Here is a 72,089-nt window from a genome sequence, read left to right as displayed (position 1 = left end):
TTTTAAATGGAAATTAAAATCATAATTAAAATTTCTTCCCTTTGTTTGAGAAAGTGTAAGAATGCCATCGGTATTGTTTTCTCAATCCAGTTGAAGCCTTAAACACTTCAATCAGGTTTTTCTTGCAGGTGCTTTCCAAATGCTGTAATTTGCAGGATTGAGGTCTTTCTTGGTAAAAGTACTCTTTTATGCCCCATAACTAATTTTGTTGCTCTTCTAGCATATATTCCAATACCCCCTAAAATGAGGTTACCAGGTCTGTATACCTCATTTTAGTAAGTATGCATTACTTGAAGTGCAGCCTAGTTATTGCCTTGTACAATGGGATAATTATCTCCTTTTCCCTGCTGGCAAAATTCCTAATATCATTGACAGAACTCTGAGCTGTTGTAGCAGCTTGTCTACACTGCTCAGAAATATGCTTACCAAACTATACATTTCCAAATGGTGTTTTCATTCTTTGCTACCCTGAATTCCATAGCACTGTATGTTCCTTGCATTTTTTTCAATGTTAAAAATCAATTGCCACTTTCAAGCTCTTCCACCTAATGTATCCTTTATTCCTGTCTGTATCAATCACTGTTAACCTTATTATCATCAGTAAACTTACAGACAACTTGATAAACCTTCATCAATATTTTAGGGTTGTAACTGAGGTATGGTTAATCAGAGGACTTTAGGTATACATGGATCCATGACAGTATTGATGCCATGGTTGTACTTGTGGGAGATCAACTGTTAGAGAAAGTGAGAATTTGTCCTCCAACAGGGCTTCTCTAGGAGAGATGGGTGTTCCACCTATGCATTAGAGAATGTACAAGATAGTGTTTGCCAGGTGCAAAACTTGAGCATTAGCATTAGTAGAGGCATATGATGCAAGAAAGCAAGCTTATTCAGCATCAGCCAAAAAAAAAAAAAACAAAAAAAAAAAAACACAACCACTACTCCCATTTCACCCCTCCGTTCTTTCGAAATACCTGTCCAGCTGAGCCTTAAATTTGTTTAGGCTATCAACTTCAACAACAAGTGATGGAAGTCTATTCCACAAACCAACTGCCCGCTGGCTAAAGGCAAATTTCCGCACATCTATCCGACATCCGTCCTTCCTCAATTTGAATTTATGCCCTCTCAGGCGATTATTCTGAGCAAGAGAAAGAATCCCATCGGCATTGAGCATGCTCAAGCCATTCAAAGCCTTATACACCTCTATGAGAAGACAGAGTGGTAATCAATGCACACTGCTCATATTGGACTAATGTTATTAGTGGAGTCCCTCAGGGTTCAGTATTGGGTCCTTTATTGTTTTCTGTATTTATAAATGATATTGATGATAGTATATCAAGCTTAATGTCCAAGTTTGCAGACGATACGAAGGTTGGCAGGGTTGTCAAGGACACTACTGACACTATGCTGCTGCAACAGGATCTGGAAAGGTTGAGCAGATGGGCTGAGAGGTGGCAAATGAAGTTTAACAATGACAAATGTAAAGTACTACATATGGGAAACATGAAGTTTAACATTGACAAATGTAAAGTACTACATAGGGAAACATGAAGTTTAACATTGACAAATGTAAAGTACTACATATGGGAAACAGCAACCCCAGAGTAACGTTTCAACTCTGTGGTACTACACTGACAGTGGTAGAGAATGAAAGGGACCTGGGGGTGGTTGTGCAGGCAGATATGAAGTTCTCTGAGCACTGCAGACGGGCTGCAAGAGTAGCTCATGGTGTATTGTCAATGATATATAGGAATTTTTCTAGCAGGGATAAGGAGGTGATTATTCCCTTGTATAAGGCAATGGTCAGGCCACACCTAGAGTATTGTATACAGGCCTGGAGACCTCATTTCAAGAAGGATGTAGAGCTGCTGGAACGAGTACAGAGAAGGGCAACAAGATTAGTGAATGGAACAAAGGGGTGCTCTTACGAAGAAAGGCTTAAGTTTTGCGAATTACAGTGTCTGGAGACTAGGCAGCAGCGAGGTTTTTTTTTTTTTTTTTTTGGTAGTTGTTGGCGCATCGGCTTCTGTGGCCATAGTGCACCTCCCAAGGTTTTTGCAGTACTTTGATCCAAGCCCAAGGCGGGATTCGAACCCACGACCTTTGGGTTGCCAGGCAGGCACTTTACCCACCTGGCTAGCCCAGTCGGTTAGCAGCAGCGAGGTGATCTGATAGAGGTGTACAAAGCCTTGAATGGTTTGAGCATGCTCAATGCTGATGGGATTCTTCCTCTTGCTCAGAATAATCACCTGAGAGGGCCTAAATTCAAATTGAGGAAAGACAGATGTAGGATAGATGTGCAGAAATTTGCCTTTAGCCAGCTGGTGGTTGGTAGGTGGAACAGACTTCCATCCCTTGTCGTGGAAGTTGATAGCCTAAATAAGTTTAAGGCTCGGCTGGACAGGTATTTCGAACGAACAGAGGGGTGAAGTGGAAGTGGTTATTTTTTATTTATTTATTTTACTTTAATTTTTTTGGCTGATGTTGCATAAGCTTGCTTTCTTGCATCAAATGCCTCTACTAATGCTAATGCTATCAGATCACCTCGCCGATGCCTAGTCTCCAAACTCGGCATCGGCATATCCCTTTGCATATCCTAGAAATCTGTGTAAGATTCTGTAAAAAAATCCTTCCCTTGCTCTTTAGCTTCTGGCACCCCCTGTAAGAATGGTATCCCAGATGGCTGCCCCGTTAGCCCATGCCTTAATCTGGCACTGTCTGGAGATTGTATAATTTTTAACTGGTTTATGTTATCTTCTTATTTAATTCATTAACCCCAATCCTTCTTATGGCTGTAAAGCCATAAGAAGGATTGGGGTTAATGAATTAAATAAGAAGATTGGGGTTAATGAATTAAATAAATTCATTAACCCCAATCCTTCTTATGGCTTCTTATGGCTTGTACAACATTTTCAGTTTCGGTGATAATAAAGGGATAAAAAAAATAAAAGAAAATATTTATTTAATCATTTTTATTAAATGTTACAATATGTGAGAAATCTTACGTACAAAAAAAAAAGAAAAAAAGGTTTAGAATCCACATGTTTGGAACCAGCTTATCGCCAATCAGTTATAAACATAATTTGAAGCTACATGTGATTATGGATTTGCTGAAATTGGAGCATCACCCCAGTGAACAAGTTTCTCACCAAAGTAGGAAATCAGCCAAAGGTGCAGTAAATTTGTTACTCTGGTATTGGCAGTTTATTTAAGTAGAGTGATATAATAATTCATTATCTGTAATATATTTGAAATATTTCAGGAGCTTTCCCAATGTCTGAGTTACGGATAACCGAAAACTAATACTGCTAATTATTAGGATGAGATGTGCAATTGAAAAAACTTCACGAGAATTGAACTACACCTACCCCATTATAATGCATATGTAGAGTGGGCTCCCCAGCCAATATTTTTGATATCAGCACAGGTGTAGATAGGATTTTTGGTAGCACATGTCAAATAATAATACTGACATATATTAAAAATTTAAAATCAGCTTTATTGTATGATGTGTGCTGTTGGACGGGGCTTTCAACGGCACACATCACACAATAAAGCTGCTTTAAAATTTTAATCCAGTATAGCTTAATTTGCAACCTCTTTTTTGTAATATAGTTCTACAATAGCTGATATTGGAAAGGATATTCAGTTGCACCACAAGCCCACACTTGTGTAGGCTTGTGGTGCAACTTGGCAATGTTGGCTCTGTGGTGGGGATCCACTGTTTATACCTGTAATAACAGGATCATCATGTTTCAGTTTTCCTGAAGTTTTCTCTATGGTATATCTCATACTAATAATTAGTAGTATTAGTTTTATAATTCACAAATGACTTTGGAATAAATGACAGGTAAGGAGTTATTGTACCAAGGTTCTGAACCTTATTCGTTTGGCTTTTAAGCAAGACAGATGGAAAAAAAAAAAAAAAAATTGTAATGAAAGCCATAAGCTACAGTATACTTTAAATATAACTAAAGAGGTTGCAAATTAAGAGTATGCCAATATATATTATTCATATTCTATTTGGATTTATATAAATATTAGCATTTTATTTATATCATAAAAAACAGTGATATTGAATGAAATTTTCTCAAAGTTTAAAAAGTAAATGTTCATATTGTTATTTTAGAATCCTTCTGCGAGAGACAAAGTGCCTCCTGTTGATGTACTGTGGATTACAGGAAGGGAAGGAGGGGATTATTACTATTCATTTGGAGGTTGCCATCGCTATGAAGCACACAAGCGTTTGAACTTGCCAACAATAAAGGCCAAATTGGTGAAGTCTACAGTTTCAGATCTAAAAACCTATTTAGGAGCATCCACACCAGATCTTAGATAAACTTGAGTAGCAGTTTTAGTCTGTGTAGAGAAATTTTGATCATTTTGATTTTATATATATACAAATTTATTTTGTAATATAGTTCTACAATAAATAAAAATAATGCAAGTTTATATTTTAAGATAAAAAGAAAACTGTAAATTAATGGAATGAAGTTTGAATTAGGTTATGATGAGATTGTGCCAATCTTTTTAGTTTAGTTTTATTTTAGATTAGCATATTTGTTGATACACCTAAAATGTAAAGAATAAAATGTTTTTATGTAAAATTGATATTGTATTTTTAATCTGTTATATTAAATGTTGGCAATCAGCAAAAGAAATAAATGTTTTGTTTTATATGATTTTGACTAGAGAGATGTTAATGGTATTTTGGTGTGAATTCTTGTCACTCTGCTTTTAACATATTTCTTTTAAATTATATTATAAAATTTAAGTTTGTATTCTTCAGTCACACAGATAACAGGAGTGGAAGAGTAACCCCACATTTCAAAGAGATTCTCTGATCTTGTTAGAAAACTTGTGGAAGTGATTGGCATGTTATGGCAAGTAGTTTTATTTAAGGGAGTTGCTAAGCTTGTCACCAATTAGCATGTAGATAGCTCTGAAGAAGATCAAAGAATGTCCATGGTAACAATTATATCCATGGTAGTATAATGGTTTTACTGCTTGTCACTTAAGAAAAGTCTGTGTTCAAGTCCTCTCAATGAGTAGAAGAAATTTATTAAAGGCCTTTGGACTTGGGGCTGTAGTTAACAAATCAGACTCAGGCAGAGGTGTAGGTAGTGATGAAATTACCTTACCCCCATGGAGATAGGGGATAGTTTGTTGGTATGGTTGTTAAAAAGTGGGAAGAAGGGTAGGCATTTGTGAATCTCACTGGAGCACTTAGCATTCATAGTTCAGCAACTGGCTGTAAGGTTTTCTGCAATGTGGTATTTACAGTTTTTTATCCCACACAATATGTAAACCTGCCCAATGATTTGAGTATTATTTTTGCATAATACACATTAGCATTAGTAGAGGCATACGATGCAAGAAAGCAAGCTTATGCAGCATCAGTCAACAAATCCCTCCATTTGCTCCAAATGCCTGTCCAGCATAGCCTTAAATTTATTTAGGCTATCAACTTCCACAACAAAAGATAGACGTCTGTTTCATCAATCAACCACCTGCTGGCTAAAGGCAAATTTCCACACATCTATTCTACAACTGTCTTTCCACAATTTGATTCTATGCCCCCCCCCTAAGGTTATTAATCTGAGTAAGAGGAAGAATCCCATCAGCATTCAGCTTACTCAACCCATTCAAGGCCTTATACACCTCAATCAGATAACTTTGCAGGTGTCTACTCTCCAGGCACTGCAATTTGCAGAACTTAAGCCTCTCTCTTGGTAAGAGCACTGCTTTGTTTCTCTCACTAATCTTGTTGCTCTTCTTTGTGCTCGTTCTCGCAACTCTATATCCTTCCTAAAATGAAGCCTCCAGACCTGTACACAGTTCTCTAGGTGTGGCCTGACCATTGCCTTGTACAATGGGATAATCACCTCCCTGTCCCTGCTGGCAAAATTCCTATATATCATTGACAAAACTCATTGACCTACCCTGGCAGCCTGTCTGCATTGTTCATCAAACTTCATATTTGACTGCACAATAACCCCAGGTCTTTTTCACTTTCCACTTCCCTGAGTGTTGTACCACACAGTCGGTACATTTCTCTTTGGTTATTGCTACCCAAATGCAGTACTTTAACAAATGCAATGTTAAACTTCAGTTGCCACTTCTCAGCCCATTTGCCCAACTTATTTATATCCAGCTGGAGTAGCATACTGTCTTTACTGTCATTAACAACCCTGCCAACCTTTGTATCATCTGCAAATTTGGAAATTAATCCTGATATACCTTAATCAATATCATTGATAAATACACAAAACAACAATGGGCCCCTGCACCAAACCCTGGTGAACTCCACTAATGTCCATGAAGAACAGTGTCCATTGATTACCATTCTCTCTGCCCTCTCCCACTCAACCATCCCTTTATCCACTGTAGCAACTTACCCTTAGTGCTATACCTCTCCAATTTGTACAGTAGTCTTCCATGTGCAACAGTATCAAAAGCTTTCCTGAAATCCAAGTATATGATATCAAAATTATTTTTGACATTCAGTTCCTTTGTGACCACATCATAGTATCCAATCAAATTGGTCAGACAAGACCTCCCTTTAACAAACCCATGCTGTGTCTTAACTATTACTGCAGTCTTGTCTAGATGATCTTGCAATGCTTCTTCCTCTTAGTCGAAGGAAGCTCTCATAATTATGGCTAATGGTTTGCTTATTTCCTTTGCTGCCTCCTTTAATATAACTGGATAGATCCCTTCCACCCCAGGTGCCTTATGTTTAACTTCAACAATTTCTCCTCCACTTTGCTCTCAGTTATTACAAAATCACTTAGCTCCTTGTTAGAGTTTGATAAACTTCTGGCATTCCCCTCATTGAATAACTCCTCATGTGTGAATGTAGATGCAAAATACTCATTCAGTTTATCAGCTACCTGAGCATGATCATCAATAGTCTACCCATCTATGTTAAGTGGTCCAATCTGATTCACCCTTTACCTTCTCACATCTGGTGAGTATGGGCTTGGCACACCCAGGGTCCTGAGCTGAATATCATCATTCTTCTCTTTCTTGGTGATTCCCTTCTACTTCTCTTTCTCAGTGTAACTTGGGAATTTTTTTTTTTTTTTTTGGCTGGTGCAGCATAAGCCTCAGGCTTCCTTGCACCATATCGCTAATAATAATAATAATAATAAGTAGAGAACTCTTTGCTGTTTTTCTTTGCATCCTTTGCCAAAGATTTCTTGTAATCTGCCTTCGCCTGCCTAACCTCCTGTGTGACTTGATTACAGACAAGCTAATATCTGCCATAGGCTTCAGTGTCACCTGATAATTTATATGCATCCCATGCATTTTTCTTCTCTGCCACGAGCCTCATTATTTCATCCTGACATCCATTTAGGCCTGAACCTTGAACAGTATTTCTTAGTTGGAATGAAAAGTCTAGTAGCCTCCAAGATTAAGTCACTGAAGGCTTCCCATTTAGAATTCAACATTGGTAACAACATCAGTTGAACCCACTGTACAGAATTTAAAAACTGTCTGTGACCCCTGTAGTCGCCTTTACAAAAGCAAAAGCCCTTCCCTTTAGCCTTGATGGGAGTTACATCTTTAAGTAATTCCCACATCAGTACATTGTGATCACTGTCATCTAGTGGTTCCTTTATCTGCAAATTCTTAATGCATGAATAATCACTGCTGATAATCAGATAAAGAGTATTACTCCCTCTGGTTGCCTCTCAAACATGCTGCTATAGAACACAGTCCAATAAATCCACAAAAGCCTTGCTAGTGTGTGAGTGACCAACCCACAAATTCCAGTCAATCTCTGGGAAATTAAAATCCCCCATTATAAGACACTCTGATTTACTGGCCCATTCTATTTCTCTGCACAATTGCTTATTATACTCATCAGATTCCTTACACCTATAACACACACCTACTCTCATTTTTCCTTTCCCAGTGCTTATGTCACATGAAACAGACTCAGCATTACATTGTCCATCAACATCAATTGGATGCATTTCCTTAGATTTTGTGTGTTTCTTAACTAACAGCATAACCTCTCCTACCTTCCTGTCCTGTCTATCCTTTCTGTACACATTTTTTTTAATGCATTTCTGTACACATCAACCCATATTGGAGCTTATATTGCTCTATGTGTAATCTCTCCCACAAAAATAACTTCTACCTATTTCTTGTATTGAGAGGTATACTCCAAACATAATTAAGTTTCACTATAAGCCATACTTTATTTGGTATGGTGCAACACAACTGATGGGAAAGCAAAAATGAGGTTAAGGTGTTCTAGTGATCAAATTTATATGATGAATATTATGATATTAATGCAGGCAAATGGAGTGGGCAAGCAGCTATTAATGTATCATTGAGTACTAATTTTCCAGACAAACTGGGACTTCTTAGCATGTTGCTCACAAAGCAGCAGTATAGTGATGGTGTAGGCAAAAACTGTATAATTCCTTTAGTTCATTCTTTTATAATTTAGGGTAGTTATTAGCTAACTACCCTAATAACTAATTATTATTAGTTATTAGGTAGTAGGTAGTTATATATATATTAGCTGTTATTTGTCCAGTCATTTTCCAAAGCTTGATATAATATTAAGTAAGTTTTGTCATGATAAAACCTTAGCTTGTGTGTATTGCACACACAAGCTATTTGTATTTCCTTCTCTTCACAGTCTGCATAAAAAAGCAGGTTGGACACACATCATTCTCTCAACTCCACTAATCACCTGGAACTCTTTGACTTCCTCTGTTTGAAACTTGACTTTCTCCAGTTCGACTTTCCTTACAGTGAGGTAATTTTCCTCAGTGATTTTAATGTTCACAACTCCAACTGGCCTCAATTTTCTAGTCATAAGGACCCACCTGGTCGAGATGCTGAGGCATTTGCAATTACTAATGGCATCATACAGATTGTTCATTTACCTACTAAAATACAGGCAATACTAACCATGCAACTGACATGCTTGATATTTTTCACACAAACAACTCTTCTAAGTGTACAATCAAGGTGAGTGGTCCTCTGGGCACCTCAGATCACAGCTTGGTGATGGTCTCTTCTCCAGTGGAGCCTTTCTCTCATGGCCATTTTCAACCTTGTGTTGTTTGGCATTACAAGAATGCCAAATGGGATGATCTGGAAGATTTCTTTTTCTTGGTAGGATTACTGTTTTAAAACTTCTGATGTCAACATTTGCTCAGATCATGTCAGTGAAATTATTCTTGTAGGGATGAAATCCTTTATTTCACACTGCACCCTAAAATCTTGTCCTTTATCAAACCTTGGCTTTCCAATAAATGACAGTGCCTCTGTAGCCAGGTGGGCAGGAGCAGCAGTGCGTAGCACACGTTTCTTAGCATTAGCATTAGTAGAGGCATTTGATGCAAGAAAGCAAGCTTATGCAGCATCAGCCAAAAAAAAAAAAAAAAAAAAAAACCCACTTCCACTTCACCCCTCTGTTCGTTCAAAATACCTGTCCAGCTGAGCCTTAAACTTATTTAGGCTATCAACCTCCACCACAAGGGATGGCAGTCTGTTCCACCAACCTACCACCCGCTGGCTAAAAGCAAATTTCCGCACGTCTATCCTACCTCTGTCTTTCCTCAATTTGAATTTATGCCCTCTCAGGTGATTTTTCTGAGCTAGAGGAAGAATCCCATCAGCATTGAGCATGCTTAAACCATTCAAGGCTTTATACACCTCTATCAGATCACCTCGCTGGTGCCTAGTCTTCAGACACTGTAATTTGCAAAACTTAAGCCTTTCTTCGTAAGAGCACCCCTTTGTTCCATTCACTAATCTTGTTGCCCTTCTCTGTACTCGTTCCAGCAGCTCTACATCCTTCTTGAAATGAGGCCTCCAGACTTGTATACAGTACTCTAGGTGTGGCCTGACCATTGCCTTATACAATGGAATAATCACCTCCTTATCCCTGCTGGAAAAATTCCTGTATATCATTGACAATACTCCATGAGCTACTCTTGCAGCCCATCTGCACTGTTCAGAGAACTTCATATCTGCCTGCACAACCACCCCCAAGTCCCTTTCATTCTCTACCACTGTCAGTGTAGTACCACAGAGTTGATACGTTGCTCTGGGGTTGCTGTTTCCCATGTGTAGTACTTTACATTTGTCAATGTTAAACTTCATTTGCCACCTCTCAGCCCATCTGCTCAACCTTTCCAGATCCTGTTGCAGCAGCATAGTGTCAGTAGTGTCCTTGACAACCCTGCCAATCTTTGTATCATCTGCAAACTTGGACATTAAGCTTGATATACCATCATCAATATCATTTATAAATAAAGAAAACAATAATGGACCCAACACTGAGCCCTGAGGGACTCCACTAATAACGTTAGTCCACGATGAGCAGTGTCCATTGATTACCACTCTGTCTTCTCCCCCTCAACCACCCCTTTATCCATAGCAGCAATTTGCCTCCAATGTCACACTGCTCCCCTTCTTGATTAGACCAGGGTTCAAGCTGTGATAAGCTTTCAATTTAAGGTGTGAAATGTTTTCATTCTTATTGGCAAGAAAGTTGTTACCAATTAGTAAAAAGTTGAAAACCTCAAAAGTTTATTACCCCTTGTAAGGCGCCTCAGTAGCCAGGTGGGCAGGAGCAGCAGTGCGTAGCACACACTTCTTGATTAGACCGGGGTTCGAGCCCGTTACCACCAAATACAGAGGAGCGGAAAGGTCAGGGAATGGCCACTGCATATTCCCTGAGCAATATGGCCTTAGTTGCTAATGCTCCTAAAAAGCAAATAACAACAAGGACCCAATAAATGATTAAGGCTGTTCAAGATAAGAAATGTTGCAATTGCAATTGGCTTGTATCCAAATCTCATGGTTCATTTTCTGCCCACACTAAACCTCACAACAATTGTAAAGCAGTTATTAACCAGTCAAAACAGATTTCAAACTGACTAATAGTAGAAAACTTGCTTTTTGTACAAATGATAGTTGAGCATTCTGTTCTATTGCCAAAGCTATTGGCCACAACTTTTGTCTATCTCTATTCCCACCTCAAAACCAGACGGTTCTATTGCCATTTTAGTCAAAGATAAAGCCGACCTGCTAGCAACCTACTTTCTTTCTAACTCGTGTATTGATGATCTTGAAAAACCTCCTCCTACCATTTCCAGTACACTCCATTTGATGCCTGATGTGGTCTTTTGACCAAAGAATATGAGAAGCATTTTGAATAATCTTGATGCTAAGAATGCTCCAGGTCCTGATGGTATTTCTTCACTTGTTCTCAAAACCTATGCTCCTGAACTTACTGCTGTTCTGTGTCACCTTTTTTCACTTTCTTATTTCAAAGGTGTTTTTCCTTCTGCTTGAAAATTTGCTTATATTCAGCTAGTTCCTAAACTTCTACTCTTTCTAAAGTAATGGAGAAATCAATTAACCGCCAACTCTTAAACTGTCCAGAACCTTCCATCAGTCGATCCACTGGTGATATTCCAGTTTATTTTACCTATCTATGAACAAATTCAATGGAAACTGAAGCAGTTGCTCTTGACATTTCAAAGGCATTTAATCATGTTTGGCATAAAGGTCTTCTAACAAACTTCCACCTTATGGTTTGTCAATTGTGTTATCTAATTGGGCATCCTGTTTTTTTTTCTGATCACTCACTGCAGATGATAGTTGATGGCTCACTGCCTTCCCTCCTCCACTAATGCTGGTGTTCCCCAAGGTTCAGTTCTTTCTCCCACCCCTTGTATATTAATGGCCTTCTATATTTCCTCTTGTATATTAATGGCCTTCTTCCATTAACTGGAAATCCTATCTGTAGTTTTGCTGATGATAGCACATTGCATTCCATCTTCCAGTCTGAAAAACTTTGACCTTCACAAACAACTCCAACTTCTTGAATATCCACTACCAATTCCTTAAATGCTGATTCTCCAGTGGGTGTAAAGATAATTTAGTTGATTTCAGTCCTTCTAAAACTTGGTCCTATCTTATATCTTGCAAAAGAATTCTCCTGCTCCTATGCTTATCTTCAATCACACTCTGATTTCTAGGCAAGATCATATATCTCTGTTGAGGAATATCCCGACTTCTAATCTCTCTTGGCATAAACACATTTCAAATATTGCTTCTTCTGCAACTAAAAAAATCAGTTTTCTCTTTTGCTCTTGGTGTTACTTTTCTTCCAAACAGCTGTTTGCTCTTCACAAATTGCAAATCCCCCTACCATGGAATATTGTTCCCACATCTGTTGCAGTGCCCCAAAACCTCTCTCAGGCTTTTAGATTCCATTCAAAAGAGGGTAGTTAGGTTAATTAATGACTCATCTCGAACAGAGTCTTTCCATTCTCCTCATAGACATTCGGCACCTCCGTAGCCAGGTGGGCAGGAGCACATGCTTCTTGATTAGAGCGGGGTTCGAGCCCATGACCACCAAATACGGAGGATGTAGAAAGGTCAGGGAATGACCACCGCATATCCCTGGAGCAATATGACCTTAGTTGCTAATGCTCCTAAAAAAAAACAAAAATCATAGACGTTCAGTTTCTGCTGCATACCTTTTCTATAGATACTTCTATGAGCACTATTCTTCTGAATTGGCTTCTATAAATTCTGCTCTCTTTTCCAAAGCAGTCAGTCCAAACCCGTGCTGCAACCAATCAACATCCTTTTACTGTCCAACTTCAAACTCACAGAACCAACTTTTCTTCTTTCTCATTCACTTAATTCCCGTTTTCTTGAACAACCTGCCTTCATACATATTTTCTGAAAATTACAATGTACAGAAATTCAAGTCAACAAGTATCTTTTTCATTTCTCACCCTTCAGCCCATGCACTATACTAAGTAATATAGGTTCTAATACCTCTCGTGTTTGGGGGTTTTCAATTAGAATACCTCATTTTCATTTAGAAAAATTATTTCATTTAGAAAGTTAGAAAATTAACTTTCTCAAGAATGCATCCATCTGTCACAAGGAACTAGTTTTTTTTAAAATTGGAGTAAGCTGTTGTCATCATCATGCTTACTTTGATGCTCAATATTTGGCTATTCAACATTTGTATTCCTCCATTTCTATTGCCATTTTTGGTGTTTAGATGTTAATATTGCTTTAAGTATATTTATATTTTTTTGAAACCATGAATGTGTGCACTGAATACTCTTTTGTAATTGAAATCAGCAGTGTTTCCCTAATGGTCCTGTAAAATATGTAGGGTAAGTCATGAGTTATGGGCATTATTTCAGAATGCAATTATTATTTGGTCATTCTGAGTAAAAATGGCTGTGGAGTATAAAATAATTAAAATTGTAAAATAAAATAAGAATAAGCAAACATGTACCTAGTATGAATAAATATTTTACTAGGTACATACTTGCTTATTCTTATTTATTTTTTTACTATTAAAAACTCCATAGTCATTATTAAAATTCAGACAGCCATTGCTCCATAACTGTTTAGACTTAGAGTTATGTTGATATAATATTAACATACTGCAGTTAAGCACATTATGCAAGGAGAAAAGTGAAAATTTAAAACTTCATCATGCATAGAATAAAATCTGTCTAATTTTGGCGACAGTGCACAGGAAATATCCTGTGCACTATGCCACTAAAAGAACAATTTCGATTATGCAATGAAATTTAAAATATCATCAATATTGATTATTAGTAATTTAAGTGCATTAAGCCTATTGATAATTACTCGCTCAAACAGTTAGTTGCTATTCACTGTTTGGGAAATGTCCAGGTTTCATTCTATGGTGAGAGAAATTCTTGAGGCCTTTTACAATGGTATTTATTTCAACAGGCAGAAGTGGGGGATTCTCCACCAGTTTCTCTGGATTAGTCAGCCAACAAATAGATAAATCTCTTTTAGAAAATATGCTACAGATGCAGTGGTATATGAAATAATAATCATATAAAAATACAGAGTAATTCTTTTGCCCAAATACACATTTTAGGTAGATGTGATTCTGGCTGGGTGGAGGAGGGAATAATTATTAGGCTTGTTATTTTTAATATTACCTATCAGTATATTTTTTTTGTTAATTATTAAACTAAACAGCATGGGTAGGTCCTCTCATTTTGGTTCTATATATCTAATGGACTATTGTTGAAGTTTGCAGATTTTTCACTAAAATTTAACATAATTTTCACTTCTGCTTTTGGAAACATGGAATTATATTTGTTTTTCTCTTTAATTTGGCCCCGAGTGCCAAGCGATATTAGTGACCACAGCGCCTTTCCAGAGTGATTATCTAGTACGCTTAATTGTAAATACGTTTCTCCTGAGTTTCGAAAGTCCGATAACTCCTGAAGATTATAATTAAATAGATATATTCAAATACTATAACCTAGAAAGGAAAGCCACCTTTCTTTAATCCCTCTTTTTATTTTTAGTTATTACTAACCCTTTTCTTCGCTTGGGTCACTAGGCGGCACCGCTCTTGCCTCCACGTGGCGGGGCTGGTAACCTGGGAGAAAAAGACAATCTCCCGGGGCCAAAAAGAGCATACCATGAGTAAATCAAACTCAGACTTATCTGGGCTGCCAGACGCAACCCAGATATCAAAAAAGAAAGACAGTTCCACAGCAGGAACGGCAAAGCGCCAAAAAACTGAGCCAGAGACATATCCAATTCCAACCTATCTAATCATCCATTCAACTGGTGAGAATGCAGTTGGCAAACTCTCTCCCTTTAGAATTCAAAAGGAATTGGAAAGTAAAGCAGGATCTCCGAAATCCGTAAAAAGACTCAGATCAGGAGATATTCTCATTGAGACATCTAATACCAAACATTCTGAGCGACTTCTGAAAACAAATTTCTTTGCAGGTCTCCCAGTAACTGTAACACCCCACAGATCACTAAACACCTCTAAAGGAGTGATCTCAAACTGGGACTTACTAGATGTAACTGAAGAAGAAATGCTAGAAGAACTGAAAGAACAAGGAGTTATTCATGTCAAGAGAATCTCCACGAGAAAAGATGGTAATCTGATCCCTACCCGCAATCTGATCTTGACCTTTAACACACCGAATCGTCCATCATCCATTAAGGCCGGATATCTGGTATGTAATGTGAGACCATACGTCCCAAACCCGCTACGGTGTTTCCGATGCCAGAAGTATGGACATTCCCAAACAGCTTGCCGGGGAATCCCTACTTGCGCAAAGTGTGGTTCAATCGAACACGATTGCGAAAACTGTAATGCTCCTCAATCAGTATGTCCAAATTGCAAAAAGGATCATCCCGCTTATGCCAGAATATGCGAGCGCTGGAAAAGTGAGAAACTTATCCAAAAATATAAAACTGAGCATAATGTTTCTTACCAAGAAGCAAAAAGAATCATCTCACCACCAATTCATTCAGACAGACCTACGTATGCCCAAGCCACCAAAAAATTCCAATCAACCGGATCGCAAACTGAAATAACAGTACCTCCAAAGCAGTCTTTCTCAAATTACGTAAAATCTTTGTACAGTGCAACTCAAACCCAAGCAGTCAATACACCAATTACCATACCACAAGAAAACATAAACACTCCGGACGAAGGATTTAAAGAAAAACATATCCTAACTTCTAGTCACCAACAACAAATGGACACTAAAGAAAAATCAGCAGATGACCCTGTTCTTCAAATCTTTGTTGAAGAAGATATGGACACCGAAAGGCCTTCCTTCCCAAAAAAAGATAAAAACAAAAGTGAAAAACAGAAAACATCAACAACCCGAAAACGCTCAGAAAGTCTAATAAGAGATAAACAATGAACAGAATAATACAATGGAACTGTCGTGGATTCCGCGCCAATATCGATGACCTATACGATCTTTCCTGTAAATACTCACCAATATGTATCTGCCTTCAAGAAACTTATTTAAAACCCCAAAATACACCAAAACTGTCTCATTATAACATTATTAGAAAAGACAGAACCAATCAGAATATCGCACATGGTGGCGTAGCTATTTTAACAAACCCACATATTCCTACCAAACAGGTCTCACTGAACACTCCCCTCGAGGCAATAGCAGTCCGTATAGCTGCTGACATCCATATGACAATCTGCTCCTTATACATTCCACCAAGCTATACCTTCCAGCAAAATGATCTCAACAATCTTATAGCTCAACTCCCAACACCTTTCCTCATTCTGGGAGACTTAAATGGTCATCACACTCTTTGGGGTAACAACAGCATCGACCAAAGAGGAAAACTAATTGAACAGTGTCTTGACAATAACAACCTCCTTCTTCTAAATGACGGTTCACCTACATACGTTCACCTTCCTTCAGGAACAAGCACTGCAATAGATTTGTCTATCTGTTCTGCAACCTTATATCCTATTCTAAAGTGGACGGTAAACAACGATCCGCTACATAGCGATCATTTCCCCATAATAATTGAATTACTTAATAAGCCCCCTCATCATCCTACTAAAATTCCGCACTGGCTTACTGATAAAGCAGATTGGCAGTCCTATAAAAAATTAACCAAGCTTGATCCCGAAATAATCCAAAATTCCACAACTGACGAAGCAGTTGACTATGTCACCAAAATGATATTACATGCAGCAGAACAAACCGTACCGAAATCCTCATCAAAATTACCGATTCATCCAAAAACCTGGTGGAGCGATGAATGCCTTGTGGCTAAAAAAATGCAAAGTAAAGCTTGGAATTCTTTTCGCCGGAGTCCAACTACAACCAATCTCATTCAATATAAGCGTGCTAGAGCAAGAGCGAGATATGTTAGACGCTGCAATAAAAAGGCTGCTTGGATCCGCTTCACTTCGACTATTAATCAAGCAATGCCTACACATAAAATTTGGAAAGCAATCAGAAAAATGAGTGGCAAATATAAACCGATACCCCTACCCATCATGGAATGGAGAGGGCAGAATGTAAATGATCCTGCTGGAATTGCCAATATACTAGGTGAAACCTTTGCAAAAACATCAGCAATAGAAAGTTATACACCGACCTTCAGAAGATTAAAAACAAGTTTAGAAAAACATAAGTTAAACTTCTCTTCAAAAGGAGATGAACAATATAATTTACCTTTTACCATTCACGAATTACATAGAGCTTTGTCAACATCTAGACGCAGTGCTGTAGGACCAGATAACATTCACTATTCCATGATTCAGGAACTAAGTACCGAATCATTACAGTTACTTCTTCATCTATTCAACAGACTCTTCCTGGAAGATAAATTTCCTAATCAATGGCATCACGCTACGGTCCTTGCCTTCCCTAAACCAGGTAAAGACCCTACAAATCCCACTCATTATAGACCAATCGCCTTGACCAGTTGCATTTGCAAAATTCTCGAAAAGATGGTGAACCATCGACTGATCTGGTACCTTGAAAATCTCAATCTGCTACATTCTGCACAATACGGTGTCCGACAAAACAGATCTACACTAGATATACTAGTCAGACTAGAGAATTCCATCCGTAATGCATTCCTCAGATCGGAACACCATGTGTTAGTCTGCTTTGACATCAGTAAGGCCTATGATTCCACGTGGAAGTATGGAATACTCCGTGAATTACATCGTCATGGACTTCGGGGTCACCTCCCGATTTTCATACAGAATTTCCTATGCAAGCGTACATTCCAGGTTCGATTCAAAACCTCACTGTCCCAAGTATTTTCCCAAGAAGAAGGAGTTCCTCAAGGCTCTGTACTCAGTGCTTCACTTTTTATAATTGCAATAAACTCCATTGCCGGACAAATTCCAGACACTGTTGATAAAGCACTGTTTGTAGACGATCTTAGTATTTGGTGTCATGCTAAAAATATGAATACTATTGAGAGACAGTTGCAAGTGGCAATAAATAAGATCAGTTCATGGGCTCAGACTAATGGATTTCAACTTTGTCCAGAAAAAACGTTTTGCATCCATTTTTGCCGCCAACGCAAACTCCATCCCAATCCGGAGCTACAACTGAATCGCCAACAAATAACAGTTCATCCCAGCATACGGTTCTTAGGAATCACTTTAGACCATAAACTCACTTTCGTTGAGCACATCAAAAGACTAAGAACATCATGTCAACAAAAACTAAATATCATCCGGGTTCTCTCTGCAACCAAATGGGGAGCTGATCGCCTTACTTTATTACGGTTATATAGAGCATTAATAAGATCGAAACTTGACTACGGAGCACCAGTCTATAGTTCAGCAAGACCTAGTGCCCTTCGCTGGCTTGACCCTATCCATCATAGTGGAATACGCGTTGCTTTAGGGGCATATCGCACGTCACCAATACATAGCTTATATGCTGAAGCACACGAACCACCTCTCTCAATCAGGCGACAACAACTGATACTACGTTATGCCTATAAAATTAGATCTATGCCAGAACACCCGAACTGGCCTATACTTTTCACATCACAGCACAGTAGGTTATACCAAAACCGCCCTAATGTTAATCGTCCTTTGGGTATGAGAATAGAACACCTCTTAGAAGAACTAAATCTAACCTTAGACAATGTGGCACATAGCCTCCCATCCTCTCTTGCTCCTTGGAATATCATTCCACCCTCATGTGACTTACATCTGCATGAATGGAATAAATCTACTTTGCATAGAGAAAACTTCTCGCAACTATACCATGCAGTAGTAGACCAGTTTCCCAGCTTTTCCATAGTACATACGGATGGATCAAAGAATGATGTCCACGTTGGAATCGCCGCAGTTTTTCCAAACATCACATTAGCTTATCAGTTATCACCTGAGTTCGGTATATTTTCCGCCGAACTAATAGCAATTCAGGTTGCACTGAACCATATCGAGTCCTCTGATATTAACAACAGTATAATTTTCACAGATTCTTTAAGTGCACTCCAAGCACTAAAAAACACCATGAACATCACCCACCCAGTCGTGAAAAGAATAGTCAGCTCTTTACATAGCTTATCAGAACTTGGAAAAAACATACATTTCTGCTGGGTCCCAGGACATATTGGAATTCCTGGAAACGAACTAGCGGACAATGCTGCCAAATCAGCTCACCTACCACCCGAGAAAAAATGGAAAGTGCCTCATCAAGACTATCGAACAATAATCCAGGAAAAATGCATGTGCCAATGGCAGTTATCATGGGAAAATCAACCTAATAATAAACTTCGAAGTATCAAGCCAAACCTTGAGCGATGGCCTTCCAGCTTTAATTCAATCCGACATCAAGAGGTAATATTGGCTCGACTGCGAATAGGGCACACAAATATCACTCATGGTTATCTTTTAAGAGGAGAAATACCCCCTCAATGTCATCACTGTAATACACTGCTCTCAGTGAAACACATTCTGGTCGAATGCACAAAATATACAAGAGAACGCCAGATTCTTTGCACTTCAGCCACGACAAAAGATCTTACACTTACCTCACTTTTAAACAATGAAACAAATGTCTCAAGCATATATAACTTTCTGAAGATGATTAAAGTATATCACCTCCTTTAGTTAGGGGAAAAAAAAAAAAATTATTTTCTGATTTCTTTTTCCATTTTCTGTAAGTGAAAAGAAATAGCATGCATAATTATCATATGTATGGCGCACTATGGTCATAGTTGCCGATGCGCCCAATAAATCCCGAAACAAACAAACAAAACAAACAATCTCTTTAATTTCTGTAATATTTCTATTAAGTATAGGAGCATTTTATCTTTTCTGATATAATCAAACTGAAGGTATTTATTTTATTTAGGCGAGTAACTGAAACAGTGAAAATATTTTATTAGTCTGTATTTGTACATGACAATCAGTGCATGGCTATCAATTAAATATTTGAGGCTCTCATTAACTTTTACTCTGTCATTCTGTAAACTATTCAAGATCAGAATTGTTGAGTATCCAGTCTCTATAATAGGCCACATTGGTGTATCCTCCTGGGATGTTAGCCTGCCCACATTTGCTTATACCAAAGGACACCATTCCAATTAAAGACCAGTGTTTTCTTTCATCAACATCGTCATCACTGATCATCAGAGGAGCTCCAGATGTTCCCTGAAATAAAGAACCGTATTCTTGTTACTGAAGATTTCCAGCTTTTTAGATTTTGTTCAGATGAATTGGCTAGTTTAACTGTATAACACTAAATAAAGTTCATAATAACTGCAATGATACCACACCAACCATTGCAAACTATTATTAAAATAAAATAGTATAATGAAAACCGGATAAAATTAAACTGGTAATAAAATAAGATACATTGTCTGTACAATAAAACAAAATATGGAAAATAAAAAACAATGTAGATCACAAAATAAAAGTGATAAAAACACAACCGTAGCTTTCAGAGGCATCCGCGTCCTTTATCAGCAGTTTGATAAAGGAGGCGGATGCCTCTGAAAGCTACGGTTGTGTTTTTATTGCTTTATCAAACTGTTGATAAAGGAGGTGGACACCTCTGAAAGCTACGGTTGTGTTTTTATTGCTTTATCAAACTGTTGATAAAGGAGGTGGACACCTCTGAAAGCTACAGTTGTGTTTTTATCTCTTTTATTTTGTGATCTACATTGTGTTTCATTTCATTGTATTTTCCATATTTTATTTTATTGTACAGACAGTGTATCTTATTATATTTTTAATTTTATCCAGTTTTCATTATACTATTTTATTCTAATAATAGTTGGTAATGGTTGGTGTAGTATCATTGCAGTTCTTATGAACTTGAACATTCCCAACGCCAGAGGCCTAATTGAAAAACACTAAATAAATTAAGACATCTTACAAGGAATACATGCTAAGGCAAAGCCAAATATAATAATACAGGTTATATTTATTTATTTTTTTACCATTAAGTAATCTATAACTGTGTATGAGAGAAAGAGAAATTGATTCTAGAGAAGGAAAAGGTGAAAGTTAGAAGTTGGGAAAGTTATTTCCATTCCTTTGATCACTACTCTAAAGTGGATCCTAAGTATTTTTTCAGAAATGTGGTTCCCTCAAATAACTATGCAAATTTACATCATTAATAAATTAGACTTAGGAAACATTTGAAACAAAAAATAAATATCTCAAATTAATTAATGCTATTAATAATGGTATAGGAGCCACACCTATATCAAAACAAAAATAAAAATTAACAGCATTAATTAATTTGCTGTGTTTACTTAGCAGTTCACATGTATCCCAGGTTTAATTTAAAAACGATAACCACATTTTCATTTCCATAATAAATTGTTACCTTGAATTATTGTAATCTGTATCAGCTAAGGGTGTAATAAGTACATTATGGCTTAGTAGCCATTGCACTAATAAATCAAACAAATAACAACATTTGCATTATTGTATCCTTTAACTCTTATGTTCCTTCCAGCCTTTGTGTTCAAGGCAGGTGCTTCTGTTGTTACATGGTCAGTCTGGTTGCAGTGAACTTAGGTGTCCTTTCATATTACTGTTACCAGTTGCATGATTAGCCCTTTTGTGGCTAATTGTTGGTAATAAAAAGTAAGTTTCTATATTTAACTTTAAAAGATAAAACGAAAAATGCTTATCTTTGCTTTTTTCAGAAATGGTACTCTTGACTTGATATATAATGGAAGAGCAGTGCTGCAGTTATCTTAAGTATGCTTTGAAAGGACAGCTATATTAAACAGAAATTGTGCCTTTTGTTGGATTAGATTTAGATTAGTGCTTTCTAGCCTTCCAATTCTGGAGCTCGTTTTTCAACAAAAAAAAAAAAAAAAAAAAAAAAAGTGTGCTTTTTCCCTACATATACCCTTTACTAGTCCTATCAGTTTGGCTCTCTTATTTTGTGTTTAAGAGTCCCTTTAGCAGTTTTAATTATTGATGTCACAACCTGCTTGTTGAAAACCAAGTTAACCCTTTTGCAGATGAGTTTTCTGAACATTGGTGGACTCTTTAAAGTGAGCTTATTTGTGAAATTTAAAACTTTATACATACCTACATGCTTTATATATTAATTTGTTTTTATTTTTACTTGATTGCTGAACATTAAATTGAAATTATTGACGTAATCAAATCAGAATTACAAAAGAAAATTCTTAATGTTGTACTTTTCTATTTATTTATTTTTTTTTGCATGTGTTAATATCTATTTATGTCTATATCTATTTGTGTATCATTATTTTGATTTCATCAGTTCTGGATCTGAATTCAAGATAATTCCAGTTTGTCCAATTTTTTAATTAAAAAATTGGACAATGTTGACAGGAGCAAGCTTTTCTTCCGATTTTCAGTTCTTTCGTGCTTCTATGTGTTATAAACTGTCTAGTATTATCAGCTGGAAACAACTAAGAACTGGAAGGATATTGTAAGATTTCAAGACAGTTTTATATATTAATGGACACATTTTTTTTTAAAATACCTTAAATACACATGCACGTGTGTTTGTCTGTATTCAGTTGCAGAGAGGTATTGCCATACCTTGTTACATGCATATACATTAAAAATGTATATGGATGTAACAAGGTATGGCAATAAAGTTTCTGGACTTGAGTTGTTGTGGTTGTGCTCAAAGAGTTTGAAAATAAATGGAAGTGGTTTGTATTTCAAACTTCCTCCATACAGTGATTTTCCAGTAGGCTGACAGTTTGCAAGTAACAACCAGTTTCATTTGTAATGGTATGTTCTGTGACATGGTTTTGCAATGCAGCAATATGAGATTTTGCTTTAAACTGGGAAAATCTGTAGCAGAAATGTATGAAATGTTAAAAACTGTTTACAGTGATAAAACATTAAGCCACACTATTGTGTTTGAAAGTAGTTTAAAGATGGACATAGCTACATTCATGATGACTCAGGAAGTGGGCATTTGCAAATCTCTCAATGAGGACAGAGTTGCAAAAGTTCAGGAAATTGTGGCAAGAGATTATTGTCAGAATTATGGCTGAGGAGTTGGATATGAATAAGGAGATGATTTATCAAATTATGCTTTAAGATTTAGGAAAAGGAGGGTCTATGCAAAATTTGTGCTACACTGCCTCACAAGTGAGTCTAGTGTTTTCAAGACATTCCTAATCTCCTTGACTGTATTGGTACTGTTTACAAAATGCACTAGAGCATGCAGTGTATTTCAAAATCATCAATTCTAAAAAGTTTTGTTTAGAGGAGTCCAGGATCAAGACGATGCTGATCATATTTTTTGACAGAGATGTGATTTACAAGGAATTTTAACTTGACAGAGAGAATCAATGCTGCATTTTACATTCATGTGTTTCATAGACTATTGAAGTGCATTTCCTGGGTGAGATTTCAATTTTGAGAGAAAGGTAGCTGGTTCTTGTTGCACGACAGTGCCCATTCTGCACTTGTGAAGACATTTCTGATGAAACATGGTTGTACAGATCAACCATCCACTCTGTTCTCCTGCTCTAGCACCACTGGACCTCTTTCCCAAGTTGAAAACTGCCCTCAAAGGAAAGAGATTTTAGAATGTTGCACAAAGAAAAATGTAACTGTAATCATTGCTTGTGAAGCGTAAACATTTCACATGCAACGAACTGATCGTCATCTATTGGGATCCCTCTGCTGACTTTTCAGAACCTTTTAGAATGGTGTAATAAGTACATTCAATCAGGCAGTGATTACTTTGAATAAAAATAAAACCATTTTTGAGCTCCTTGATTTTGGGTTCTTTTCATTGCCCCAGTCACAGAACTTTATTGCCACACCTTGTGTATTTTACATTTTAATGTTAAGGAGTTAGCAGAAAAGTACATTAATAACTAGGTGAACTTTTTGTGTCAAGTATTATAGGAATTCAGAAGTGTTTATAATTCTCTCTACATGAACATTAATTTTTTAGTTTTTTTTTTTTTTAATGTGGTGTTGAAATTTTTTTGTTAGTGGTTTTTTGCTCATGTTTAATTCTGTATTTGTGGACTTGTTCTTGAAAATTTTTCTTAAAAGTCTATAGCAGAGAAGACTGTAATAGATAATATCTAATTAATTTGATGAGTTAAATTTAAAAAGTAAATGAATAAATACTTACAGGGCATGCATCCTTTCCACCTTCTGGTAAGCCTCCTACGCAGAGCATCCCATCAGTCGTTTGATTTTTTGGGAGATGTGAAAAGAGTGACTTACAGCTTTCCTTTTCTTTGATGGGAAGATGAAGTTCATGAAGAGCAATTCCAATTTGAGTACCAGCTGTGGAAATATAATTTATAGTTATCCTGAGTTATGGTATTTATTTGAAAGTGGATTCTCATTATTTTAGAAAATGTATATGAAGATTTGCAGGTTTCCTGTAGCTTTGACAGTGAAGAATTTTATAAAGAGAATTAAGTACTTACTTGGACTTCCCAATCCAACCACAATAGCCATTTTTCCAGTAAAATCTTTCTCAACCTTGTCTGCTGCTGGTAGGCAAACTGGAACCACTTCACTTGCATCCTCTTCCAACTCTATCAAGACTATATCATTTTCCATCGTCTTCTGCTCATATTCTTCATGAATCTTAACTGACTTAACATTGTAAGAAGTTCCATCTTTATCACTCTGGCCTCCAACTTGCACCTTGAATTTTGAAAGGCTATAATGAAGGATAGTGTCTTTAATGACAAAAATATTACAATACAAAATCACAGCACTTAAATCTCTTATAACCTGCTCTTATTTCAAACTGGATATAATTTGAATATAATGGGTCTTTGTTTGCATCTCCAATGAAAATTTTAATTGCAAAGATATCGTTCAATGTTTTTATATTACAGAAGAGGTAGATTAAAATTGTGCATGTTGTAATATAATTTTTTAAACAATTGAATAATGTTTTTTTAATTGCAAATACAAGATTTTGATTTACTTCAAATAAATTAAGTAAAATTGTGCACTGATAAATTTTTTGTGCCAATGTGCCCATAACCACATAGTACCTTTGAATAGAGGTGCTGAAAAATTTCACATGAGTGAGCACTTGGTGCACTTTGTGTGGATTGTGATATATTTTCCCCTCTCTATACCTAAAGTGACAGACACTTTAGGTATAGAGAGATGGTACAAATTGTGGTTCCACAGACCACAGTTGTGCCACCCCTTGTGGTCCACAGAAAATTCTGCAGGATCTCTGAGAAGGTGAACTATCTCTTTGTGTGTGAGTCACATTGCGGAAAAAAAGATAAGTGCACTGGTCACACTATTTGTAAGAGTTAAATTACTACAGTTTTTTTTTTCTCCCCATGGCAATTTTGGAAGCCAAGATATAAGTGGTTATGCATTTGCCTAACTATCACTATCCAGTTTGGATATTGATAGTCAGGTAGATGGATTTTTAATTTTATTTTTTAAATCTGCTTACTTCAAATGTTATGGGGGAAATTTGAAGGTAGGTTATAAATATTTTTGTTTGCTGATTGCAAAGTTCTTTTAGCAAGAACAATAAAACAAATGAAATTTCATTTTGAACCTTGAGTATAACTCTCATATATATATATATAATTTTTAGTTATCCAGAAACTCATGTGAAGCCTGATGGGAGCTAGATAAACAAAAGTTTACTGTATTTTATAAGTATTTTTATACAGGGTGTGATCAATACGTTTGAGGACTGAACTAATATTTGGGAAGTGATGAAGCTAAAGACTCTTTGGATGATCTCCTTTGAAGTAGTCTTCTTGACTCTGTATGTAACAATTTCAGTGCTCCTGCAACTTCTGGAAGCATTCCTAGTGGATTCTGTTGGAATTGCTTATGGTTTATGTTTCATGTTTAGAATAGTTTCCTTAGTTGCAATCTGTTACAAGAAACAAACAAACAAACAAACAAAAAAAAAAAATCACAGTGCAGGTTCATGCATTCCTTTTTCAGCTGTTTTCTCAGAACAGCATTCCCCAGTCACTGTACAATGCTTTTCATAAATTGCTTTCAATAAATTTATAATACCTAATCCCCTCTGAGTCAAAAAGAATACAGAGGAAACAAAGTGTGGGTCAGCACATTTGAACAAAAAGATCCTGAGATATGAGAAGTCAATGCTCTCTGTGACCATCAGTGAAGATGCAAGGCACAAGCTTGGCTGAAAGCATTGCATTGCATTCCAAAGTCTTGTTAAAATTGATTGGTATGACCCATAAATTTAAGGCTGAGCTGGACAAGTATTTGGAACAGAGGGGTGAAATGGGGGCGTTTTTTTTTTTTTTTTTGGCTGATTCTGCATAAGCTTGTTTTCTTGCATCACATGCCTCTACTAATGCTAATAAGAAATGCCAGTTTCACAAGCCCATTGGATAGCCAACTGTCAGTCACTCCCAATCAAATGTGAGCAATTGAATCTGGTTTTGAAGTTGAATGGCAACCAGAGTGAGAATCATCTTTAACAGACAAGCAGCCCTCTTTATACTTTCCAGTTCCTAAATGGCAGCACACAGTGTCTTTTCCAAAAAAGTATTTTTAGTATTTTGTGAATTTCTTTTCATTGCTTTTTGCTGATCAGAATCAAAATTTGATGCAGATTTACTGTTTATAAAATTTCTCATTTCAAAATTCAGTGAAACAAAAAAAACACCTATTGTGTTAAATCTGGACTAACTGCAGATTAGTGGCTAAATCATGTATTATTATGTCTAGATGAGTCACCAGGAATATTGAGATGTCACAACTCTACAACAACACAATTTCAGCATACAAAGTTAGTCACCAAACATTTTTGATCCACACCTCTTAAACCTTAAATAACCTTAAATAAATATTACATAAGAAGTTGAACATACTCAGTGCTACGTATAAAGCAGATTGCAGATGTTAGCACGTATCTTGAACTGATCAGTGATCCTGTGCATATTTGCTTGTTGTTTAGTCCCTGACTTTCTAATATTTGCACCTGAAAAAAAAATTTCATTGATTAGTTATAGTGATATGATTAGTTATATCGCTATAATTAATGTTTAGTTATAGCGATATGATTAGTTATATCGCTATAAAACTAATGTTTAGTTATAATGATATGATTAGTTGTATCACTATAATTAATTTGTAGTTATAGCGATATGATTAGTTATATTGCTGTAAACCAATATGATTAGTTATAGTGATGCAGTAACAAAGGAAGTGGACAAAAATTCTACTTAAATTTTTTGCATCATATACTTAGATTTTAATAAATTCCACGTGAAGGGCTGCAGTATTAATCAGATTGGTATAGCATTAGGGACAAGTTACTGATATGGATAAGAGGATAGTTGAAGATAGTAGATGTAGAAAATGGGGGGGTGGTTATAAATGATCACTACTGCTATTGGACCAGTATTAATAATGGAGAAAGAGAATAACTGAAGTTCTGAAGTGTTAGCACATGTATTTTTGAGTATAGTAATTTCCAATTGCTATATTATCTGTGTTAGGCTCTATAACATTGTGAGTTTCTTTAAGCATAACATTTAAAAAATAATTTTTAATTTCTCTTTCCTGTTTGCTGCCATAAATATTACTTTTGTAGAAAAGTTAGTTTTATGAAAATTGTTTTATTCTTTAAATTTTTTCTTTTATTAAATTTTCTAACCCCATTTTTATTGTACCAGTTCCCCACGAATGAATGAGTTTGGTAGGTTTGTGAAGATTTATACATGTAATTACCATTTGGGGAATTGTAGTTACAAATTAAGGTAAGATGAAGGAAAGATTGAGTAGCAAGAACTGTTTTACATTAGTTTAATTATCATTTTGGATTTCATTTTGCTATTCATACAGGTAACAAAGAGAGAGAGACGAAAGGGGAGTAAAATTTATGAAAGTTTTGGGGAATGTTAAACTGAAAAAATCAGGATAATATTTCATTTCTTTGTTTACTTGATATTAGTGAAACTTCTTTAGGCATGCCCCAGCCAGTTTTCACATCGGAGTAACTTGCATCCATGGATTGACAAAAATCGCAATGAAAATGCGACACGAAATGAAATATGTAGCAGCAACACATGACGCAATCAATACCCCTATAGTGTGGCCACAGTAACTCACACGCTTGTCGCAGTTACGTTTTAAATTGCTATATCTCAGCTTTCAGCAGTGTGCTTCTAAAAATTTAAAAACCAAAATATTTCTTTCGCCATTCTCTACCATACGTCATAAAAAATTTTGACAGAAAAAAATTTATAATTTAATATGCTGAAGACTAATAGTGAACGTTGTAGGGTGTATAGAGCACATATACTTGCAATGCGACCACTGAAACCACCTCCATTGAGTACAAAGGAGAGATCTGTAAAAACTTTGTGATAAACTTATAAAATAATTGTAAAATATTAAACCACTGTAATAATTGTAAAATGTTAAACTACTGTAATATTGAAATAATAAACATTTCAAAAGATTCTAAAGATGTTTCACTTAACTTCCACTATGCGTGCTCGGCACGAACACAATTTTTTTCTCATTTGATCCAAATAAATCAAGTACTTACCACCCAAGGCCACGACTTTGGAATGGCTTTTGTGCCTCCTACTATCCCATATATTCCTGAACTTATCTTTGGCCTCTGTCTGGGATCAATCTGTAAATTAGGTCTGACACCACAGTCTAAAGAAACAATAGAACTTACTTTTATGTTTGTTAATACAATGGCAGCACTATACAATATAATTGATTTTATTGAATGATAAATTGTGTTTCTTGGTTTGGCTGAACTTTAAAGTGTCCCGTTGAAAGGAATACCATTCCTATCAAGGTAGGAATAATAGAATCAGTGGTTAAAGAAGCATTGCAGGATTATTTTGAGGACTGCAGTTAACCAAATCACAACATGGATTTATTAAGGGGTTGGAGATCTTGTCTAACCAATATGATTAGTTATAGCAATGCAGTAACAAAGGAATTGGATGCAAAAATTCTACTTAACTTTTTTTGCATCATATACTTAGATTTTAGTAAATTCCACATGAAGGGCTGCAGTATTAATCAGATTGGTATAGCATTAGGGACCAGTTACTGATATGGAATAAGAGGATAGTTGAAGATAGTAGAGATAGAAAATAGGGGGTGGTTATAAATGATCACTACTGTTATTGGACCAGTGTTATTAATGGAGAAAGAGAATAACTGATTGTTAGAACAAACTTCCGTCTGATGTTGTTGAAGTGAATAGTTTAAATTAATTTAAGGTGATGGACAGATATTGTTTTTTTTTTTTTTTTTTGGTTGATGTGTAATCTTTCTTGTGTCATTTGCCACTACTAATAGTAATATTAAATTGTATGTAATGATGAGCATGATGATGAGCTATATTTCAGATGGCAGACCATAGTAATGGAGTGCTTTGTGACAAAATGTTGAATGGAAAGTGATATGTACAGGGGCATTGTCATGATGCAATGCCAATTCCTTAGAGCTAACATTTTCAGCTCTTTTTTTCTGAACACATTGTGAAATTGCTGTAGAATTGCTTTGTAGTATTCCTGGTATAATGTTTGACTATGTGAAACAGATTCGTAATAAATAAAGCTCTGAACCAAAGAACAGAATAACCAGATCATCACATTTGATTAGAGATTGTCTTGGTTTTTTTAATACTTGGAGATTGTAATGTCATCCAACAACAGCAGTTGCACATTCATAAAGATCCTGACTTGTGGACTCGCCACTGTCTGTGAACAGTGAGTATGAATGCCATAAACTTTGCTGAACTGTGTTGCATTCTGTAATCTTGTGATAAAATTAATTGACGTATACCATAAGAATTTCAGTAGCAATCTTGCAGATAAGCTCCGCATCAACATCTATCATTCCTGATCAATGGCAGATGATTAAATGATTGGTTTTTGAAGTTGAAGAGCAATCAGAATGAGGACCATCCTTGATAAGTGGTTCTCTTTGAACTTTGTGAACTGTTGAAAATTCTTTGAGTGACACATATCACCTCCGAAAGCTGTTTTTAACCTTTTGTATGTTCTGTTGCACTTCCCTCATTTGAATAAAAATTTGATGTAAATTCATTGCTTAGTAAAATAGCTCCTTTTAAATACAACAAAACATCTATTCAGTGCATACTAATTAAGACTAGCTGTAGATAAAGTATGATTCACATGTTTACTCTGTCTAAATGAACATGCAGTAATTTGCAACTCTTTTTTGACAACACAATTTCAAGATAAAGTCCCAAAGCTCTTTTTGATGACACTTTGTGTTACCACCAATAAAAATAATTTTCAGCTATTGGCAACCTAGTAGGAAGTGTTTGTTCTTAGTAATTTAATTTTAATTATAAAAAAAAATTCTTACCTTGCTTTGCTTGTCCTTTAACAGTGAAGAGTAAATTAAATACTACTGTGAAAATCAGAGTGAAGCTGAAATGGAAACAAAAATAAAACACTGAGTTTATTTTGTTATTGTTAAAGAAAAAATTTTTAAAAAAAATTGAGTTTATTTTATTAAGTTTTATACTAGAAGGTTGTTTTTCAGCCTTCTTCTTCTGGTGACCACTTTTGTGAGTTAATATAAATTCTTAAACATTATATGACCATTTATTGTTCATAACAAGTTAGTCATTAGTTCAAAGTTCCCTTCTTTTTTTTGAAACTATCTTGTTATTAACTTATTTTGGTATATCATGATTCCCTAAGATAAGTCAGAATGAGGATGTCATGACTGCAGTATGTCTATCTTGGGCACAAGGCTGGAAAGCGTGCATGGAATTAATAAATATAGAAGTCCCTGCACCAAAACTTGGGGCACTCCACTAATAACATTTTTCCATGAAGAGCAGTGTCCATTAATATCCACTCTCTGTCTTCTTCTGTCACTCAACCATCCCTTTATCCAGATCACTAACTTGCCTTTAATGCCACAGTGCTCCAATTTATACAGCATTCTTTTACGTGCAACATTCTCTACCAATTAATATAATTTGTAGAGAATGAAAAGGACCTGGGGTTAATTGTGCAGGCAGATATGAAGTCCTCTCAGCAGTGCAGACAGGCTGCAAGATAGCTCATGGTGTCTTGTCAGTGATATACAGGAATTTTTCTAGCAGGGATAAGGAGGTGATTATTCCCTTGTATAAGGCAATGGTCAGGCCACACCTTGAGTACTGTGTACAGGTCTGGATGTGTCATTTCAAGAAGGATGTAGAGCTGCTGGAACGAGTACAGAGAAGGGCAACAAGATTAGTGAATGGAACAAAATGTTGCTCTTACGAAGAAAGGCTTAAGTTTTGCAAATTACAGAGTCTGGAGACTAGGCACCTGCTAGGCGATATGATTGAGGTGTATAAAGCCTTGAATGGTTTGAGCATGCTCAATGCTGATGGGATTCTTCCTCTTGCTCAGAATAATCACCTGAGAGGGCATAAATTCAAATTGAATAAAGACAGATGTAGGATAGATGTGCAGAAATTTGCCTTTAGCTAGTGGGTGGTTGGTTGGTGGAACAGACTTCCATCCCTTGCTGTGGAAGTTGATAGCCTAAATAAATTTAAGGCTCAGCTGGACAGGTATTTCGAATGAACGGAGGGGTGAAGTGGAAGTGTGTTTTTTTTTTTTTTTTTTTGGCTGATGCTGTATAACCTTGCTTTCTTGCATCATATGCCTCTACTAATGCTAACAATAACAAAAACCCTTTCCTGTGTTACTGCATCATAGTATCCAATTAGATAGATCAGACAAGATCACACCTTAACAAATCCATGCTTTGACTGCAGTTTAATTGCATCCCTGTTTCCGGCATCCCCACCCCCCATACTTCTCCTTCAACCCATGCACGGTGCTAGGTGCTGTAGGTTTTAATGCCTTTCGTGTTTTGGATTTTCATAAAAAAAAAAAAAAAAAAAAAGGTCCTGCATTACTTCTTTAACCAGTTACTCCATTATTTTCCCCTGGAACAGAGGTTGAGCTAATAGGCCTATAATTACTCATGTCACCTTTTGATCTCCCACCCCTTGTAAATTGAAGATACATTTGCACATCTCCAGTCCATAGGGATCCCCCCTCCTGTGAATCCAAAGATACTCTCATAATTATGAGTCAGAGTTTACTTATTTTATCGCTGCCTCCATTAATATAATTGGATAGATTCCAACTTCCTTACGTGGGTTTTTTTATGTTTAGCTTCATTTCTCTTCCACTTTCCTCTCAATTATCACAAATTCATTTAGCTCCATCTTAGAGTTTGATAGAATTCTGGCATGCCCTTCCCTAAAGAGCCCTTGTGTGAATATAAATGCAAAATACCTCTTCAATTTGTCAGCAACCTGAGCAGGATCATCATCAGTTAATCCATTCATATCTAATTGACCAATGTAATTCAAACCCTTCCTTCTAATATTAATGTAAGCAAAGACGTAATTGCTCCTTTTCTTTGCATTCTTTGTCAGACTTGTAATCTGCCTTCTTGGCTAACATCCTTTGTAGTTTGATTGCAGCCTAGTTTTTACCATTGGCTCCTGTGTCACCTTATATTTTATATGCATTCCATACAGTTTTCTGCTCAAAAAAATTTCTCTGTTTTTCTGCCAAAAATTTCATCAGTTCATCTCACATCCATTTAGGTCTATGCCTTAAACAGTATTTCTTATTTGGTATGAAAAGCCTGGTAGCTTTTGCAATTACTTCCCTTAATGCAATTACTTCCCATTTCGAATTTGCTGTTGACTGCATAGAGTTTAAAACTGTCTGAAACCATGTATTCACCCTGACAAAAGCAAAAGCTCCCTTCCCTTGACAATAGTTATGTCTAGGTAAATCCCACATCATTACATTGTGATCACTGCCACTCCTCACGATGCCTTTTATCTGTAGAATTTTAATGCATGAAAAATCACTGCTAATAATCAGATCAAGAATATTGCTTCCTCTTCCTGCCTCTTTGACATGCTGCTATAGAAAACAGTCATTCACAAAAGTATTGCTAGCCACAAGTTCCAGTCAATATCAGGAAAGTTAAAATCCCCATTCCAGGCCATTGCATATTCCAGTTGAAGCAGTGCAAGAATCACTTTTGATGAAAGTTATTCTTGCACTTATTGGGCTACTGTGTCACCTGGTATTTTCCAGTTGCTCTAGTTAATCTATTAGTCTGTGTATGCCCCTCCCAAGCTAGCAGTTTTCTGACCCACCTAACTTTGCACGAACAGCATCAGCAAATATCCTTGCACCACTTCAATTTAAGTGTAGTTCTATCCCTTTAAAATCAGTCTCTTGTTAACAAACACAGACCATGCTGGGAAAAATTTCATCCCATGAGCCTTGCACAGTCTCTAGGGCTGAATTGATTGACAAGGCTCTCAACATGCATTCCCTCTTAATGTGTCAGCAGAATTTTAGATACTTTCTAATTTTAATTCTAACTCGCGACTTTTCCCAACATTTCTCTGTACTTGTTTCCTTACTCAATGTCATTAGTGCCAACCTGTAAACTGTATCACTTTTCAAGCCCTTAAAGGATATCTCCTCTATGACATCTATTTTTGCCATTTCCAGACACCCTGGTGCTATTCCACACCAGGCAGGGTGTGAAATAGCACCAGGGTTGTGAAAATATATTGTGCAAATTATTTGCACAATATATTTCCTGTTCCTTTGACAACTATCTCCTGTGGAACCACCATATTCTGCCTTGGGGATTGCCACTGGGTTGCCTGATGCACAATTGTAAGCTCTTATGTTGAGTTGGGTATATGAGAGTTTGGTGTGCCTCCCATTTTTACTCTTTCGAAAACATCCACCCTATTCTTCAAGCATTCGTAAATGCCAATCAGAATGCCAAGCTTGCATCCAAATTCCCCATAATCTTTGCATTGAATACACACAAAGGCACCATTAGCTGCATCATGTCCCATTCCAGATATAGCTCATTTTTGCCGTGATTCGTAAGAGAATGAACACTTCAGTTCTCCACAAAGTCATAGCACTCCTGCTACCTTGAGCTTGTTTTGCTGCACTAGTCTGAGGTGTGATTTCCATTTAAATTCAGTTTAATTTCAGATACTACACTAAACTAATGTAACTTAAATGTGATAATATGTATTATGCTATTATGGTCATAGAGTTTTATATTAGTTATTGCCCCTTACTAAGAAAAGGAATTCCCTGGATAAAAAAAAAAAAAAAACCTAAGAGCTGCTTATTTACCACAAACAGTACAATTGCGCCACCATGCACTACACTACTAGTTATGTGATACTATATTTGCATCAAATCGTATGTCTTTTGGTAATATTTCTTCTGAATATGACCTCAGGCAGTAGGATTGTTAGCATTGGCAGTGGCAAACGATTCAAGGGGCCAGCTTATATAACAGCCAAAAACAAAAAATCCCATATCAAGATTGGTAGGGAAACAAAAGGATATGCAGGTAAAGGCTGCAGTTCTGCAAAAAAGATTTTTCTTCCAGGAAAGGCTTCATTTTGCAAATTGCAGTGCCTGGAGATTAGGTACTTATGAAGAGATCCGATTGAGGTGCTTATGGCTTGGAACAAATCGACTAAGCTTAACCAATGGAATCCTTATTGTTACTCAGACTACACATGTGAGGGGGAACATAAACGTAAACTGACAAAGGATGGTTCCACGATGTTTCGGATTGTAGAAGAACCTGTTTGCAGATGGACATGCAACCCATGAAGGGATGCACCTGTTCGGAAATAATATGCAGGTAACATATGACATCCAAATATTGCTTCCTTGGTATCAAGGGAGCAAAGTGTGCCGTAAAAAGATTCCTCACACCATTACACCACCACTACCCACCCATTTAATTGGTATCTGCTAGGATAGGTCCACAAATTCATATCCTTGGGTAGCACATAAATCGCCTTCATGTCCACACTGGGTGGGAAAGACTTGAGTCCTGTGTCATTGACGAGAGGGATTTTTATGGTTTATAGGCCTTTTCACAACTTGGCTGAGTTAGTTGGTCTCAGGTGAGAGTAGTATGTTTTTTCCTCTCTGAAACTGGTTTTTCATCCAAAAACAAAGTCTATCTCAGAACACAGACAATGTACACAGAGCAATATGGCCTTAGTTGCCGATGCTCTTAAAACCCTACTACAACAACAGATTCATACTGGTTTTTTTTTTTTTTTTCCTCCCTCTTTCTGGTCTGCCATTAGCATAAAACTGCAGGCATGAGGATTTGTCTGACTGTTCCTGTACTGTCCAGTGTGGTTTGTGAGACCACATTAACTATGTGTCTCCTTGCGTTTTTACTGACGAATGAATTATTCCAGTTAGTTACTGGCTGCAATACTCCTTTCATGAAAGGGTTACATTTTAAATGATTGGCTATCACTGTTGAAATGGGTTATTATTTTATTGATTGTAGTCTCTGTTTTCCTGGCCAATGAAGGCATAACCTCCATTGGCCTCTCACATCAAATTGTATACTGCTGTGCAAAATTTAAGGAGCAGTCAAGTTTTCACCTGTAGCTTCTCATAGGAGTGGTCTGGATATGGGGAAAGCATACCAAAGGAACCTCTTGAGGTACAGAAATGAAACAAAGAACAACAGAAACAAAACAGTGACTTTATTCAAAAATGGAAACAGCACTGGCTGCCATGATACAGATGCATCGTTATTGTTATTTGGTTTTTTAGGAGCATTAGCAACTAAGGCCATATTGCTCTGGGGATATGCAGTGGTAATTCCCTGACCTTTCCGCATCCTCCATATTTGGTGGTCACGGGCTCGAACCCCGATCTAATCAAGAAGAGCATGCTACGCACTGCTGCTCCTGCCCACCTGGCTACGGAGGTGCCTACAGATGCATCGCTGACAAAGATGGAACAAAGGGAAGAGGTGGTCCTCAGTAGGAGATATGGCAACCTCTAATGTTGATGCAGGCTTTGCACCACCTGTCCACACTCAGAACAATGTTGATAAATTCTTGCATTAACCCCAGGGTCTCAAATCTGGTGAGTATGGGCTTGGCACACCCAGGATCCTGAGCTGGATATCATCATTCTTCTATTTCTTGGTGATTCCCTTTTACTTCTCTCTCTCTCTCTCTCTCTCTCTCTCTCTCTCTCTCAGGGTAGTTCAGATTTTTTTTTGCCTGGTGCAGCCACAGCCTCAAGCTTCCTTGCACCGTAAGACTAATAATAATAATAACATCGTACATTCCTCTGTCAGCGCCATCTTAAGCTGGTGAACATTTTCTGGTGGGTATGGATGTGCTGCTAGGAATCTCCCCAGAGCATCCCATATGTGTTCGATGGGATTTAGATCGGTCGGAACGGGCAGGCTAATCCATGCGAACAATGTCCTCACTTTCCAAAAGCATATGACAGCTGCAGTGCAATGGGGTGTGGCGTTATCATCTATAAACACGAACTCGGGGCCAATGGCACCTTGGAACAGACACAGATGGGGAAGGATTACCTCAGTATAGTAGCGTGCACCAGTTACAGTACTGCCTTCCACTATCTGGAGTTGTGTACGTCTATTCAAGAAAACGCCTCCCAGACGAAAACACCTCGACCGCCAAATCGACCCCTTTCAGTGATGTTTGTGGGGTGATAACGTGTGCCAACCTCTCACTAGGTTAGCTGAATTCCAGAATCGCTGCTGAGACTGAATCTACTCTCATCACTAAAGAGTCCCTTAAGTAAAGATTTTGTGGTTGTAACCTTTAGAAATAGTGTTGGTCGTTAAGATTTGCACATTCAGTGTAGTTGAGCTGTTTCCAGTTACAGGATCTCTATTGGCTGAATGTTATTTGGTTATTGGGCCACTGTGTACATGAAACACAGCCATACATGAAATGGCCAAAGCAGATTATCAGCTTAATTCAATAGGATGCAATATTTGCACTGAATTGCGTAGCACACACATACACACAGGATCCCCACATATCTACTTTCTCTTTACCATATGGTATGAACATGTGATGCTGTTAATAAAGTATAGTTCCATATCATGAAAAGGTACATTTCCCAAATTGGCTGCCCAATGCAGATGAGGAATTTTTATGGTCTTTTTCCACAACGTGGCTTAATCGATCTAAGGCCAGCGTAGCGTGGTTTTGCTCCTCGAAAGTTGGGTTTTAGATCCAGCAAATACCACACAACACAATTTACAGGCATACAAATATGACGCAATATGGTCTAAGTCACTGATGGATCTAAAACCCACAACAGTAACGGTAGCAGTTTCTGAAGAGTCTAAATGCATTACAATGAAAGTTTAACTTTCGGTGAGTTTTTCACAGAAGCGATTATTATGTCCTGTTTGTTCGATTTAATCTCCTTCCCTTGGCAGCACACTATAATTTCGATACAATACTAATTCTGTCCAAAGTGACCAGCAGCATGGTTAAGTGTTCCAGTTTGGTAACTGCTTTACCACTTTTAATACCGAAAATTAATTCAAAGCACGCATTTATAGTTTTCATCCCGATCTGTATGCTAATTATTTAGCATTTGCATTAGTTGAGGCATATGATCCAAGAAAATAAGCTTATAGAGCATCAGCCAAAAAAAAAAAAAAAAAAAAAAAACACACCTTTCCATTTCATTGGCCTCTCACATCAAATTATTTGTCGTACAACATGATAAGTTTGAGGGTGGCAGCCTATCCATGGAATCCTTTATGCAACAAACTCTGCCTTAAAAAATACGAACCTTTATTCAGTTGAAGGAAGGGGATTTCGTTGTCAAATAGGCTCTCTCCAGCATTAGCATTACCATTAGTAGAGGCATATGATGCAAAAAAGCAAGCTTATGCAGCATCAGCCAAAAAAAAAAAAAAAAACCGCTCCCATTTCACCCCTTGGTTCGTTTCAAAGTACCTGTCCATCTGAGCATTAAATTTATTTAGGCTATCAACTTCCACAACAAAGAATGGAAGTCTGTTCCACCATCCAACTACCCGCTGACTAAAGGCAAACTTCCGCACATCTATCCTACATTTGTGTATTTTCAATTTGAATTTCTGCTCTCTCAAATGATTATTTTGAGCAAGAGGAAGAATTCCAACAGCATTGAGCGTGTTCAAACCATTCAAGGCTTTATACACCTCAATTAGATCATCTCGCAGATGCCTAGTCTCCAGACACTGTAATTTGCAAAATGTAAGCCTTTCTTCGTAAGAGCAACCCTTTGTTCCATTCACTAATCTTGTTGCCCTTCTCAGTACTCGTTCCAACAGATCTACATCCTTCTTAAAATGAGGATTTCAGACCTGTATACAGAACTCAAGGTGTGTAGGCCTGACCATTGCCTTATATAAGGGGATAATCACCTCCTTATCCTTGCTAGAAAAAGTTCTGTATATCATTGACAAGACACTATGAGCTACTCTTGCAGACCGTCTGAACTGCTCAGAAAACTTCATATCTGCGTGCACAATAACCCCCATGTCCTTTTCATTCTCTACCACTGTCAGTGTAGTACCACAGAGTTGATACGTCTCTCTGGGGTCGCTGCTTCCCATATGTAGTACTTTACTTTGTCAATGTTAAACTTCATTTGCCACCTCTCACCCCATCTCAACTTTTCTAGATCATGTTACAGCAGCGTAGTGTCATTAGTATCCTTAACAACCCTGCCAACCTTCGTATAGTCTGAAAACTTGGACATAAAGCTTGATATACCATCATCAATATCATTTATAAATACAGAAATCAATGGACCCAATACTGAACCCTGAGGGACTCCACTAATAACATTAGTCCACTGCGAGCAGTGTCCTTTGATTACCACTCTGTCTTATCCCACGCAACCATCCCTTTATCCATAGCAGCAATTTGCCTCCAATGCCACCAATTTGTGCAGCAGTCTTCCATGTGCAACAGTATCAAAAGCCTTTCTAAGATCCAAATATATGATATCAAAGTTATTCCCTGCATCTAGTTCCTTTGTGACCACATCATAGTATCCAAAAAAATTGGTCAGGCAAGACTTTCCCTTAACCAAACCATGCTGAGTCCGAGTTATAATTGAAGTCTCGTCTAGATGATCGTGCAGTGCTTCTTTAACCAGTGCCTCCATTAATTTTCCTGGAACAGAAGTTAAACTAACAGGATGTAATTACCTGTGTCTCCCTTTGATCCTCCTTTGTGGATTGGGGTCACATTTGCACATCTCCAGTACATGGGTACCTCACGTGAGTCCAAAGAAGCTCTCTTAATTCTGGCTAACGGTTTGTTTACTTCCTTTGATGCCTCCTTTAATATAACTGGATAGATCCCATCCACCCCGGGTGTCTTTTTTTATGTTTATCTTCAACAATTTCCCCTCCACTTTCCTCTCAGTTATTACAAAATCATCCAGCTCACTGCCAGAGTTTAACTCACCTCTGGCATTCCTCTCCATGAATAACTCCTCATGGGTGAATGTAGTTGCAAAATACTCATTTAGTTTGTTAGCCACCTGAACAGGATCATCAACAGTTGAACCATCAATATCCATTGGACCAATCTGATTCATCACTTTCCTTCTAGAGTTTACATAGGTAAAGAACTCTTTGTTGTTTTTCTTTGCATCCTTTGCCAAGGATTTCTCATAATCTGCCTTTGCCTGCATAATCTCCTTTGTGATTTGGTTACAGATCAGCTTATATCTATCACAGGCTTCCATGTCACCCATTAATTTATATGTATCCCATGCATTTTTCTTCTCTGCCACATGTCTCATTAGTTCATCTGACATCCATTTAGGCCTAAACCTTGAACAATATTTCTTAGTTGGTATGTAAAGCCTAGTAGCTTTCAAGAAAATTCTTTGAATGCTTCCCATTTTGAATTTGCGGTTGGTAACATCATCAGTTGGTCCCAGTGTATAGAATTTAAATACTGTCTCAGACTACTGCAGTCACCATTACGAAAGCAAACACTCTTCCCGTTACACCCTGATGGTAGTTACCTCTTTGAGTAATACCACTTCAGCACACTGTGATCACTGCTACCTAGTGGTTCCTTTATCTGCAGATTCTTAATGCATGAAGAATCACTACTGATGATCAGATCAAGAGTATTACTCCCTCTAGTTGACTCCCGAATATGCTCTTGTAGAAAACAATCATCCAATAAATCCACAAAAGCCTTGCTATTGTGTGAGTGATCACCCCACAAATTCCAGTCAATATCTGGGAAATTAAAATCTCTCATTATAAGACTCTCTGATTTACTGGCCCATTTTATTTCCCTGTACAGTATCTTATTGTAGTCATAAGAGTAATTAGGCCTATAACACATTGCTACTCTCAATTTTGATCTCCCGAAGCTTATGTCACGCTAAACTGACTCGACACTGCAGTGTCCAGCGATGCCATTCGACATCGCTGGACGTTGGGGTGTACACATTGTATACCCCAACTTCCAGTTCTGCATTCCTTATATCTGTGTGACACCACGTCTCTGATTTCCTAACAATATCTGCTTTTGGTATTCTGAGCAATATCTCAAATTCATCAAATTTATTTACCAAACTCCTAGCATTGGTGTACACGCAAGTATACATGCACCTGTTCGTATTCTTAGCTACCCTAACACAACCCATGTGTTTACTTGTACCACAATGACTCCTAGCATGCTCTCAAATATCCTGCATCTTGTTTTCCAGGCTGCTGCTCATTCTAATATCCCACACATTCTCAACAGGATGGAGATCAGGTGAATGTAGAGACCAGGGAAGGTAATGGAATCCGTGTGATGTTCTCCGAATCATTCTTGCATGAAGTGCTATTCCATTATCATCCATAAAGTGGCCATCACTTTCTGTATAAAAGTTTAACATTAAAGGGTGTAGTAGATCTGATACAAAATTCAGATACTCCCTGGATGACATTCGACTTCCTTCCACCGGTATCAACGGGCTCAGTCCCTGCCAACAAAACATTTCCCATACTATTATACTACCTCCAGGTGCTTGAGTTGTCTCAAAAAGGCATGCAGGTTCTTGCCACACTCTCTGCCTCCCATCAGTGCAAAACAAAGTGTATCGTGATTCTTCTGATCACATGACTTTCTTCCATTGTTCTGTTGCCCAATCACGACGTTCTTGGCTCCGTTTGAAGTGGATTTTTCTTTTTCTCTGAGACAGGTGGCTTCCGAATAGGCAGACGACTGCCAATACCCATTTCTTCAATTCCATGGTATGAGTCGAAATAGGGAAATTACCATAAATTTACTATAAAATTACCATGTGGTAATTACATCAACCGTTGATCTAGGGTGTGTTCTTGTTGTCCGTCATTGGGAATTGATTGCTAATATGTCATGATTTCCGTTATTGATTTATTTTAGTTTTAAAAAATATATGTACATTCCTCAGGACAACAATGTGCTATAAAGGAAAGTCAGTTGCAACAGCTTAATGTTAACTAAAGTCACAAGTTCAATTTTCTGGCCACCTGTTTACATTGCACAGAGAACTTCATATCTGCCCGTATTGTAAATGCCAGATTTCTTCCTGCCTCTATTTTTTTTAATTCAACCTCAGCCAATATATGTTATTTTTGGAGTTGTTGTTCCCTAAATAAAGTGTAAAGTGTGTTGATGTCTAGCGACACCAGAGGTTTCCCCCATCTCCATGTCGCTTACATTTTGGGTGTGCCAGTTTTCTGAGAAAGCCAGAGATTTAAAAGTGTGTGGGTATTGAATTTGTGTTATGTCGTGTACCGTTGTTCATCTGGTCGTTTAGACGCTGATCCCTGCTGAGACCCAACGTTGCTCCACTTACGCTCCGTGGAGGCAGACCAGGAACCCAGTCGACTAATTTTACTCTGGCAGGTCCTGGCCCCCAATTTCTGGAGATTTCAGCTGCTAGGACTTAAAAATATATATATAATATGTACATACATGTGTATCTTCAATGGCGTGGGATGATATCGCTTAGATGTAAAAAGGCCAAAAGTGGGCGTTATTAATTTGGGGTTGTTTAAGGTTTTGCTGTGGGGCATACACTTGCGTAAAGATAGAGTGGGGGGGGGGGAGACTGTAGATTGGTGGAGTAAGGCAGAAATATGGGGACGATAGAATAGGCGACCCCAGTAGATCAGTGAGGCATGCCCATGCCTCACCAGAAGGAAAGGAGGGGCGCCCCTACCAGGATTTATAGAGAGTCAGGCTAGGTTGCCCAGCTCAGATCGCCATGCGGCGTCGGCAGCTGAGCTGCGTGTCACACACGTCAACATCAACTCTGTCCGAGTTGTCGGTCCTGGAACAGGAGCAAGGATCCCTTTGTTCCAGCTACGTGAATATCTTCAGATCCTGCTTGTGATTCTATCTCGTGGGTGTTCTTATCATAAAGAACCAGTCTTCTTTAGCAACGGCCGATAAAGACTATTGCTAAGTACTCATTCAATTCAAATAAGCACATCAGCTAGGTATCTAAGGCTTTCCCACACCAGTACCTGAGGGTGGGATCTGATTCCTTTTTTTTTTTTCTATTCACTTATATGAAATACTTCTTGTCCCCATGCTTTGCTCTCTTAATACTCAGCCTTGGCCTCTCTAATCTTAGATGTGGTACTGTTATAGATCCACACGTAGCTGTTGTAGGCTTCAGTACTTTTTCTTGCTCTGTAACTTTCCCATACTGTCACTTTTCTGCTATATTACACTAGTCTGTTCCTTATTAATCCATTTCGGCATTCTCCACGTCCTGTATTTTCTTAATGGTCCTATATTTTCTTAAACTTCTGTGATTATTTAAAGGTATTCCATAATTCTAATGTATTCGTCCAATTAATAAATTATTAATATCAATTTATTTTCCGAAGAAATGTCCCTTTACAGCTATTGGCACCTTAAAGTGTCAAGTTCCATTTTCTAAAATTAAAACCCTTGCCTTTACCTTTAACTTCTGCAACCACTGACTTCATCTTCAAGCTAACGATTCGGTGATTACTACTTGCCAATGATTCCTATACTGTAACCCGTGTGATGTCATCTGATTCCGATGATGAGATCTAGAATATATTCTTACCCCCTAGTATTTTCTGTAACATGCTAGTACAAGTAATAATAATCTGGTTTATTTATAAATTTTGTCCCCATGGTGAGCTTCCCTTACCACTTATTGCAATCAATTATGGAAAGATTGAAGTAGCATTAGCATTAGTAGAGGCATTTGATGCAAGAAAGCAAGCTTATGCAGCATCAGCCAAAAAAAAACAAAAAAAAAAACTAACATAAATAAATAAAAATAACCACTTCCACTTCACCCCTCTGTTCTTTCGAAATACCTGTCCAGCTGAGCCTTAAACTTATTTAGGCTATCAACTTCCACGACAAGGGATGGAAGTCTGTTCCACCTACCAACCACCCGCTGGCTAAAGGCAAATTTCCGCACATCTATCCTACATCTGTCTTTCCTCAATTTGAATTTATGCCCTCTCAGGTGATTATTCTGAGCAAGAGGAAGAATCCCATCAGCATTGAGCATGCTCAAACCATTCAAGGCTTTGTACACCTCTATCAGATCACCTCGCTGGTGCCTAGTTTCCAGACACTGTAATTCGCAAAACTTAAGCCTTTCTTCGTAAGAGCATCCCTTTGTCCCATTCACCAATCTAGTTGCCCTTCTCTGTACTCGTTCCAGCAGCTCTACATCCTTCTTGAAATGAGGCTTCCAGGCCTGTATACAGTACTCTAGGTGTGGCCTGACCATTGCCTTATACAAGGGAATAATCACCTCCTTATCCCTGCTGGAAAAATTCCTATATATCATTGACAATACACCATGAGCTATTCTTGCAGCCCGTCTGCACTGCTCAGAGAACTTCATATCTGCCTGCACAACCACCCCCAGGTCCCTTTCACTCTCTACCACTGTCAGTGTAGTACCACACAGTTGATACGTTGCTCTGGGGTTGCTGTTTCCCATATGTAGTACTTTACATTTGTCAATGTTAAACTTCATTTGCCACCTCGAAGCCCATCTGCTCAACCTTTCCAAATCCTGTTGCAGCAGCATAGTGTCAGTAGTGTCCTTGACAACCCTGCCAACCTTCGTATCGTCTGCAAACTTGGACATTAGGCCTGATATACCATCATCAATATCATTTATAAATACAGAAAACAATAAAGGACCCAACACTGAACCCTGAGGGACTCCACTAATAACATTAGTCCACGATGAGCAGTGTCCATTGATTACCACTCTCTGTCTTCTCCCCCTCAACCACCCCTTTATCCATAGCAGCAATTTGCCTCCAATGCCACACTGCGCCAATGTGTGCAGCAGTCTTCCATGTGCAACAGTATCAAAAGCCTTTCTAAGATCCAAGTATATAATATCAAAGTTATTCCCTGCATCCAGTTCTTTTGTGACTGCATCATAGTATCCAATCAAATTGGTCAGGCAAGACTTGCCCTTAACAAAACCATGCTGTGTCCTAGCTATAACTGAAGTCTTGTCTAGATGATCCTGCAGTGCTTCTTTCACCAGTGCCTCCATTAATTTTCCGGGAACAGAAGTTAAACTCACAGGTCTATAATTACTTGTATCAGCCTTTGATCCCCCTTTGTGAATTGGGGTCACATTTGCACATCTCCAGTCCATGTGTACCTCCCCTGAGTCCAAGGAAGCTCTCATAATTATGTCTAAGGGTTTGCTTACTTCCTTTGCTGCCTCCTTTAATATAACTGGATAGATCCCATCCACCCCAGGTGCCTTTCTTGTGTTTATCTTCAACAATTTCTCCTCCACTTTGCTCTCAGTTATTGCAAGATTCTCTAGCTTACTGCTAGAGTTGAATACACCTCTGGCATTCCCCTAGCTGAATAACTCCTCATGTGTGAATGTCGATGCAATATATTCATTTAGTTTGTCAGCTACCTGAGCAGGGTCATCAACAGTTGACCCATCGATTTCAAGTGGACCAATCTGATTCATCTCCTTCCTTCTAGAGTTTACATAAGTAAAGAACTCTTTGCTGTTTTTCTTCGCATCCCTTGCCAAGGATCTCTCGTAATCTGCCTTCGCCTGCCTAACCTCCTTTGTAACTTGGTTACAGATCAACTTGTATCTATCATAGGCGTCTGTGTCACGTGTTAATTTGTATGTATCCCATGCATGTTTCTTCTCTGCCATATGCCTCATTAGTTCATCTGACATCCATTTAGGCCTAAACCTTGAACAATATTTCTTAGTTGGTATGTAAAGCCTAGTAGCTTCCAAGATAAGTTCTTTGAATGCTTCCCATTTTGAATTTGCTGTTGGCAATATCATCAGTTGATCCCACTGTATAGAATTTAAATACTGTCTCAGTCCATTGTAGTCGCCTTTACGAAAGCAATACCCCTTCCCTTTACCCCTAATGGTAGTTACCTCTTTGAGTAACTCCCACTTCAGCACACTGTGATCACTGCCACCTAGTGGTTCATTTATCTGCAGATTCTTAATGCATGAAGAATCTCTGCTGATAATCAAATCAAGAGTATTAGTCCCTCTAGTTGCCTCCCGAACATGCTGATGTAGAAAACAATCATCCAATAAATCCACAAAAGCCTTGCTAGTGTGTGAGTGACCAGCCCCCAAATTCCAGTCAATATCTGGGAAATTAAAATCCCCCATTATAAGATTCTCTGATTTACTGGCCCACTCTATTTCTCCGAACAGTTTCTTATTATACTCATCAGAGTCATTAGGCCTATAGCACACTCCTACTCTCAATTTTGATTTACCTATGCTTATGTCACACCAAACTGACTCAACACTGCACTGTCCAGCGATGTCAACTGGCTTCACTTCCTTGGATTTTATGTGTTTTTTAACTAATAGCATAACCCCTCCTCCCTTCCTTCCTGTCTATCCTTTCTGTAGACGTTGTACTCCCCAAATTCCAGTTCTGCATCCCTTATATCTGTGTGACACCACGTCTCTGAAATCCCGACAATATCTGCCTTTGATGTTTTGAGCAATACCTCAAATTCATCAAATTTATTTACTAAACTCCTAGCATTGGTGTACACACAAGTATACATGCACCTGTTCTTTTTCTTAGCTACCCTAACACAACCCATGTGTTTACTTGTACCCCAATGATTCCCAGCAGTCTCTGAAATATCCTGCATCTTATTTTCCAGGCTGTGGCTCATTCCAATAGAAGCAGTGCAAGAATCACTTTCACCTCTGCCAGTGGCTACTGTTAATCTATTAGTCCTTGTATCCCCCCCCCAATCTAGCAGTTTTCCGACCCACCTAACACTGCCTCGATAGCATCAGCAAACATTCTTGCACCCTTTCTATTTAAGTGTATCCCATCCCTGTAGAAGCAGTCTCTCCTGTTAACAAGTACAGACCAGGCTGAAAAAAATTCTACCCCTTGAGCCCTGCACAATCTTTCCAGGGCCGAATTGATTGACAGGGCTCTCATCATATACTCCCTCCTATCGTGTCTGGGCAGAATTGCAGACACTTTCAACTTCAACCCTAATTCACGGCTTTTTTTCATCAATGACCTGTACTTGTCAAGTAATTCCGCCGGTCTCCTGCTCTTAATATCATTAGTGCCAACGTGTACAACTATATCACCTTTTGTGCCCTTAAAAGATGATATCCGCTCTACAACGTCATCAACTTTTGCCCCTGGCAGACATACCCTGGTCCTGTTCCATCTATCCTTTTTACAAAGCATGTTTCCCGTTTCCCTGACAATAGAGTCACCAACAACTACTAGTTCCTTTGCGACCAGCGCATTCTGCCTTGGGGGTTGCCGCTGTGTTGCGCGATGACCAAGTGCAAGCTCTGGAATTGGTGTGGGCAGCTGAGAGCTTGATGGGCCCCTCACTTGTAATCCTTCGAGGGCATCCACCCTGTCCTTCAAGCTCTCATATAGGCCCATAACAACGCTGAGTTGTCGCCTTATCTCCTTACACTCCTTGCATCGCACACATGCAAAGACATCCCCCATGGCAGTATCATGTCCCATACTTGACTGCTCCGCAAACATCAAGCAAATAGTGCATCTTAAAAGGCTGTGATTCAGAGGACAACTGCCCCCCTCAGTTCTCCCCTGGGCCACAGCATTCCCATTAGCTTGAGCCTTTTGCTTTGCTGCTCTGGTTTGAGTCATGATTTAGATTTACTTTCAATAAAATTTCAATTTCTGTACAAAATGCATCACATAAGTTTGAAAGTGACCATACTCTTCACATCCTGTAGTCTCTTGTTTACTCCAACTCCCTTTACACATCTGCTGCCACCACACAGAATCTATGCTGTCTGATTTAACTTTTGAATCAGAAAAAGCTCTTTTACCGCTCTTGCTGCCTTTGATAACAAGCATGACCCGTTGCCCATTCTATTTTCCCTAGCTTTCCTAAATTCATTATACGAGGGCTGTTCAATAAAGAATGATTATATATATATATATATTTTTTATGCCTTTATTAATCATTCATATCTTGCTGGTCCTTTTCAAACTTATGTGATGCAGCTTGGTTTGTTCTTAAATTGCGCTGCTCAGCTATAAATAGCTAGCAGTACGGTTCTTCCATAAAAATTATGATCATTCTTTATCGAACAGCCCTCTTACACACCACAGGGGAACCAGTGTCCTCAATATCCTGGGAGCACCACCACGTTTCTGTTAGTCCTATTATGTGAGCGTTAATTGTCCTAACCAGGAGTTCGAATTCAGTCAAGAGCAAGTGCGGACTCCCTACAATTGCGGACCATGCTGATAAAAATCGTCCCCCCTTCCCCAAAGCATTGCAGAGACTCTCAAGTGTTTATTTAACCTTCAAGGCTTTCAGCATATAAGCCCTCCTATCGTGTCTGGGCAGAGCAGCATACACATATACATTTTGTCCTAGCTTGGGGCATTATTTTTATCTGAAATGCTTGCTGGTGTATTGTTCCGGTCGCTATCGGAACAGCATGTTCCGATGTTTATCCAACAAATCGCCATGTCATGTTTGTTTAATGTCGTTAGTCCTAAAATGAATAATAATACTCTCTCTCTGTTTACCCATTTCACTTAAAATCTGGCAATCTCTTGGTGATATCATTAATTGTGTTCCCGGCAAACACACCTGGTTCTTGTCCACCTATCTTGGTTACAAAAATATTACCTGTTTGCTTGACAATAGAGTCTCCCAATAAAACTAAATCTTCAACTAGAGCAGTATGCACTTGACTATTCTGTTCTTGGACCCGAATCCGGGATGACGAGATACTTGAGTCCCCTATGAACTTCCAGTTACATTTTTTTTTGGTCACTGACCTACAAACAAAAGAAAAATGGTCAGTTTAGGTCAACTGACCTAAACTGATCTTATATACCATGGTTTATACAACAAACGAACTCATGCCTCAAATCGGAAATGCCCTCAGGCATTTTCGTCTGAGTCTAGTGCTTTTGGACAATGTATTGAAAGTGGATCTTGTAACGATTACTATTTAGGTAAAATTTGAGCTTAAGACAGATTACAAAATTAAAATTTAGAATATATTAGAGAATTTCAATTAACAAAGAAATTAAAAATTAAGAAATTTAACCGTTATTTAACGCTATTTTTAATATTTATGTGCGCCAGACATCAGACTGTCTGTCCTGGTTGTACCTAGGCTCATTGCCTTAATTGGACTTACACGGATCTCAAATAATACAAGCTACCACCAATTCAGCTGTAAAGTCGTCTTCACGAATATCATCTAACGACCAACCCGACTGAGTTATATGAGATCTCTCTCAGACACTCTACTTATTTTAATTGGTTAGTTGATTACCAAAGTTATAAACTTAATGAGAAAGAATTCTGAACATTACGAACTAAATCAAACTCTTACCTGAACATCTTCGGAGGGTGCTTTTCCATAAATGACTTAAGCTCAATTTGTCACTCCTCTACCATACCTGCTCATTATGGCTGTTGCAATTCCCTACCAAGAAAACCTTATTTTAAGCAATGCTTCCGCGTTCGCGACCGGCCTTGGTTTGTCGTCTTAAGCTTGAATTAATGCACATTGACCTGCGGTAGCCGTCTGTTGGGCTGTACATTGGTGACGTCAGGAATTAGTATACTAGGGGAGATGTCAGCAAGGTACTGCCCACAAACAAGTCAGACTGCAAACTAAGCGGGACAATGTAAGCAATGAACTAATGTTTAGTTCATACTGCTTTTTACAATGGTTACAGTCGTGTTCAAAATGCATTTTGACCCATTTTCCACTAGTAAACATGATAAAAGATAACATGAAAATCGTGGATACTGGAGGCAAGGTTGCATCTCACACGTGCGTTGCCTAAATGCTTGCTCGTGTATTGTTCCGGTCGCTATCGGAACAGCAAGTCGTGCCCAGACTTTTTCTAAAACCGGAAAGCAACATCAAAAGAGCGAAGAAAGACTGGTTGGCCAGAGAAGAAAATTAGGAAAAGAATTTATGCAATGCTAATTACTGAATATTAGGTAATCTATTCCATTGGACTGAATAAAATCTTCCATGAAATACAACATATCTCTACTTTTCACATAATGATCTAGAAATGTTAAAATCCATGGGCACAGTTTTCACAGTTTTCACTGTTCCCAACAGTGTTCACATTTTATTTGTTCTCGATTTTATAGTTTTCTGTGCATTTTTGTTGGATACTTGTATAAAACTGTTCTGGACATAAATCTACAAGTGTAAACGCACCTTAATGTGACAACCTAACGATAAATCCCGTTGGAAGTCACAACGCCTTTCTGGTTGTTCAAATCAGACTCGTCTACTATATTCCTTTGATCCACTATTTTTAACGTGGACTTACTTGCTTTTATAACTATTCCTAACACGTCGATAACATGAATGATTCATTTTTATAAATTCCCAGAGATGTCCTGGTACTTTCGGCAATGTAATATATACGCAACAAATTTACTGCTATATGCAATAAATGCAAAATGAAAAGATTGCCAACTATTTATATAAATATTAATCAGTAGAGCCTATATCAGGGACAATAATATTTCTGTAGTGGTGTACTGAATTCATTTTGGCATGCAGTTAGATTCCTGCAGTCCTAAGTTATAAACCAGAGCACGGTTTTACCGTGCTCTGGAATCTAAGGTACCATTGGAGAATTTTTGAAATCGATCCAGACGAAAAATACCTGTTGATTATTAAAAAAAAAATGGATGAGTTTGAAGTTTGGAAATTCATCTGAGGGAATTCATCTTGAAATTAAGCTGAAGTAAGCATATCTATCCTTTTGGAAAATTTTGAGCAATGTCTTTGGATTATGCCACTTGAGATCTTTGTTTTCTACCAGTGGTAGAAGGAAAGTCGGGTAGTAATGGCAAGTCATCCATGATAATGGTAATATTAAGGTAAAATGGACGAAATACCATTACTACCTGACATTCGTTTATGATAACTCATGGTGTTGCTTGGAAAGAATTGATTATCGCATTTTCAATAAAATGGTCACCAACTTCGGAACACTTCATTATATTTCATGTTGTCTTATTGCTTTACCTCTGATACAGGAGATTTACAGGCATTGATCTTTCTTTTGATAAAAGATATATAGCGAAAAATTGGAAAAAATATCTTCAGATGCATAATTTCATAACTAAGATTATGAACTTTGTCCTTTTAGAATAAAAATGGTTTACTGAGAAATTATTTCGTTATCAAGCAAATAACACGCTTTCTACATATTTACAATAATAATAATAATAGTTGAATTGCAAAATTTTTGATGGACTCCTTATATTACCTCAGTATTACCACAAAGTTTAAAAAAAAAAACCCTTCAGAAATCATGGTTCTAAGGGGTTTTCTGTTTAGCGTCCTGTCCCCCTCATGTGATGCCCATGGCGTGACCTTTCCTTGTATTTCTATCCACTCATGTTCTTCATTATTTTACCATTAGTGAGGAAGGCACATTCTGAAGACGACTACGTATTTGAAAGTTAATTTTGATAAGAGCAGCACGTGGACTCACCACTGGTTCTTCAGTTATAAAATCTTTGCTCATTTTGTGGTTAGACTTGTTTTTTAACCGATGCTTCAGACAGTTTATTGCTGGACCGTGACCAGCATTAAATCTAAATGTGGTCACACATTTTCCCACGCGTAGGAACACAACCCAAGGGCAGAGTTGCGAAACCTCGTATGGCAAATTGTCCCTTTCTTGGAAAGATATTGCACCAAATTAAGAAAGTATTGCAGCGGATGGAAAAGTAAGTTCTAGCGGTCTACGAAAAGGATATTTAAAAGATGTTTGGGTAAGTCTTGTAGTGTCATCAGTTTCTGAGTTAACAAGAGTCATTTTTCAAAATTACAGAGAAGCAAATACTTTGTTGTAATTGATGTAGAATTTTAGGCACATCAGCAGCTTAGGCTATATTGCACTGTATGTACCCTGTCTGTAAACTGTGTGTGTCCTGTGGTTGGTTTGCCTGTTCGCTGGACGAAAAACCCAACCGGGAATAAAAAACCATAAAAATTCTTCGCGTTATTGACAAGATTGCAGCTCAGATCTTCCCACCGGGTGTGGGGAGGACGGTGATTATACAAACTGTGCTACTGCGAGAGCCATAGAAACAAATCTAAATCAGGGGATTAGTATAGGTTTATATTAGTACTACAAAATGATTCAAGAAATCCAATTTATAGAAAATAAGCCAAAAGACCTTTTTTAACTACTTTTATTTGGCCATCCCTTCTAGTAGTAATTTGTCCATTTCTTCTTTAAATTTTTATTCAAATAACCACCTTTTTTAAAACATCTCGTAGAAGTTTATTTCAAAATTCAATTACTCTCTCTGACCGAAAACAAATTTCAGCATATATCATATCTATCCTATCCCTTTTAAATTTAAACTCATGTCTCCTTGTGATGGCTTTCATATTCGATCTGAAAGAGATCATGAACGCCGTCAGCATTTAGTTTCAGTCCATTAAAAGCCGTAAAAAAATTCAACCTAAAAAATTCTCTTTGCAGGTTATTAGTTACCAGAAATGCTTCTCACTATGTTTGTTGCTATTCTCTGACCCATATCAAATATCTGCGGGTGCAGAGAATAGCAGCACCTAAAAGATCCACATTCTTCCTAAATGAGATTTTCATCCTGTATTCTGTACTGGAGACACTGTCTAACCATTGCCTGATAACAACGAGTCAATGACCTCCTTCAGCCGGTACTCAAAATTCATGTATATCATTGACCGATGCCTGTCTCTCCTAGAATCCAGTTCTATCCCAAGGCCACATACTATCTTAAAAGCTATAGTCCTGATTGCATCGTGTTAAAGTCTCATATACAAACCATTTCTATACTTAACGAAAGCGCCAACAGGAGTAAGAAAAATCCTATCCCAGAACGGGATTTGCATGAAGACAGTCCGAAGGTCCTAGGGCGAAGACAGATACTGACCAGTTGTCGTGCGGGGCGTCCTAGTCCTGAGGAGGTGGAAAAGTAGAAGCGACAGCAGCAGACTGGTGCCTTTTCCGCTTGAATAGAGGGATTGCAGAAGCGCACGACAACATCATCCCCGCTCACTTTCTGTTGTTTATTATTCTGAACAGTATTCTGCCAAGAATCCAATGATCAAGCTCGCTGACGAATATTTATGAAGAAGTCATATGGCAACACCATCTAGGGGTGTTGCCATATGACTTCTAAATAGAGTTTTGCTAAAAATTGTCGGAATTAATCTTGGAGTTACCCTCATACTTAATATGAGGATTATTAACTAAGAATTAACTGGTATTATATGGAGGATTATCTACATGTAATCAGTTCGCCTATTCGTTTTAAAATAATATTTCCTTAACTTGAGAGCCTCTCTAATGTATAACTCAACAATCCTTACCAGAAACATGTATAAGTTTTGTTTTCTTTTATTTCAGTTTTATCCACTTACAGTTTGCTGCTCTGCTGTTCAATTTGTTTTTCGCTGTGAGAGGGCAGGCGAATTCAGGTAGGTATATCTTACAAAGGAAATTGTGGAACATTAAAATCCACTTTAATAAGTAGATTCCCAACTAGATGCTGGTAATCCCATATGCATTTAGTTGGATCCCAACTAGATGCATATGGAAATTTTAAATCAAATTATATTTAAATACATCCACGAAGTCCAGTTTACAGGGACGAATGTGGTCAGTGAATTTTGTTTGTTTAAATTATAAATTCTGTGGAAAGTTGCAGTGACTCATTAGTTTGAGTTTGTAGAGGCATAGGATGCAAGAAAGCAAGTTTATACAGGATCAGGTGATCAGGTGGGACTGGTGGGCCAGTCCCAGTAAAACACCTACCGTCTCAAAAGAGACTCTAACCCACCTGATGTTGATCAAAGGAAGAGAAAAAAAAGAAAAGAAAAGAGAGAGGGGGGAAAAGATCCCGTGCTGCAATAAAAAAAAAAAAAGAGAGAGAGAGAGAGAGAGAGAGAAAGGGAGAACTACACTAGTGGGGGTGGGTAAAGAAATATGCTAGTGCAGAGAGCAAAGAGAAAATTAGGAAAAATAAAAATAAATTTAAAAAAAATAATAATAAAAATAATAATAAAATAATAATAATAAATGAATAAAATAAAAACAAAAATAAATAAATAATATAAAAACAAATATAATTAATTAAAAAATTTTAGATTAATAAAATAATTTTTAAGATGCTGTCTGGGGATCCCCATTCGTAGCCTGTGTTATTCTGTAGGCGGCTTTCTTGCACGTGGATACTTGCGTCGAGAGGTTTTGGAAGGCAGCCAGGTTCTGTGGTGTCTATAGCAGAATGTCCAGTAGATTTTCAGTGAGAGGGATGGTATTTGATAGGTTTTGCCTCAGGTCCTCGTAGAGAGAGAGAGAGAGAGAGAGAGAGCACACTCAAAGAGAAGGTGGAACCGATTCTCCATGGCTCGCAGTAGCAAACGTCTATGGGTATTAGGCCGAGTTGGAAGAACTTCTTGTTCAATGAGCCATGCCCAGCGACTAGGAATTATATCTCAAGAATTAGAGAGAGCCACTTCTGCGCTGACAGAGGAGGGGAAAGTCACATCCCGCAGGAATCTCCTTGTAACTGCTCCCTTGGTGGAAGTGTCCCACCTTGTCTGCCAGATGTTTATCATCTCATTATAACAGCGTGTTCTCTCTGCCTTAGGGTAAGTATCCAGGTTTAGCTCAACGTCCAATGTCTTGGTTGGAACTTTCTTGTTGATTCTAAAGGTCAGGCCACGGAAGGTTATACAGGGTGTTTCAGTTAAACGTTTCAGAACTTCTAAGAGGGGTAGGGTACATCCTGACAACTCGAAATCATATAGCAATGTGGGGTCGGAAATGCTTTCCTGGAGCGGTGTTGTACACAGAAGCACCATAAAGAAAAGAGACCGTAAGCGAGAAATCGTTTTAATAATACATGAAAAGAAGTAAAAGGTACATGGATTAAAGTAAGTGTTCGAAGTTTCTTCCACGGGCTACAATGCACGCCTCACATCTCCGACGCATGGACATCCGAACATTCTGGAATACTCCAGGCAGCGTGTCCAGACACAGCAACCGGAGGATTATGCACCTCGTATTGCTTTCGCACAGTGGTACCTTGGAAAATGTGCTACAAATCCCCTTTTTCCTGCTGAAGTGTTGTTTTCCGATGAGGCATCCTTCACAAGGGAAGGAATTTTCAACACGCATAACGACCATATCTGGGCGGTCGAGAACCCGCATGCAATACGACGTCGTGCAGCACAGATTCGATTTTCGGTCAATGTATGGGCCGGTATTATGGGAGATCACCTCATCGGACCTTACCTGTTACCGTGTCGTCTAACCGGACCTATCTACTTGATCTTTCTGCAGCAAGTATTGCCACAACTTTTGAGAGATGAACAGATTTCTGCATCGACGCAACAGACAATGTGGTTCCAACACGATGGAGCCCCTGCCCATTATAGCGGAGATGTTCGTAACTACCTGGATGTCACATTTGGTCAACAGTGGATCGGACGTGGTGGTCCCGTGCGTTGGCCTGCTCGGTCACCCGACCTATCATGTCTTGATTTTTATTTCTGGGGTCATATGAAATCGCTAGTTTATGACACCCCTGTTGACAATGCTGAGGAGCTGGTTGCAAGAATCGCAGTAGCTGCCGAAGAAATTCGAAATTCGCCTGGAGTATTCCAGAATGTTCGGATGTCCATGCGTCGGAGATGTGAGGCGTGCATTGTAGCCCGTGGAAGAAACTTCGAACACTTACTTTAATCCATGTACCTTTTGCTTCTTTTCATGTATTATTAAAACGATTTCTCACTTACGGTCTCTTTTCTTTATGGTGCTTCTGTGTACAACACCGCTTCAGGAAAGAATTTCCGACCCCACATTGCTATATGATTTCGAGTTGTCAGGATGTACCCTACCCCTCTTAGAAGTTCTGAAACGTTTAACTGAAACACCCTGTATACAGGTCCCAGCTAAGACCTGGATGGCGGCAGTGGATTCTGTCCTGCATACCCGATGGGTAGCCAGGAGCGTTGTTCGTTGTATAGAGCCTATGTGCATATCATTTTTACCAATCTAGCTCTGTGGAACCAAGCACCTGCAGCATACCAAACGATCGGAAGGAAGACGGCTTTATAGTACAGCTGAAGCAATCCCTTGGACAGGCCCCATTCGTTTCTTGTGATTCTGATGATTGAGCCTGAAAATATTTTCGCCTTGGAGCTGAGATGGATGAGATAGGGGTGAAAGCTTAATTTATGATCAAGAACCACCACTAGCACAATAATCTGTGTGACAATGGGGAGTTGTGCTCCAGAGAATTTAACTTGCGGAGGTCGCCAGAGGTCCAGCTAATTTTTAAAAAGCATCATTTTGGTCTTGCTTGGATTTATCCATAGTTTATTTAGTTCGGCCCAGGAAGAGAGATCGTCAAGGACCCGATTAGCGTTGTGGCTTTGCGAGAGCGGCCGGACACCACGATCGTGAGGTCGTCAGCAAAAGCAACAATCTTGGAACTGGCAAAGTTTCACAGTTTTCTGTGTGCAGAACTAGATCAAAGAGAGCCGCCTCACAAAATCGTCATGGAGTGAATCCATACAGTGGGAGAGCAGATTCCGTGCTTGAAAGAGAGCTGTGGCCCTAAGTGCCATTAAGTGCCAGTATTTTGTCAATTTTGTAAGTAATGGACGGTAAGAGCAGTCAGTAGGGTTTTTGTGCAGCTTCTTAATGAGTCTTAGTAGCGAGATCTTCCAGTCCACAGGAAAACATCCCTCCTGAAAAAAATTGTTGTACAGTAAGAGTATATATTCCGGCCGAAGCTTGTGGAAACGGAGGATGAAATTGTATTCGATGAGATCTAATCCTGGACATTTTTGATGTTAATATTTTGTAGAACTGCTGATAATTCTTCCTGGGTGAAAGGTTCTGTGGTTTCATCTGATTCATAACTGTTGTTTGCTGTATGAATAGCAATATGTACAGACAAGTCCTGAGCAGTGTCTTCTGGTGGAAATAGCTTATCAAAGATGAGATTGGCTGAGTCCTGCCAATTGGAAGTCTCCCAGGAGTCTGCAACCACTGTGCTGAAGATGTCAAAGGCGTAGGTTTTGTTTCGCATGATCTTGTAGACTAGGCCCCACGGATTCGTCCTACCAGATTCTCTGACAAAGTCAGATCATGTTGCCTTCTTTCTCGCTGCGATAGCCTTTGTGTATTAATTTTTCTTAGCAATGTAGTCGCTGTATAATCTTGCTGTTTCTGGGGTTGGCCAGTCACGGTGTCGCTCGTGAAATCGACGAGCTCGGTGGCCGGACCGTCTAAGCAAGGTGAGTTTGCTGAGTCCACCAAGAGCATACAGTCGGACGGAAGACTTTCTTCTTGGCAGATTTATAAGAGGCCTTCAGGACAGCTTACTGCATGATAGTAACTAATTCGTCTGCAGTGCAGACGCTGTATTGAGGTGTATCTGCGAGAGGGAAATCTGAGACAATAGATCTTTCAAAAACTTCCCAGTCAACATTTCTCATGGAAAATCTGACCAAGTCCAGCATCCTAGTTTTCATTAGGTTTATGGTTGCAGTTAATGGAGAACAGGATAACTCTGTGATCGCTAATTGTCTATTTGGCAATGACTTCCCAATTGGAGACTAGAGTGCTAAGTTTCCTTGTGGAAATGGTGAGATCAATGTTTGACTCTCCAGTGGAGCTGCTGTAAGTTGTATACTGACTAGGCTGATTGTGGATCGTTAGGTTCCTGCTGATGAAGTCCTCAACCAGCATTCCCCGGGTGCCAATAGCCGAACTGAACCAGAATGGCGATTTTGCGTTGGCATCAGTGGCTATGAGGAGTGATTCGGGGCCGAAGAAGCCCAGGGCGTACTCCAAGAAGTTAAGGAAGTAATTGATATTTGATGGGGGGGCGCAGTACAGTGATATCAGGTAGACTGTTCAGAGTATGTGAATTGGATGGACGGTGTGAACTGGTTGCAGAGTCCCTGAATGACCAAGATTAGGCACCACAATGAATGTTTTGGAATTTGCCTGCCAGGTTGAATAATGCGGGTATAACTAGAGCACCCTGTGATTATTGCAGAGAGAAGAGAATGGGTCCTAGTGACAAACGGCTCCTAAATAAACATTTATATCGACAGAGTGGCTCTTTGCAGCAAGGCTGATTTCGCCTGCCACAGTACGCGACGTGTGCCCATTGATTTGCATAATCTTTAGCTTCTAGGGTCCAGGAATAGAAGAGGAATTATTAGCATAGTAGAGAGGACTAGCAATGGAATCATCTCGAAGAGTAGAGCTGGTTGGACTAAATATTACCGGTCCTTTTCCGTACTAATTCTAACGCTCTTTGGTATTCTGGGTAGGAGATATTATATCCCTGTCTTCGCCTTTTGCTGTTTATGTAGCTAGGCTCTTCATCTCGGTGGGGGACACTCAGTATTGATATTTACGCTGCGAGGCAGTGTCTGCTACCGAGGGAGCTGTAGGAACAATTCTGGGAAGTGTGCCCATAACCAGGCAGAGGAAACATTTTGTCACCACCTTGAATGGGGGGAAGCTGTGTGCATTGCAGCTAGGAAGATTCTAGGAAGAACAGATGGAAGTATGTTCCAGAAATCAACTACCCGTTGGCTAAAGGAAAATTTCCGCACATCTGTCTACAACTGTCTTTCTTCAATTTGAATTAATGTCCCCTCAGGTGAGTAATATGAGCAAAAGGAAAAATCCCATAAGAATTGAGCTTTCTCAAACCATTCAAGGCCTTATAGACCTAAACAGATCACCTCGCAGGTGCCTAGTCTCCAGACACTTTAAGTTGCATAACTTAAGCCTTTCATCGTAAGAGCAAAGCATTGTTCCATTCACTAATCTTGTTGCCCTTCTCTACACTCGTTCCAGCAGATCTACATCCTTCGTAAAATGAGGCCATCAGACCTGTACGCAGTACTCAATGTGTGGCGTCACCACTGACCATTATACAAGGGGATAATCACCTCCTTTTCCTTACTTGAAAAATTCCTATATGTCATTGGCCATGTGCTACTCTTGCAGACCATCTGCATTGTTCAGAAAACTTTTTATCTGACTGCACCGTTACCCTCAGGTCCTTTTTATTCTCTACTGAGTGTAGTACCACACAGCTGATACATTACTCTGGAGTTACTGCTACCCATATGCAGTACTTTGCGTTTTTCAATGTTCAAGTTCAGTTGCATCTCTCAGCCCATCCCTCAACTCTTCTAGGTCTCGTTGCAGTAGCATACTGCCAGTATCGTCATTAACAATCCTGCCAACCTTCGTATCGTCTGCAAACATAGAACTAAGCCTAATATACTGTCATCAATATCATTAATAAATACAGAAAACAACAATGGTCCCAATGCCGAACCCTGGGGGACTCCACTAATAACATTAGTCCACGAAGCGCAGTGTCCATTTATTACCACTCTCCGTCTTCTCCAGCTTAACCATTCCTTTATCCTTAGCAATTTTTCCCCCAATGCCATCCTCCTATTTGTACTGCAGTCTTCCATGTACAACACTATCAGAAGCATTCCTAAGATCCAGTTAAGTATATGATATCAAAATTATCCTTTGCATTAAGTTCCTTTGTGACGACATCATAGTAACCAATCAAATTGGTCAGGAAAGACTTCCTCTTAACAATTCCATGCTCTGTCTGAATATAACTGAAATCTTGTCTAGATGATCCTGCAGTGCTTCTTTAACCAGTGCCTCCATTAATTTCCCCGGAACAGAAGTTAAACTAACAGGTCAGTAATTACCTGTGTCTCCCTTTCATCCTCCTTTGTGAATTTGGGTCACATTTGCACATCTTCAGTCCATGAGTACCTTCCGTGATTCCAAGGAAGCTTTCATAATTATGGCTAAGGGTTTGCTTACTTCCTTTGCTGCCTCCTTTAATATAACTGGATAGATCCCATCCACCCCGGGTGCCTTTCTTGTGTTTATCTTCAGCAGTTTCTCCGCCACTTTACTCCCAGTTATTACAAGATTATCAAGCTTACTGCCAGAGTTGAATACACCTCTGGCATGCCCCTTGCTGAATAACTCCTCATGTGTAAATGTAAATGCAAAACAGTCATTTAGTTTGTTAGCTACCTGAGCAGGATCATCAACAGTTGAACCATCGATATCAAGTGGATCAATGATTCGTCTCCTTCCTCTTAGAGTTTATATAAGTAAAGATATCCTTGCTGTTTTTTTTTTCTTTGCATCCTTTGCCAGAGATTTCTCATAATCTGCCTTTGCCTGCCTAATTTCCTTTGTAACTTGGTTACAGATCAACTTGTATCTATCATAGGCTTCTGTATCACATGTTAATTTGTATTTATCCCTTTCATTTTTCTTCTCTGCCATATGTCTCATTAGTTCATCTGACATCCATTTAGGCCTTAACCTTGAACAATATTTCTTAGTTGGCATGAAAAGCCTAGTAGCTTTCAAGATTAATTCTGTAAAATACTTTCATTTTCTATTTCGTAAACTATATTGATTTCATTTATCTACGAGAACCGAAACTCTCTGGGTTAGGCTCTGCCGATGACTGGCGATATAATTCTTCAAACAGTGCTCTTTTTGGACAATCTCAGGCAGAAGGAATAGGGGTTCCGCTGTGAGTTACACCAGGTTTTCACTCCGCACTATATCGAAAAGGACCACACCCATACACATCTATAGAAAAGTACACAGTGCAGACATGACCACTATCTTTAATAGAGTCATTTGAATTTCAATTTGAATTTGACCATATATGGCCATCTGTGAGTATAAACAGAAAATGTGGTTACTTTATTGATACGCTTTTCGTTGTTCACTGCAGAGTGTGGTGTCAGACCTATTATACCGATTGATGCGAGGAGCACAAAGACAAGTTCGGGAGATTATGGGATTGTGGGAGGTACAGAAGCCGCACCAAAATCGTGGCCTTGGGTGGTAAGTATTGACTAAAGTCTGAGACATTCTTGCGTCAAATTTTCATAATTATAATTATAATAAAAATAAAGTTTTAAGTAAATGATGAAAACAAGGACTTCAAATGTAATTCTATCTTAAATTCAATATTAACTTGATAATTAAATTGCATAAATGTAAGTTAAAGAGGTCAATTTAAATCTTCTCTTGTTTAATCATGACGTTTTGGAGTCAATCTTGCTTTCAGGGCATCTGTTTGTTTTCCACAACAGCTTTCAGGTAATTCTCGACATCACGAGAGGAATCCCACATGGAAGTTTGCTTTCAGCGATCCTTATTGTAGCAGTTTTGCAGCCTTTCTTAGTCTACAGCTCAAATAATACTCATCGGAACCAGAAAAAAAACCCTCCAAGCTTCTAGGAAGATACTGAGACCAGAAGAGTTCTTGAAACAATGAGGGCTTCAACCGAAACCTTCAAAATCTGCTCAAATAATCAAAAAGGGAGTTGAAAAAGGATATTCAAATCTTTGTAAGGGGCGAAAGGTTGCAGAGGGTGAAGCCCCTCAAGCGGGACAAAGGGCTCACATTACAACCTCACTTTGAAGAGATAAGAAAGAAAACGTACACAGGGTTGTGGACTGTACAACAGCAGCTAGTGGGAGTGCGTAATCCGGCTCTGATCCGATACCGCTTTACTCTTCTGAAATTTGATCCTCTGCTTCTGCCTCCTACCAAAACGAATACCTCGCATTAGAACAGTGGTTACTAAGATGAGTGGACAGGATGGTTGGCAACCCTCTTACCATTTCCAGATCCATCCCCCAAGGAAATCGGGGCACCACTTCTAGAAAATCTAGGCTCCAGCAAATCTGGGAACCACCCCCGAAAAAAACCCAGAAACTGGAGTGTTTTCGTCCAGCAAAACAGGTAACACAGGACCAGAGAACACACAATTTACAGGCACAATACATACACTGTGTTTGTTTGTTGTTTGTTATTTGGTTTTTAGGAGCATTAGCAACTAAGGCCATATTGCTCAGGGATATGCGGTGGTCATTCACTGACCTTTCCGACATACATGCATACATACACTGTGCTGCCACTTTATTAGGTACACCTACCTAGTAGCGTGTTGAGCCTTCAACACGCTACTAGGTAGCGTGTTGAGCCTTCAAACAGCCTGAATTCGTCTAGGCATGGATTAAACAAGATGCTGAAAACGTTCTGCAGGAATGGAGTACAGTGCAGACGTGAGTGTGTCACACAGTTCACTGAGATTCGACGGAGGTGTAGGCCTGCAGCGAATAGCCCTTTCCAGCTCATCCCAAAGATATTCAGTAGGATCGAGATCCAGGGACTGAATGGGCCATTGCAGCAAAGAAAAGTCATTGTCATGTTCCTGGAACCATTCCATAGTGAATTGGGGACTTGTTCACTGGCCCATTATCCTGCCGGAAGTAACCATCTGACTGAGGATAAACTGTCAACATGAACGAATGCACTTGGTCAGCAATGATGTTTATGTACGATGTGGCATTCAGACATGAATCTATGGGTATCAATTAACGGAACGTCTGCCAAGGAAACATTCCCCACACCAGAACACTGCCCCCACCACCTTGTACAGTAGTCGTCAGACATGACGGGTCCATGGATTCTGAGCGTTCCATCAACGCGATGCACCAGGAACTTCGACTCGCCAGACCAAGCAACTGTTTTTCAACCCTCGATATTCCAGGTCTGGTGTTGCTGTGCCCACAGGAGGCCTGCTCTCTTGTTCTTCATGTCGAATGACCACAACTGCGGTCATGTGACTTGCAACGTTGTGGGACAAACCATTTGTGTTCACAGCAGGGGTGTACCAAAGAAAGTGGCAGTATAGTAAGGAAAATCAGGAACTAAGAGAACAAAACATGAAACTAATTGCCAGTCAGAAAGTAATGGATAAGAAACTGGACACGGTCCTAGCACAGCTACAAGATATTAACAGACGAGATAACCAGACACCTGAACACTTACGAGCTGGCACTGCTACCTATCCTAAAGAAGTATAGAATGAGCATGATGCTCGCCTCAGGACTACCTTCCCAGGTGAAGCAAAAACAGTATTGCTCGAAGGTGATCCCTGCAGAGAACAGACACGCCCTGAAATTATGGAAAGTACAAAAAACTACTTCCCGAACGTTACAAATCCAGACTGCAGAACAGAAAACAGAGCAGAGACAACTTTCGCTAGCACTGCGTTACCAGCAAACCAACCCTGCATAGATATGAATCACTGCCCCAACATAGAACCATATGCACCGAAACAACCTACCAACCCACAGATGGTCACTCTCCTAAAAATTGACTTACCAAAATACCTCGTGCCTACACTCAAGCATACCTTGTGACACCAATGAAAAACCCACTTATGCCAATATTGTCTCCCTTACAACAATCGCAACCTAAATCCCCTTTGGAAGTAACATTAATGGCCAATGATCCAACTTCTCACCAATATAGCTCTGTAAATAGAACGATTACCCAGAGGGCTAGTCTCATTCAAGGAACAACCCCAGCATGGCCCAACAAAGCCATATTGTAGACCAATCCAACATATTGGAGACAATATACAATATAACATCTATCCAAACAAAATCTAAAATCTTCATATCGAGACTCGGGCCTTCAACAACCGGTGCCAATATATCTAAGTTCTTTGAGGAGCAAATAGGGATCAAGGTCGCTGTGAAACCTTTGAAAACAAGATATCCCTCCTATGCTTCATTCATTATTACTTGTGACAAACATGATGAACTAAAAGTACTGGACTCTAGCACCTGGCCAACGGGAACTCTAATAAAAATGTACAAAGAACGGACCTCTTCCTCGCCCTACCGCACGAGATCGAATACAACAAAGGGACAGCAACCAATGTCAACCCCATGCCAACTTGTCCTAATACTTCCCCTTAAATTCTTCTACCAAAACGTACGCAGTAACAGCAATAAACTACATCCTCTATAAACACGTTACTATCCGAATATCAGTTCATCTGCTTGACCGAAACCTGGTTATCTCACGGAAGGCAACTGGATGTAATAGGCCATCCTCTCGATTATCTCAGCCTCCATAACTCCAGGGATAACAGACGTGGAGGAGGTGTTGCACTGCTCTATTCATCTAGTTTTAAACAACTGAGATTTCAAGTGACCAAATCAGATAACTTCGAAGCCTTACGTGCCACATTTAGAAACGATGCCATACTACTACTACACATTTGTCTGGTGTACCTACCCCCGATCATACAAAAGATTCCCGGAGTGAACTACAAGCATGGATAGCAGCCAACCTAGCCTCCAATACTCCAACCTTCATTATAGGCGATTTTAACATGCCTACGCCTAGACATGATGAAGCCACTGAAGATCTCAAAACAGTTATTGGTACATTTGGCTTAGTTCATCAAACCACACCTCCTACCAGGTGAAACCAGACACTGGATCAGTTATTCTACAATCTTCCGCATCTTAATCTGACTACTGAACATTACAGCTTCCCTTCTGATCACTCTCCCATCACGTTTGAGTTCAACGTTACTAACGACTCAAACGCTGGCGAAGCCTTCGGGAATGAAGTGCTGACCAAAACAGTGTACTCTATCAAATACTTAAACCTAGAGATCATCTTGGCACGTCTCACAGAAATAAAAAAGCCCATTAAAGTTCCTCGCGTCATCGACGGGATTCGAACCCAGGCCCGTCGATGACGCGAGGAACTTTAATGGCTTTTTTCACTCCGTGGCTGAGTTAGTCGGTCTCAGGCGTAGATAGCAAGGTTTTTCTCCGCAGTAACTGGGGTTTTTTTCGTCCAGCAAAACAGGCAAATCGACCATAGAACATACGCAATTTACAGACACAAATACGGGTTAATGTATTTAATTACGGGCAACCCTAAAATAATAATTTGGAAATAACAGAAATAAGCTGGAAAGATCTACAGCAAGAACGAATGGACATCACAATATGTAGCCTTGCTAACCAGCTAGTTGAAATTGCCACCCAAGAATCATCCAAGCAAATAAAATTATCTGACAGATGCAATGCATGGTTCAATGCTGAAGTCAGAGAAGCATTCAAGAGGAAACAAAAAACTTTCAGAAAATGGAAAAAATTTCAATACTCAGCTGACTACAAGATGGACAAGAAAGAGCGGGCAACCTTCCTTAAATACAAAAGAAAAGCAATCCGGCAGCTGGTACTCAACAGAATAAATCACTCCAAACGTATTGCATCCAAATGCAACAAAGTTTTCCATATGGAAGAGAAGGTATTTCAGGAATGGGTATCTTTGACACGAGGTGCCATCTAACCCAAAAACCCCAAATCTGGGCGATTTCCTCATACACTCCAGGCAGCCTCTTTCAACTATATCTCTAACAAAGCAAAACCTTATAAATACCATCAATCGACTTCCCAATAAAACTACAATTGGTCCTGACGGTTTTCCTCTATTCATGGTTAAAGTGTGCAGTGCCTTCATTGTGGAGCCCCTTCTGTCAATCTTTAATCAGATATTAAATTCCGGATCAATCCCGACAATATGGAATCACTACAGGGTACAACCCATTTCCAAAAGAAGAAACCCTAAGGAACCTAAGGACTTCAGACCGATCTCGGTGGGCTGCACTCTATTAAAAGTGTTTGAGAAAACTATCTTATCAGCACTGATCGAACAATGCTTCTCTCATAGAGCCAAACATCTGCATTACTAGACACCCTGTTTAAAATTCAAACTGCTCTCAACAGTAAATCTCAGCTGGACGTCATTTTCCTTGATATTTCATCTGCTTATGATAAGCTCTCAATTCCCGCTCTCATCTACATCCTGGAAAAATACTTTGGCATTACAGGAAGCCTGTTAAAAGCCATCAACCTCATCCTTACGCCAAGACAACTGATCATCAGCCATAAATCCTTCCAACAGGTGTGCATTATAACGAGAGGAGTACCACAGGGAGGTGTGCTGTCCTGTGTACTGTTCGTCGCTGCCCTTGAACCCTTACTGGCAAGGTACACTGATTTCTCATCATATGTAGATGATCTCAAATTAACGAGCCGCCGTCCTGATCAACAGCCTCGTAACCTATCTACTGCAGATAGGTCTGGAGCTAAACATATCTAAATCAGCCCAAATCACATTTACAAAAAAGAGAATCAAAAATGACATCACAACGGAGTGCAGATAAGGAAAGTGAATTCTCACACCGACCTGGGCTTGACTTGGGACGAGGGCCTCACTTTTCAAAAGCATTCTTCGACCATGAAAACTAAGACTTTCTCGGCGATGTGGGCAATTCGACAAGAGCTGATGGGGTTACTCCACGTAGATGTAGTCGGAGGATACGTCCAGCGGTGCCTACAACCCATTGTGATCACGTGTAGGCATCACCAATCTGGTCTTCTGCACCGACCTCGTACATAAACAGATTCCTGTCAGTCGAGTAGTGGGTAATGCGATGGATGTACAGAGTCACGGCCAGCGCATTCACCATCTGACCAAAGGGCTGTTTTATATGCCAACCAACTTAAATATCACTCCCTGGATAGTTCAAATTGCATCCAGGAATATTCTTCTTCTGTCTCAGATGCTAACTGGTGTGATTGACGCCCCCCCCAGTCTTCACGAAGTTATCGCTACTCCACGTGCTGGACGCAGTAATGAAGCTTACAGCTTGCTTGAACTATAGAAGTATAAAGAAGAAGCTTGAATAGGAAGTAATGACCAAAATATAAAATAGCTGTTGGACCTCTACCTTTAAATGGTACTGTGAATAATTTCCTCTTCTAGAGTTGTCGATAATTACATTCTGTAAATAATACTGTAAATGATTCCCACTTCTGTAAATATTTTAAACATGATTTGTAAATATTGCATTGTAAAAATTGCCATTCTTGCATTTTTGTACACCCTTCTAGCCGGTTGGCTGTGTAAAAGGGGCGAAAGCAATCACTTGCTATAATAATAAACGGATTTAATAATAAGAATAATTTGCATCGGTCTTTACTGATGAAAGACCCTTCAAGGTGAGAAGAGGCTGAGCGATTGAAGCTGAGCCATATGAAATTAGTGATCTCGAAATTACAAATGACTGTTTATTAGAAAAACGTTCGAGCATAAACGCAAGTATGACTTCCGACGTTGATAGCATATCCAGTAACTTTGAGGAAGGCTGCCACGGAGTGTATTGAACCATTGAAGTTTATTATGAGTTTCCTTTGGACTCTGGAGAGAGAGAGACAGAGAGAGAGAAAGATTCCTATGGATTGTTGAAGTCCCAATGTGTTACCAATAGGTAAAGGCGGTTGTAAGAGAGAGGTTAGTGACTACAGACTGGTTAGTCTGACTTCAGTGCTTAGGAAAATTTTTGAGTGATCATTAAGATTGCAATCCAGGGACAATTAAATAGATATGGCGTTCTGAATAACCACAACATGGTTTTTGTTAAGGGAAATTCATGTTTATCTAACCTACTAAATGATTTTTACAGTTACTGATGAGCAGAATATAGAGAACAATTTCCACTTAGTTTATTCGGATTTTGCAAAGCATTTGACTCAAGGAATTTTGCTGCATATGTATAAGACCTCTCATTTTCTCATAAAAGGTTACTGTATAAGTTGGAAATTCATGTAAAAATTCTAATATGGAGAGCTTGAGTGGCTCCAGAACAGAAAGCAGAAGGTAGAGGACTGTGATTATTGGACATTCTTTAGATTGGTGTAAAGTGGAGTCTTCCAAGAATCGGTTCTTGGGCCACTGTTGTTTCTGATTTTCATAAACGACATCGACAAAGGAATAGAAGGCATGATGTCAAAATTTACATACGAAACAAAGATTAGTGGAGTCGTTAATTATCAATACAAAGCAGCGTTCCTTCAGGATGACATGAGCTGGCTCCAAGGATGGTCAGTAAAGTGGCTGCTATGTTTTAGTGCAGCAAAATGTAAAGTTTTACACTTGAGAATTAGTAAGCCCAAAATAAATTAAACATTTGATGGGATTTAATTCAAAACAATAGAAGAAGAAAGGGATCTGTGATTTAAGAAACGGGCAGATATGAAGTTTTCTGAGCTCTGTAAACAGGCAGCTAGCAATGCTCATGGTGTCTAAGGTGTTCTAAGGTTCGATAAGTCGAGTATTTATCGAGCATTATCCTGTAGAGGATAAGGCAATTGTAAGACCACATTTGGAATACTGTGTCCAAGTATGGAGACCTCACCTAAAAAAAAGACATTGCGCTGGTTGAAAGAGTCCAAAGATGGAAACTGAAATGGTGAGATTGGCAAAATGTCGACCATATGAGGGAAGACTTCTGTTATACAGGCTACATAGCTTAACAGCCAGGCACCCAAAAGGCACCTGATTGTGGTTTATGTTTATAAGGCACTGAAAAGGGGTTAGTAAAATTAATAAAGGCGGATTTTTCACCTTTATAAAGAATTCCAGAACTAGGGGCCATAAATTCAAATTACAGAGGAAGAGGTGTAGACTAGATTGTAAGAAATTTTCTTTTAGCCAAATTGACAGCCTCAACTGGATAATTACCTATGTAGGGAGGGAAGAAAATAATTATAATTTGTATTTTTTTATCTACTTCTTATTTTTATTATTATTTTTTGTTTCGTTTTTAAATCTTAATTATCTGTGGGATATATTTCCCACCAATATCTTAGAAATATTCAACAAATTAAACCTCCATCCGGATAAATTCTGCGAAGGCAACTTTTACAGAAAGTTATAGAGAACTGTTTCTCTATAAGTAAACGAATGTTATCTGCAGATGAATCTGGAAAGATTCATCTGCTGATAACATTCATTCATTAATGAGCTGAATTAATGAATTAATGAATAAGCATTAATGATTCATTCATTAATGAGCTGAAGGTGGATGAATCTGGAAAGATTCATCCACCTTCAGCTAATTAATGAATGAGATTAGAGGCTACCAGAAAGGCTAATGGTTTTAGCACACTATTAGTTTTCCTCTAAATAAAGGGTTTTTTTGTGCATATGCAGTCCGCACACCTACAAAGATAACTTTAATATTTGGTCCGCGTATTAATCTTAGGGTAGCGTACAGTCCCATTTAAGAAAAATGTAAACCCTTCCCTTCACCTGTAATGACTGTTTTTTCCTTGGATACTTTCATAACCTCTAGTCTTAGACCAACGTTATTTGCATTTCTTTGCAGGTACAATTACTGACTACCGGACAGAGACGTCCATCGTGTGAAGGATCCTTAATTAGTTCGAGATATGTACTAACAGCTGCCGCCTGCGTCCACCCAATTAGAAAGTAAGTTGAATTTTCAAGATGGTGAAATTTTGTGTAATGAAACAGATGCCATGAGTTACCACGTGCTCTTCTTCTTTGTAGTATCACAAAGTTCACAGTGCAAGTGGGAGGTCATGGCAAAGAAGAAGGATCCACTTACAGCGTGCAGTCAATTAAAATTCACGAAGATTACCATCCGAGGAATGCGGAAAATGACATAGCTGTAATAGAGCTGGACAAACACGTAAATGAATTCACCCCAGTTTGTCTTCCATCAGCGGATCAGACAGAACAGGATTTTATTGGGAAAATAGCTACTGTTGTTGGGTTAGATGGTGTCAGTAAGTATTATCGTCTTAGATTCCTTGTTCAGATAATGAAACATTTATTCTATTCCTGGTGACTGAGAATTTATATTTTTACAGCGGGTAGAAAAGAGGCTGCGGTTCTCCACGAGCTCCTACTTCCAGTCCGTGATAAGGAAAGTTGCAAGTCGTTGTTGTCGAACCTCCCACCTGGTAGTAACCATGACGGAATATTGTGTGCAGGAGGTCTGCCAGAAGGAGGCAAAGATGCGTGCACCGTACGTGCTCATGCATTTAATTTTAAAATGAATTCTATTATTTATTCAGAATGCGTACTGTCCTACCAAACATCACGGAGTAATTTTATTTAAAGACATAAATATTGAAATATGTTCACTGTAATGACCGCTTCGATGCTTCTTGGAAGACGTTCTACAAGTATTTTTTAGAAAGTAAGAGGTATTCTACCCCTCTTAACGAGGGGGTTTGTAAGATTTGTGGCCTGAGGATGAAAGGGTAGCGGTACAGCGTTAAAAATGTTTACTTAATATAAAGTAGTAATCCAGCAAGTTTCATTGTCTCAATATCGTTTTGCAATTACAGGTCCCAAAGTTGAGTGAATGAAGAAAGACGAACAAAATAAGTTAACCTGCACTCATCCAATATTTAGGGAAACAGGGACTAAACCAGAGGCGAATTCAGCAGGATATGGTTAGAACATTGGGGGAGGATGCCCTTCCTATTCCATAGTTTAAAAGTGGACATCAGAATTTAAACGAGGGAGGGAAGGAGGGTACGGAAGATGATTCACGATGTGGAAGACCTTCAACGTCCATCACTCCATAAGATGTTGCCAGTGTGCATGATTTAGTGGGTTTGGTTGGCGATGTACCGACGATTGACATGTCGGTACATCGCCAATGTCTTGGACATCTCATCTAAACTTGTGTACCACATAATAACGGAGGATTCTCGCTATGAAAAAGGTGTGATCACAATGGGTCCCAAAGTTGTTGATAGAAGATTAAAGACACACAACAATTGTCAAGTTAAGTGAGCGTTTACGTCATTTTCAAGCAGATCCAACAATTTTCCTTGCAAAGTTTGTAACCATGGACGAGATGTGGGTCTATCATTTTTAGCCAGAGACAAAGGAGCAGAGAAAGGTAGACTCTTTCCGCTGGAGTCGATTCATTCTAATGTTGCTAGTGGTTACGTTCAGTATTTTTCTTGCCTGAATTTCCCTTGTGCTCACAGTTAGCTGGGACTGCCATTTCTTCAACACTTTGCCAATTGTGAACTTTGCAAAGTTCAATTCCTGAGTATGTAAACACATTTTCCCCACATGACATCTAGTAATCATTCCTCTCTAAAACTCTGTTAACATTTCCCATGTGCTCATCGTTCGACATGTGCTTTTGAAGTGAATTCTCGCTAACCATTAATAACCTGAATATGTCATAATATTTCTTTGCCACACAGTTTCTCCAATCAGAGGGGTATCTCCTGACCTTTGGTAGGACAGTACGCACAGAAGTATTGCTGACAGGAAGTGTCCAGCTAGCATCCACAATATTTAGAGCTAGATTACAAAGGTGGAGTTATAGATGGTTAAGATAAATCATTTTAATAAATTATGTGCTGGGAAATTGGAAAAAATTAATAAAACTTGAGCCACTGCACATCAATCGATGAAAATATTTTTCTCATTTCAGGGAGCTAGTGGATCCCCCCTAATGCTGAGTGACAAAGAGGGGAAGCACTGGTCCATAATTGGGATAGTGACTTTCGGCAAAGGCTGCGGATTACCTGACGTACCGGGTGGATATGCCAATGTAGCTTATTACCTCGATTGGGTGCTGAAGAACTCTGAAATTGCGAAAACTGCAAAGTGACTGAGAAACCTGCAAACTTCCAGAAATTTTTTCACTGTCCAATGCTTGTTAGAAAAATATACTGTTGCACTCTTTTATGGTTCATTTGCATAATTAAATGGACTACTTTCACTAAATATATATCGTTATTAAATATTTAATTATAACCACTCTGTTTGATTTGCCACCTGAAAGCAAATCGGAGACCTTTTCAAGTCGAAGTGATTCACCCTTATTGAGGTAAAATTCTTGGGACAATTTGATGTAAAAATAAATAATTATATTCACAACAAAGATTCCAATTTGTTCATTGAATCAATACATTAAAAAAACATTACATTTCGTCATTTTGTAGTTTAAGAGGTTGGTTTCGAGATTTAATACTTCCAGTTGATATTTAAGCATATTGTAATTAGACATTCCAGTTTCGTGTAGTGAAAAAATGAATAATAGGACTGATTCTTAATGAATTTATTAACTTTGTAATATAAATTTTGATCCCAAAATGCTGCAGTCTGTCTTTCTTTGGTGGGAATCCTGACTAGAATGGTGGAAGGTATCATACAAGACCAAAATGGCTCGACACTCTATTGCAGAGAGTCGCATGATGGCAATGTGAAACTGACGTGTGTCCGGATATATTTTTTGGAATGTAGTGTGAGTTCTGTTCAAACGAATTATCTTCAATTGGAATAAACAGTTTGTGCATTAATGGAACACAGAACGAATGACCACAGCCACAGAATAAAGGACACCATCTATGATGAGTTCTGAAAGTGACGCCGACACTTTAGCTGAATTTTGCAGGCTTGAACAAAATGGACACGTCTCAGTAGATATATGCAGTGTGCAGAGATTCAATCTGTCATATGAGGGAGGGGAAGAAACAACCCCAATTTCAGAAGCTTCAGGGTAATTCTGAAGGCGTATGCCACTATTTAGGCCATATTGCACCGTATATAATGTGGCTGTAAATTGAGTGTATTCTGTGGTCGATTTTGTGTTTGATGGAAGAAAAACCCGAGTTTCTAAGACAGAAAATGTGCTCACCTGGCCTGAGGCCATTGAACTGAGCCAAGTTGTGAAAAACGCCCGTAAACGTTCCTCGAGTCATTGACGGAATTCGAACTCAGGTCTTTTTCACCTAGTGTGGGGAGGATGGCAATTCTACCAAGTGTGCTATCCACGAGGGATCGATCGAGTTCTTCAAGAGTACACTTTTAGAAATCCGAGATTTCATCCAGCAAAAACAATTTGGAGACACATCCTCAGCACAAATACTGCCGGACTCTTTCAGACACGACGCTGATTACTGATTGATCTAGTTTTTCCTTCGTTATATGGCTAATAATCATCTATATTTGTCTCATTTTGGTAACCATACACAATTGAATACACGCAATTGT

The 72,089-nt window shown here is 38.7% G+C and overlaps 3 protein-coding genes across 4 annotated transcripts in view; 2 read left to right on the top strand and 1 right to left on the bottom strand.

The window, feature by feature from the left end:
• The window catches only part of Srx (sulfiredoxin), a 7,633-nt gene extending 3,145 nt beyond the window's left edge, over nucleotides 1-4,488 (top strand). For both annotated transcript variants that reach the window (XM_090374905.1, XM_090374904.1), the window contains exon 2: nucleotides 4,133-4,488. In XM_090374905.1, the coding sequence (XP_090231031.1) occupies nucleotides 4,133-4,342 (210 nt within the window). In that variant the 3' untranslated portion in view covers nucleotides 4,343-4,488. The remainder of the gene's footprint in view (nucleotides 1-4,132) is intronic.
• Nucleotides 4,489-19,694: 15,206 nt separating this feature from the next.
• Nucleotides 19,695-48,761, bottom strand: LOC150083861 (clotting factor B-like). Its single transcript, XM_090375819.1, has 7 exons — nucleotides 48,607-48,761; nucleotides 30,155-30,219; nucleotides 28,341-28,456; nucleotides 26,656-26,765; nucleotides 24,241-24,479; nucleotides 23,937-24,094; nucleotides 19,695-19,984 (listed from the first exon to the last, which is right to left on the bottom strand). Exons 1-7 carry the CDS (start codon nucleotides 48,633-48,635, stop codon nucleotides 19,805-19,807), a joined length of 897 nt encoding a protein of 298 aa, XP_090231945.1. The 5' UTR covers nucleotides 48,636-48,761; the 3' UTR covers nucleotides 19,695-19,804.
• Nucleotides 48,762-50,919: 2,158 nt separating this feature from the next.
• LOC150083860 (clotting factor B-like) lies at nucleotides 50,920-70,753 on the top strand. Its single transcript, XM_090374903.1, has 7 exons — nucleotides 50,920-51,032; nucleotides 52,661-52,731; nucleotides 60,093-60,205; nucleotides 68,422-68,525; nucleotides 68,607-68,845; nucleotides 68,930-69,087; nucleotides 70,525-70,753. Exons 1-7 carry the CDS (start codon nucleotides 51,025-51,027, stop codon nucleotides 70,702-70,704), a joined length of 873 nt encoding a protein of 290 aa, XP_090231029.1. The 5' UTR covers nucleotides 50,920-51,024; the 3' UTR covers nucleotides 70,705-70,753.
• Nucleotides 70,754-72,089: the final 1,336 nt, after the last annotated feature.

Source organism: Mastigoproctus giganteus, chromosome 6 (assembly GCF_048544385.1).
Source record: "Mastigoproctus giganteus isolate SK-2022 chromosome 6, ASM4854438v1, whole genome shotgun sequence".
Taxonomy (NCBI): domain Eukaryota; kingdom Metazoa; phylum Arthropoda; class Arachnida; order Uropygi; family Thelyphonidae; genus Mastigoproctus; species Mastigoproctus giganteus.
Note: the sequence above shows the minus strand (reverse complement) of the source record. Positions and strands in the feature narration are given on the sequence as shown.

What these genes read in the sequence shown, in the direction of transcription:
- LOC150083860 (XM_090374903.1), top strand. An exon ending in CAAAATCGTGGCCTTGGGTG is followed by an intron (nt 60,206 to 68,421) that starts GTAAGTATTGAC and finishes ATTTCTTTGCAG; the next exon opens with GTACAATTACTGACTACCGG. An exon ending in TGCGTCCACCCAATTAGAAA is followed by an intron (nt 68,526 to 68,606) that starts GTAAGTTGAATT and finishes TCTTCTTTGTAG; the next exon opens with TATCACAAAGTTCACAGTGC.
- LOC150083861 (XM_090375819.1), bottom strand. Translation starts at nt 48,635, where the DNA reads ATGGAAAAGCACCCTCCGAAGATGTTCAG. An exon ending in CAAAGTCGTGGCCTTGGGTG is followed by an intron (nt 26,766 to 28,340) that starts GTAAGTACTTGA and finishes TTTTTTTTTCAG; the next exon opens with GTGCAAATATTAGAAAGTCA. An exon ending in GTGGAAAGGATGCATGCCCT is followed by an intron (nt 19,985 to 23,936) that starts GTAAGTATTTAT and finishes TCTTTATTTCAG; the next exon opens with GGAACATCTGGAGCTCCTCT.